Here is a 72,089-nt window from a genome sequence, read left to right on the forward strand (position 1 = left end):
TGTAGACATCTGGATTATATTGCAGTATTCCTCCAGATGTGTCTAGGCAACAGAAGTACCCCTTTAGTAAGAAGGACACCTGATATGCTATATTTCCCATTTATGCATGTGTTAAGTTGTGTTGCATTATAGGCCATTTTCTGCATGGTATGAGGATTGAGGATGGGCAGGGGTCATCATCTAAGACATATCTGGCATTAACCTAGCCTGTTCACTGCATGCATGTTACCTGTGTGTATACACTTGTCTATCTAGCATGTGTCTGCATCTACTGGCCAGATGATCCTCTGACAATTTTCCTCACAGGAATCTTTGAATGCCCTGAGAATTATACACAGGTAAGTAGTTGGTGTATTGCAGCCCCTCTGGATCGGGTAGAACCTTGACAGCACTTTGTGTAAACATGGGGCTCCCAGGATCTCAAGGAAATGTTGCAAAATGCCTGCATGGTGCTGATTCCCTCCTACGTACTCACGAGGCACTCAGTATATTCCTTGACACACTGTAGCACAATGGCAATGATCTGGATCAGGATTCAAGAGGCTGACGTACCAATATCCTTAACATGTCCCCGTTAGGTCACTGAAAGGACCCCATAGCCAAAATTATTAAAATAAGATATAACTGAGTATCCACAGAAATGGATATACCATACAGCCCCCCTTAATTCTGTCTGTGGACAAGACCCCCTTGCAGTTTCCCTGCCTACATGAAAATGGCTACTGATTTGGGAGCTACTGGCATATTAGGCACTATTTAGGACTCCGCCATTGGCAAAGATGGTGTAAAAACACAAGATAGTGGGCAGTGGTTCCAGTGGTGGATGATAACACATGTGGATGAGCTACTGCTGCTGCTAAGCATAGCATTGCTCCTGGCATGTATATCATGATTTTCAGTAAAAGAAACAGCATGCCCATGTTATACATTTCTGAACTGGCCCACCACTGTAGATGTCATTATTTGCATACATCATGTACCTTTCTTCATTCCCATGTCACTTTGCACTCATTAGCATGTGCTTCACACTAAACTATTTTGCCTCTTGCATGACACACCCTGCATGTTGCCACTACCCACTTTAGTTTGCACCTTGCAATTTGCAAAATGTCTAAGAATCCCAGACTTTACTAAGCACCTCAGAGCTTGTTGGATAATCAGTCATATCAGAATATACTAAATGTCTTATGTGAGACTCTAAACACAGTAGTTAGGGGATGCAATAATGGAGTGAGACAAACAGGATACAGGACAGAGGTCTGAGGTGGAGGCATCTGTTTAAAATAAGTTGTAGCTTTTGGAGCTTTTTTCTGACATATGAAATATGAATTAGTTGGAAGGTTTCACTGGGATAAAAGTCATTTCTAAAGAATTCAGGATAAGTTATTTTCACTACTATTAAGACTAGGGGTCTTTACTCATCTCACAGGCTGTAAATCCAACTGGCATTGGCAAGCAGAATTAGAAAGCAGAGGACTACTCCCAGGATGACCAGGATGATTGCCCTTAGTGATTCTGATGCAGATAAAACTATTTATTTACAGGCAGGTATAAGAGGAATCCCAGACAAACACTGTGAAGCTCTCTATTCCCAGCTAGGTTCTATGGCCACATCTGAGATAAAAGAAAATCCATACTAAATAGCGCTACCAAAACTGACATCAACACATCTAGAGTCAGTATGACACCAGTCATAGCCTGGGAACTGTAAATGATGATTTCTGTTGTGAACACATGTAAATCTCCTGGTTCTGATGGGTTCACTTCAGTATTCTATACGTTCTTCCAGGAGGTACTTTCACCATGGTTGATAAAGGCAAATATTCATTTATTAAACTGGAACCCCTACTTCCTCCTAAAAATAATCCTTGCTGGCACCTATTGTTAAACAAATTATGACTAACATAACACTGAATTCCTATCAGAATACTGTAATTACTAATAACATTAACATATTTTTGATGTTATCAAGGAAGCTAGTGACTATCATTCTAAGGTTCAAATTAACTATTCAATTTCAAGGTCATTGCATACAGCAGCTTTACTGTGCCACTACATTCCTTAGCCTCAGCAGGTTCATAGGTTCATAGGTGTTTACTAGGCTAACGATGACAAGGGCCTTTTTAAGCCTAGCCATGCATTCCAAATCTCTGGTAAGTTCTGATGCCCTTGATAAGTGTAAGCATGGGCCTGGGAGATGAACCATTTACCGCTTACCTGCTTCCATTAGAGACATAGGTGCCAAACCAGGGATGCATTTCTGGTTTCCCATCCAATTGTCCAAGTTGCACTTGAATTGGGTTAGGGAGGAACTCTACTTCACATGGATGGGGAGCCTGTTGCAGAGAATGGGCAGTCTCTGGGATACATAGCTGTCTCTTCAGCAAGTCCTATTTATATTGCAGGCAAGGTTTAAGTCTTTCAAACAGATAATTCCGATGCTGTTTGATTTGTGGATAAGCAGGAGGTCCATCAGAGTGGGGCCTGACAATGCGCTGTATGCCAGACATAGATGTCCCCTTAAAAACCTGTAGGATGTAGTATACAGGGATAGGGCCTTGAGGCAGTCTGCATAGGACATTTTACTTACACCCTGTATTCTTTTAGTGAGGAACTTCTGCGGATGTTCTAATTGTTGGATATGCCTGGTTAGGTACATACAAAATGGAGCATTGTACTCAATAGGACTGATGAATGCTGAATACAGTGGAACAATGACTTCCTTGGACTTATATGCCATACTTTTGTTTATAAGTTGCGCAGCATAGAATGATTTCCTCACCACTGTAGACACATGATGGTCAAATGCTAGATTACTATCTATGTGTGTTCCTATGTCCCTGACTATTGGATCAACTCTAAGGGTGTGTGTTGTCAATATGATAGTTACCAGGGATGGATGACTTCAAAAAGGATACTATTATGTATTTCTTGGCATTTAGTTTTAGTCTATGGGGCTGACACCAGTTGTTTGTCTGTGTCAGCCCATCCTGGAGAACATTTCTGTCAATGTGAGATTCAATGACAGCTCCTAAGTTGTAATCATCTGCAAATTTACCAAATTTACTTTCAGTTTGATGACATATGTCTTTATTTGCTGCAGACACTGTTGGGATATGGCATGCCACAGGAATCTGTAAGTATGTTGTAGGTATTACATTGTGTACAAGTGACATGTTGTAAACTGTTTGGGATTTCACAGCTTTCATGCTAGTACCACAAAGCATCAAACAGAGATACCACAGACCTTATGCTTGTTTGACTCATATTTAAAGGTGATGGATTATGTTAGCACAGAAGTGCCTAAGCACTGGTAATATTTAGTAAAAGGTACAGACTGATATTAGAAAAAACATATGAATCCTTCTATTCCTACTGCTATCAAAACTTCTAGTATGAAGACACATATCTCCTCTTCATTTTTTCTGGGTATATGCTTAATGTTGAAAAGGCAGAAAAGCTCTTAGAGCATATTATATCCACCTTAGGGCTTCAGACAGATATACCCTTTAGTGACTGGGGAACCACATGAAATAGCTTTGAATACACATTCCTAAGCAGATGACAGTGCTGGCAATAAAGAATTTGTAGACATGCAAACAGGTAACAGAATTTTCATTATACATGAAAAGATAGAGCTTCTGAAGTCTCATCCTTCCATCCTTTGAAGACTCAAGCTAGTTTTTCAAGTGACCCTTGAGAAGCATTGCTTGAGAGTAATGAGCCTATCTGGAAATACATTAACCCATATCCTGTCTTGAGAGCCCATCTGCATTGGCATTGCTATCCCCACTACGGTGCTGCACTGTCATATCATATGCCTGCAACCCTAGGCTCCACCTTAGTAACTTGGCATTTTGCTGGCTGGCTCGATGTGGCCATATTAAGGGATTGTGGTCTGTAACTACAGTGAATTTCCTTACACAGATAGGGTTGACATTTCTGCAGTGCCCAGACTATGGCTAGACATTCCTTTTCTACTACTGCATAACATTTCTCCCTAGGTTGGAGTCCACAGCTGAGATATACCACTGGGTGTTCTTCTCCCTCTGAGAAAACCTGGCTGGTTCACACCATCCACTTGCACAAAAAATTATTTGCTGTAATCTGGACTGACAAAAACAGGGGGGTCCTCCCGAAACCCTTTTAAGCTTTTGGAATGCTTGCTCACAGGCTGGGATCCACACTACCTTGTCTGTCCTGTTTTTCCTTGTTAGGCCTGTGAGGGGAGCAGCTATTGTACTTTAATTGGGAACAACTTTTTTTAGTACTCTGCTGTCTCCAAAAATGCCGTCACCTGCTTTTTAGTAACAGGGGCAGGCCACACCTGAATGGCTTCTACTTTGGCAGGTTCTGGCCTGATCTTGCCACTCCCCAATCTATGTCTAAGGTAGGAGACCTCTGCCAAACCCACCTGACACTTACTGGGCTTAATGGTCAACCTTGCCCTTTGCATTCTGCTCAGGACCTTCCTGACATGCTGAAGATACTCATGCCAGGAATAGCTGTAAATGGCAATATCATCCAGTTAAGCAAGGGCATAATCTCCTGCTTCTGCTAGGATATGATCTACCAGCCTCTGGAAGTTTGCTGGGGCATTTTTCATCCCAAAGGGCATCTTTGTGAACTTGTATAATCCGAAAGGAGTCACAAAGTCTGATCTATGTAATGTGCAATGGGAGTCAAGAACATCTTCCAGTAGCCCTTGGTCAGATCAATAGTGGTCAGATACTTAGCCCCACCCAGCTGCTCTAAGGCTTCATCTGTCCTAGGCATGTGCTATGCATCTGACTTTGTGTGACTGTTTAGTTTCCTGTAGTCCACTCAGAACCTGGTGCTACCATCTTTCTTTGGTACCAGCACCACTGGGGAGGCCCAGGGACTGCTAAACTCCTGGATTACCCCCATTTCCAACATTTCCTGTATTTCCTCCCTCAGAGTCTGTCTGACTCACTCAGGCATCCTGTAAGGGGCCTGCTTGATAGGCCTTTGGGGTCCTGTATCCACATGGTGCTGGACCAGGTTAGTGCACCCAGGTTTCCCAGTGAACATGCCTCCAAACCCCTGTAACACTGCTTGGATTTCTCAAACCCGAGTAGGGGGTAGCCACTGGGACATTGCTACTCCTTCCACTGAGGTGTCAGACAAAGCATCACTAACGAGATCAGTCACCAGATCCCCTCAGACTCCTCCTGCCATCCACAGCAAAGAGTCAGCACCAGGGTCTCCTTATCATGATAAGGCTTCATCATTTTAATATGATACAATTTGGGCCCCTGCCTCCTGCCTATCAGTTCTACCATGTAGTTAACATCACTGACCTTCCTCACCGCTTTGAAGGGTCCCTCCCAAGCTGTGTGCAGCTTGTTGTGTCTGACAGGAATGAGAACCATAACCTGCTGCCACACAGTATACTCTCTGGCTCTCTGGCATTCTTGTCACACCAGACCTTTTTCTGCTGTTGGGCTCCTGCCAGGTTCTCCTGGACCAAGCCCATGAGCTCCCTAAGCCTTGTCCTAAGGTTTAGGACATATGTCACAACAGACTCCTTGTGAGATTCACACTTACCCTCCCACTCATCATGAATCAAATCTAAAGGCCCTCTCACCTTATGCCCATACAGCAACTCAAAGGGTGAAAAAGCAGTTGATTCCTGGGGTACCTCTTTGTATGCAAACAGCAGATAGGGGAAATATTTGTCCCACTGTCTCTTAAACTGGTCTGCAAAATGCCTTTAGCATGGTCTTTAGTGTAGAGTTTAACCTCTCCACAGGACCATTAGTCTGGGGATGTTAGGGGATGGTCTTTAGGTGCTTCACCCCACAGTGCTTCCACAGACAAGTCAGCAGGTCTGACACAAATTTGGTACCTCTGTCAGTCAGTATTTCTCATGGGAAACCTACCCTGCTGAAAATCTCTAGCAAAGCATTTGTCACCTTCTCTGCCTCAATGGAGGATAGAGCCACCACCTCAGAGTATCTAGTAGCATAATCTACTACCACCAGGTTATACTTCTCCCCTGTGGAATTTGGGGTACTCAAAGGCCCACAATATCCATAGCTACCCTCTGAAATGGCTCCTCATTCACAAGCAAAGGCATCAAAGGAGCCTTGACCTTGTCTCCTGCCTTACCTACTTTGTGGCACTGCTCACAGGTCCTGCAGTACCTTGTTACATCCCTTGCAATTCCAGGCCAGTAAAAGTTATGCATAATACGTCACTTGGTACGCTTTATGCCCGTATGACCTGCAAAGGGAATGTCATGGGCTATGGCTAGATGTGCCAGATGGCAGGCTGTAAGCACTATCAACTGCTGTATTACCTCACCCTCTAGCCCTCCCTCAGGGGTCCACTGTCTATACAGTAACCCTTTGTTCCAGTATGCAGACTCTCCTTTTCCTTGGAAATCAGGCACCTCCCTAACTACCTCCCTCAAGCCTCTCATTGTAGGGTCCAAAAGCTGAGCTTGTCTCAATTCTACCTTTGTGACTTTTACCAGCTCTCCATCCACAGGAAGTCTATTATCCTCTGATGGCCATGCCTCACTGTCAGCCTGGATAGTACCACTCACCTCTGCCCTTGTAGTCACTTTGTGCAAGGGAACATCAGTACCTACCAGCGGCTGTAGATCACCTTCAGGGTCACTGCTACAAGGTAGCTCCCTCCCTGAAATAGCCACCTCACCAGCCCTGGCTTCAGGTGTGGGATTTGTCTGGGTCTCCCCCAGGCTGCCAGACCCACATGCCTGTCTCCAAGCCTGACTGCATGTAACTGCACACACACAAGGTACCACATGATCAAAAGCATTCCCTAGCAAGTCATCTGCAGGGATATTTTCAAGCACACCTGCTTGCTTGCTTCCTTTTCCACACTCCCAGTTAAGGTGAACCTGGTCAAAGGCATTTGGAATTGGGTCCCTCCTACAGTTCTGACTGGAGTGGGCTGCCCAAGCAAGTACTGTTCCTCTTTAACTACTGCAGGCGTCACAATGGTTATGTCAGAGGCTGTGTCTCTCTTAGCACTAGCCTGTTTTCCATCCACTAAGATCATATATAAACTTTGGTGATAGTTTGGTAAACCCTTTGTCTCCAGACAACTTACAACTGGCATACTGTTATTCCTACTTGCTGGCTCCCCCAACTTTTGTTCACCACCTTGCCTCTGTGGACATCTATATGATATGTGGCCCCATTGATTACATTTAAAATATTTAACCCTTGATACCTACCTATGAACCTATGAACTTATGAACCTATGATCCTGGCCATGTATGTGAACTAGTGGCTTCCCCTGTTACTGGTGGACTCTTTTGGGGTGGTTTAGGCTGCCCACCATGTGTTCTCTTATATCTATGGGCAGTACTGTGTGTCCTCTTCATGTGCAGTGATGCCCTGCTTACTAAGTAGAGATCACCTTTTTTCCCCAGTTCATCTGCAGAGTTACATTCTCGGTCTGCCAACCAGGTTCTCATGTCCTCAGGCAAAGTGCTAAGGCTTGTTCCCTCACTAAAAGGTATGCCAGCCCTTGAAAAGTGGTGACCTGACACCCACTCACGCACATATGAAAAGAAGTGCTTAACTCAGCAATATAATCACACACTTTCATCTGCCTTGCCTCTATGCTCACAAAACTTTTTTTTCTGTAAGCTTCCAGTGTTAACTTTAAACATTCAAGTAAACATTTCTTTACTTTGTCATAGTTAAACAATAAATATCAGACAATTTAGAAACAGCAGTTACAGCTCTACCATGGAGTAAGGGGGTCAGGAACTGTACCCAGAGCCCGTGGTCAACATTATACTGTTTACATACTCTTTTAAATATATAAATAAAACTATCAAAATTATCACCCTCTGTAAATTGTGAAAGAAAGTTACTGACCTTTATTGCTTCTGGGATTTGGTTATTCCCTTTGACATTACCTCCATAACCCTTGTGAAGAGTCAGCATCTCCCTCTCATGTTGACGCTGCTTCTCAGTTTCTTCAGCTTCCAAACACCACAGTCTCTCTGCTGATTCTAATTCTCAATGTTTGGCCTTCAGTTCAAATCTGTTTAACTCCAGATGGATTTTTTAAGTTCTCTGAGGAAATGGTGAACTATCCTGTTTCTGAGGGATGCACATCCCCATCACCAAACTGGTTATCATCCTGGTTGCTGGTCTGTGTTGTAGCTGTGACTAAGGCTGAAATCATTTCTTCTTTAGTTGGCTTCACACACCTTGGACACCAGGTTCTTTGTCATCTTTGCCTGCTTTCCCCTGACTAAGCTAAATTAACAAATAATGAATAAATAAAACTGTGTGAAATGAAACTGAATGTTTACTTTGTGGCTGCTGACAGGACACACCTTTAGTGAAACTGCCTACAGGCTATAGAAGTTAAATTAATATCCACACCACTGCTCACCAATATGTGACGTCCTCACTCTGGATCAGTAATCTAGGAGCCTGAATCCTTCCACTGGCACTGGAGAGGGACGTTCACTTGGAACAAAAATGGATGCAGCCAGTATTTCCAGATGCAACTCTCTGCATCAAGCACAATTTTCTTTAGGAGTACACAGGGAACACACTGATCCCGGGGTCTGGGTTTCTCTCTCTGTCTCTCCCCAGGTCCCCAGTAAGCCTCTCCACTAGCACATCTGTAGAGTTAAGTCCTCAGCTGAGTGTACAAGCCAAGTCCTCCACCACTTTCTCTGTGAAACCACTGCTTTGTGTCCCTGCTCCAAGTAGCTGACAAACACCCTCTTTGAAACACACACACACACACACACACACACACACACACACACACACACACACACACACACACACACGCACACACACACACACACACACACACACACACACACACACACACACACACACACACACACACACACACACACACACACACACACCCATACCTGGAAAAGGCTAGCATAGGTTACTAGCTATGCCTGCTTCTGCCCAGACTATAAGGTAGTTAGTGCCACCCGACACTCCCAAGCCAGTTACTCTAAGGCTCTTACAAGGGTACGCAATTATACTGAGTGAAATTAATATTAATGGGGTCTACTTCACCCTGTCGAAGGACAACAGTATCAAAGCTGATATTGTCGGCACCAAAATGTCGAAAGTGAAAGTCATTGCGCGTGCAAACGGAAATCTCCATAAGGGGAGATTTCCATTTAATGCAATGTAGTGCGATCTCAGAGTTGGTATATTTAAGTAGCGGGGGGTGTGGGGGGTGCCGGGGGGCTTGCCCCCCTGCATAGAGCAATTTGTGTTGTTTTTTTTTTAATTTTTTTTTTTGTGTGTGTTCTATATTCGGGGGTTTCGACATTTTTGTGTCGATTATTACACTGTCGACAGTTTGAGTTTTCGACAGCATAATATAAATGCATATTAATGCAAATGTTAGTTTGACCAATGCAGTAAGGCGTTCAGGAGTGGCCACAGAGTCACCAAACAGATATGACTGCTTTCAAAGGATAAATATTCTCTAGAGGACCAGCCACAATGAAAAGTTTAAATATATTTAATAATACATAATAAAAGAGCATGAAAATACTAAATATCTATTTATAATAAACACCAGTGTTACAATCACAGGAAATATTAAAAATAACACATGTGGACAGGTTCACAAAGTTACAGAAAAACAATACTTAACTACTCTCACTATATTTTCCTGATTGATCTAAAAAAATATCCCCTGGTCATTTAGATGAGTGTTCTTCCTTCTTTGTCAGGTCCCAAAAACAGACTACTCTGAAACTTCAGTCTCACCTAGTATTAAACATTATTTTAGTGATGGATTCCAGAATGACATCGCATTCAGCTGGTCATCTGATTTCTGGTTTCCATGCAACCCCCCATTGCTAGAAACTGCCAGGATTTAGCTCATATGTGTGCACTCACACATGATTCACTGCTAGGTCGACTCAAATCACGGTAATGTTTCCTGTGAATGCTGAAGCAGCTAATCTTTTCTTTATTCTCTCCTCCATTATCTATTTTCCTTGTATTCCATCTCTTTTTTATCAGCTTCTGATGGTAATCTCTCACAGACAGACGATACACATACACACACACACACACACACACACACACACACACACACACACACACACACACACACACACACACACACACACACACACACAGCCTTGCTAAGATTTGCTGCAGTTTCTGGAAGTTATAAAACCATAAAAAACTTCCACTTTTATACAGGAGGTAATAAACCATACTTCTTACAGGCATTGCGTCTCTGGCTTCATTCAAAACTGTGACATGACATCTTTATTGCCTATGCCCAGTAATTTAATTTCTTACTATTTTTAAAGTTTGAGATTTATCTCTTTGCTTCCAGTATCCTCTGTTAGAACATATACATTTAAACAGTTACAATAATGCATGTACATTTCCTTTTCTGCCCCGCAGGGCACACCTTTGATACATTTTTTAACACAAGCAACTTTACAAATACATTTTCAACAAATCGGTTTGATAGTCAAGTGACATATAATTCTTTACAATATTCTAGCTAGCTGGCTGGCATAAGCTACATATCCACTGCCCTACTTCTCCTGGCATAGCTGGCAATACCTCACATTGTCACAGCTTAATATTAGCGTTTTGGGTGCACAGAGGGTAAATGTAGATGGGGATGCTGGATGTGATATTATTGATCAACACATGCAAGAGAACTGGGTCAAATATGGATCCCCGTGGTATTCCCACTTTAAATATACCAGTCTCAAAAAGATGTTTTAGAAGATGATTTCAAAGGTCCATTTTAAGAGATAGTTTTTAAACTACGACTTTATTCCTCACCTGCATATTCAGGTATTCAGGTATTCTGCGTATTGCAGAGTGTCAGGAATATTACTTACAAGCTACAATTACAGTAGTTTTTAATGTTATTGGTTTACCAAAGTAGTAGATCTGAAAATAATAAAACTAACTCTGCTGTGAGGAGATGAGAATATACTATTGTTCCTACTCAGTTTTCTGATGCAGCATGAGGCCTTTACTTTTATCGGGGACATAAATTATTTTGATATTCTTTATTAAAGAATATGATGTGTAGCATTATTTCCTTTCTGTGGAGTAAAAACATTTTGCAAAACAAATTGGGGCAGCTTAGGTTTGAAATGGGTTTTACAGCTGTATGCATTGAGATGGCAGCAGACATACCAATTTTCAGCTTCAGTATAATCTAGAAGACATCCGTGAATCTGTGCTGAATTGTGCTACTCCAGTTGTAAGAAAGCACTTACCATTTCATTGATAGAACTTCTAGATATATCAATAAACTGGCTCATCTTATTCTGATCTATGTAGATTCTTCCCATCTCTCCAACTATGTGTGTGAAAGTTGATGACAGGAGTCATTGTAGGCCTCTAGTCCTCATCTAATAAGATAAGTAAGCTCAATAGACTTTGTCATAAGATTTGTTGGACTTTTCACTTGCTGAAAAAGTAGACTAACTTAGAAAAAGAGGACCTTTCCCTGGAATCTGATTATTTATTATTTCATCTTGTTAGGGTTTGTGATGATTTACTGAAGTAGAACTCTCTTAGAGTCTACCCCTTGCACCACCATAGTAATGGGAGCTAACTCTATCCCTAACACAGCCCCTTTCTCTAATCATAACCCTACACCTTACCTTAATAAAAACTTTTCTGTTTCAATACACACAAGCACACACAAACACACACTAACAACACTAAATCTCTCCCCTTTCCTAATCCTAACCCTAACTCTAAAATACACACACTTGCATACAAACATACAACACCTATCCCTCACCTATCCCCAACCCTAACTCACAAACAGATTTACAAACACTCTCACCCCCTGCAATCCCACTCACCTGCCTCAACAAAGCATAATATCGACATTTGCACCACTCAGCTATCCATACCACCAACATTAAACACCACCCCTGCATTTGTCAACCAAACCGATGTTTGACAAAATGCAGGGGAGCCATATATCTATCTATCAATCTATTTGTCTATGAGTTATTCTTGCATGCATTTTATCATGTGCTGAAACTCGTGGTCTTGCTGGTGGTACAGTTGGCTGAATTATGTAACATTTAATGTTCATTATATTGACCTTTCCATAACTTCTAGGCTTTTCTCTTTTTTCATATTTATGCAATCTTGGAGTTAATATGTATGTAGATATATATATATATATATATATATATATATATAGATAGATATATATGTATAGATTGATTTTTTTTTATATATATATATATATATATATATATATATATATATGTATATATATACACACACACACACACACACACATATATATATATATATATATATATATATATATATATATATACATACACACACACATATATATATATATATATATATATATATATATATATATATATATATATATATATATATATATATAATATCCAGGTGTATGGGGGCAGAGCCACTACCTTGGGGGAAGGATGGCAAAGCTCCTCATGTCATTTTTAGTTGCAAATGTAATATATTGGTTTGCATTTACAATTACTTTTATTTGTCAATTTTAATTGCAATTAATGGTAATTATTGATGAGTTTGTTTGATGTTTTGTGTTTCTGTCAAACTCACCTGTGATTATTCATTATAAACTCATATATACACTCCAGGTGCAGGTAACTGTAGACAAGACACCCATCCATGTCATAGCCAGCTGTAGACCCCCATCCATGAATCAAGATACCCACTCCACCTATCTGGACCTACTTGAATCTATAAAGATTCAACCTTGCACTCTGATGCTGGGTGACTTCAATTATCCATCCATATATTGGAGAAATGACTCTAGCCAAGACTCATTTGCTCAGAGATTTTTGGACTTTGTCAACTCTAATACTCTGGACCAGCTAGTAATCACCCTTATGAGAGGTGAGAATATCTTGGAACTGGTATTGACAAACTTTTGTAAACAGTGTAGTACCCCTACCTCCCCTAGTGAAATCTGACCACCGAGCAATCACCCTCATATTCAGTGTCATGCCTCCACCCCCCTCCAGCTGCAATCAGATAACAAAAGCTTTTCTAAAACTGATTATAACTGCTTATGGGCAGGCATAAGCAGCTTCATACCTTCCATCTCAACTGAGGTTACAGTTGCTGATACAGAGACTTACACCAGGGCACTTTACAAGCACCTATACAGCTGCATAAATATAGCTATACCGGACAGAACCAAAACTGCCTTCTCAAGAAGAAGCAAACCTGTCTGGTGGACTTCTGCTATTAACAGACTTTGTAATAAAAGGAAAAACCTGCTATTCAAGAGCAGGAAGGGGAAAGCACCAGTTTGGAAGTTGACCCTCCTTAACATAAACAAAAAATAAGGCCATTCGTGAGATCCTCCAAAGTTGACTATGAGTCCAAGCTGGCCTCCTCAACAAAGAACAACCATAAGGCCTTCTTTAGCTATGTCCACAACCTTAAGAGCAAGCAACAGTTCTGTACTGAACTTGTGGTCAAGGGCATTACATACACTAAAGCTAAGGAAATAGCTAATCTACATGCAGACAGGTATAGCATAAACTTCATCCCGCTGTCCCCCCTGACAGTAAATCAAGACCTCCTTATCACCAGCTCCCGACCAAGAATCTCCAATGAGCAGATCCTAAATGCCCTTTCAAAGGCAAAAGATACAGCCTCAATGGGACCAGACAATATCCTAGGCTGTGTTTTACAGCACCTCAAGCAAGAACTTGCAACACCTTTAGACACCCTTTTCAACCACAGCTTATGCACTGGCTACGTACCTACCAAATGGAGGATGGCTACCGTCATTCCATTACACAAAGGTGTTGCAACCAGAGATGTAGGTAACTATTGGCCCATTAGCCTTACCAGCCTGATATGCAAAGCCATGGAATGCATAATCATGGACCTCATAGACAAGGACATTGGCAACCTCCAAGCACTTGACCCTACTCAGTTCGGTTTTGTCAAGGGGAGATCATGCCTGCTAAATTTGGTGGACTTCTTCGAAATGGTCACCAAGGTCCTAGATTAGGGAGAGGAGGTACAAACGGCATACCTTGACCTGGCTAAGGCTTTGACACCGTTCCCCACTTGGGTATAGTTGACAAACTCACCCAGCTAGGAGTCAACCCATACATTATTAGATGGGTTGCCAACTGGCTCACTGACAGAACCCACTCAGTTAAAATAGGGGATTCCACCTCAAATAGCAGACCTGTAACTAGCGGCATCCCTCAGGGCTCAGTCTTGGGGCCTCTGCTCTTTGGAATATATTTTTCTGATGTCCAGGCAAAAACCAAAGGTCTATGGCTGACCAAATTTGCAGATGACTGCAAGCTGGGAGCAGGCATAAACACCCCAAAATATGTTAATATTCTCCAGGAGGGCCTTACCAAAACAAATGAGTAGTTCCAGATACATGGCCTCAAACTCAATGCCAAAAAATGTATTGTAGTCCCCTTTGGCAAGAATGAGGTCCCCACCAAGTACCGCATCAATAACAATGTCCTAAAAATGGAATCAGTAGCAAGGGATGTGGGCACCATGATAGATAGTAATCTAGTATTTGATCAACATGTAGCCTCAGTGGTGTGTAAGGCATACTACATGGCTCATCTCATAAATAAAGGCATAACATTTAGGAAAAAAGAGGTCATTACCTCACTGTACTCTTCCCTTATCAGGCCAATTATTGAGTACAATGCCCCCTTTGGTATGTACTTCACTAGGCACTTGCGGCAGCTGGAAGGACCGCAAAGTCTCCTGACCAGAAGAATCCAGGGACTCCAGCATCTATCCTATGTGGACAGGTTGAAGTCCATCTCACTCTACTGAGTCTCATATAGAGTGCTCAGAGGTTAGGGCCATCTCGGACCCTGCCCTATTGGAAATGTTACATAGCGGCAAATCCAACACCACATGTGCAAAGCATACTAGAGACCTAAACCCAGCCTGCGACATTAATAGGACCTGCTGGCAGGACAGACTTGTGTTCCGGAGACTCCACCATCTGTGGAACAGACTCCCTCTTCATGTGAAGCAGAGCACCTCTCTGTCCTCATTTAAGCGTAACCTGGATGATTTACCCCTGGGATTCCACCTGACAGGGGGACAGATGCTGACTTTGGGAATATGTCATAATTCTTGACTAGGCTTGAAAAGGGCCTCATGGCCATTACCTTAGTAACATCCTATGATCCTATGATCCTATAAATACATTGTTCTCTGAATGTAACTAGCAACTGTAAAATACACAGAACTATTCTGTTTTTATCTGAGATGTGCTGCAAAGGCTTAGATGTCATAACTACCATTTATTTTGTACAATGTTGTTTAACTTTCTAATAAACTGATCAAGTAAAGGACATAAGAGGTGGCGACAAAGTACGAGATTAGCAGCAGATGTATTTATGCCATTAGACTGCAGAAAATGCAAGTAAGGTCAATGAATGTTGTCATAGTTGGCATACATATATGACAATATTAATAAAGCAGAGAAAATGCAACTTCCACCATGGAAGAGTATGAGCTGTTTTTAGCAATTTAACAGAGACGTCCAAAGCAGACATCCAAGCAACCTCCACAACCCATCACCAACCATGAAACACATACTTCACATAATCAGTGTGCCACGCAATCACAGCCCTTAAGGCAAAATAACATATCTAACACACTAGTGATAGGCGACTCTATAGTCAGGCACACTGATGTCCCACTAACTAGGCTGGACAAGGAGAAGGTTACAGTTAGCTGCCTGTTGGGCACCAGGATCCGCCACATAACACAAGCACTCAGGTCACTCCAGAACAAGTACAAATATGACTGTCATTGTACATGTGGTGTGAATGACCTGAGACGTACCTCCCTGGACTACATGAAAAGAGACATGGAAGAGCTCTCTGATCATGTAGCCCAGGCAGGTATGACCCTGACCCTGAGTAGCATCCTGCCTCACCAAGAGTGATTCCACAGTACAAAGAAAAAATGATCAACTTCAACAATTGGCTAAGTTTCTGGTGTCATTCAAAGGGGATCCAGTATCTGTCTGCCTGGGGTGACATGCTCGACAAGCCACGTTGCTTCACAAGAGATGGCTTGCACCTGTCACCCTTAGGCTTTCGAATACTGGCAAAGGCTCTTGCCGTCCCCATAGTGCCTTTTTTAGGCAAGGCTCAAAAGACAAACCCACCACCATAAAGAGCACAAGTAACCAAAAACTGAGGGTAATGCTACTCAACGTCAGAAGTCTAAACCTCAAAATGCACGCACTCGAGGCACTCCTCAGTATGGAGAACATCGATATCTGTGCAGTAACAGAAACCTGGTTTAAGGCTCCGGAGAGCACCCCAGCACTACCAGGCTATAACTCATACCATATCTTTTGGCCACAGATCCCGGACCGAAACACAAAAGGCGGGGGTATATCAATATTCATCAAGGATACTCACACCTCCAGGTTAGTGGTGCAGCACGATGCATCAGAGATCATCCAAGTGCAACTAACAATGGGCAAAACTGCAATACAAATTGTAGCTTGCTACAGATCACCCACTATGACCCAGGACCCCCATTCTGCATTTCTGGAGACACTGGGAAATATGAAGTTCCTACCAAACACCCTAATACTGGGTGATTTCAACTACCCAAACATTAACTGGGAGAACTACTTAAGTACTAACTCCCTTGCCCAACGCTTCCGAGAATTTATAAACTCGAATGCCCTGGATCAACTGGTCAATACCCCAACCAGAGGGAACAACATATTGGACCTGGTCATCACCAACATGGGCGACCAGTGTTCCACACCTGACGTCAACCCCTTGCTGGTTAGATCAGACCATAGACTAATCACTCTGGATATTCGCATTCCACCCCAAACCCCAGTCAAGGAAACCACCATGAAAAACTTTTCAAAAGCAAACTTCACGTTGCTTAAGACCGAGGTAGAAAGGTTCACAGCCCCCACGCCAATGGACAATGCTGTCCAAGCTGCTGAAACATATACAAAGGCACTCTATGATCATCTGCAGGAATGCATGGATCGTGCTATTCCAAGTAAAACCAAAACTCACTCTTCCAAGAAAAGGAAACCAGTCTGGTGGACCCCTGCCATAAACAGGTTCTGCAATAGAAGGAGGAAACTAGTACAGACAAGAGCAAAATCCCTAGAAGGAAAGACATCCCTGATCAGTATCAGCAAGAAACTATGATTCCTCATTATATCATCCAAGGCTAGCTTCGAAAGAAAAATTGCCAAAGATTCCAAAGATAACCACAAAGTGTTCTTTAGTTATGTCAAGAACCTAAGTGGAAACTCTCAGATCTGCTCTGAGTTGGTGCAGAATGGCACAAAATACACTGAACCGACTGATATTGCCAACATTTTGGCAGACAGGTTCAGTGCAAACTTCATACCCCTCTCACCCCCTAAAGGGTCCATAACCATACCAGAAGAATGTAAGGCCCCGGCAATCACCGACACACAGGTTAAAGCAGCCCTATCCAAAGCCAAAACACAGCTTCAATGGGACTGGATGGTGTCCCAGGCTGTGTCTTACAAGAGCTCCAAAATGAACTAACCCCTCACCTAAACACACTGTTCAAACTCAGCCTCTCTACAGGCTACATATCCACAGAGTGGCACACAGCAACATTATCCCACTCCACAAAGGTGGCATCACAACGGACCCCGGGAACTATCGCCCTATAAGCCTGACTAGCCTGGTCTGCAAGGCTATGGAGTGCATCATCATGGAACTCATTAACAGAGACATTGAGAACCTCCAAACTTTGGACCCCACCCAGTTTGGCTTTGTTAAGGGCAGATCATGCCTCCTAAACCTGGTGGACTTCTTTGAGACAGTTACCAAGGCATTAGATGAGGGTAAGAAGGTCCACACAGCCTACCTAGACCTCGCAAAGGCTTTCAACACCATTTCTCCATTCTGGTATTATAGACAAACTCACCAACCTGAACATTATCCCCTACGTCACAAGATGGGTTGCAAATTGGCTCATGGACAGAACCCACATGGTGAGAGTTGCAGACTCTAGGTCCAACTCTAAACCGGTAACCAGTGGCGTCCCCCAGGGCTCAGTCCTAGGACCCCTCCTGTTCGGTATATACTTCTCAGAGGTACAGGCAAGCACAGGAGGACTTTGGCTGACCAAGTTCACAGATGACGGCAAACTCCAGTTGATACAGACACCCTCCAGAAGGGTCCCACTGAGATGGATACCTGGTATCAAAATCATGGCCTCAAGCTGAATGCCAAAAAGTGCATAGTCATCCCCTTTGGAAAAAACAAAGTACCCGCGAACTACCACATAGGTGGTAGTCCCCTAAATACAGAAAAAGTAATAGGGGATCTGGGGACCCAAGTAGATAGCAATCTCTCCTTTGATAATCATATTGCCAAGGTGGTTAGAAAATCCTTCTACGTGGCCCATCTAATCTTAAAAGGGTTTGCATCCAGAACAAAGGAGGTTATTGTGCCTCTCTACTCATCACTTATTAGACCCATTATAGAATACAACACCCCATTTGGGATGTACCTTACAAGACACCTGCAACAGCTGGAAAGACCACAAAAGTACCTCACCAAGAGGATTACTGGCCTCAAACAGATGACCTATGCAGCCCAACTAAAGAAACTCCAGCTGTATTCGGTTGCATACCACTTACTCAGAGGTGATCTCTGCTTGACATACAAGGCCATGTCCAACCCAGAATTGATGGATATGCTCCACCTAAAAAAAAAAGGAAATCCCTGAGAGCCACATGCTCTAGGGATATAAACCTTACCACAACGATAAATAGGACGTGCTGGAGGGATAGATTCCTGACCCAGAGACTCCCCATGCCTTGGAACAAGATTCCAATATACATGCATGCTTTCTTAGCACTCTTCAAGAGAAACCTTGACAGGTGGATGGGAAACAGAAAATTTACCCCGGGGATCACTGCAGCGGCTCTGCTGGACAGAGGCGCAGGGAACTAATGGCTCTGCTGGTCAGAGGCACAGGGGAACTAATCTAAGGGGGTGGCGAAAGCCAACACACTCTGGCTAGGCTTATAAATGCCCTTGGGCAGATAGCCTAGTACTTACCTATGAACCTATGAACACAACTGTTATACTTTCTGTCAACAAAACTAGGGAGCCCTTTATAGGGTGTTCAGACTAAAGGTGCATTTAGAGGTGACAGCAGTATTTTACAATACGTTTAGAGAACAATAGCTGCTCGTTATCCTTACTGAAAAATGTCACCAGAGACACTTCATTTGCTTCTACACAGGAATCTTTTTAACTAATGCAATATTTCAGCTTTCATTACCTTGTTTCAGTTGCATTCCACCTAACCAGTCTGATATTTGTGAGCTCATTGGAGCAGAACATATGTGCAAGGTCAATTTCCTTTCACTGCTGGAATGCAGACAGCATGTCATTTATTGCTGCATATATCCCTTAATAAGAAAAGCGTGAAGAAGCATGCAACAAGAAAGAACATGGACGCACGTAATCATTCATCTTGTGCACCAATAGAGAATAAATATGCTAGAGATAGCATTCAGGATAAAATATAGTGAAGTCATAGTATTAAGAGCAGCTGAAGTGACTGACAGCTATGTGTTTTTCACACACACGCGTGCACGCATGCACATGTGTTTGTGTGTCACCTCGTGTGAACATGTGACGTGTGTAGTGCTTGTATACTTATGTGCATGCACCTACTCCTACAAAGAAGCACGAACTTATAATAGAGGCAAATCTACAATAGCTAAACACTTAAGTTATCTCAAAGAGTCCTTAACCTACATATCTGAATTCAGGAACTCCACAGGCAACAAAGGAAGTTCAGTACACAATCCTCTTGAGAATTTTCAAATGAGTAATAAAGCAAACAGCACACACCAGTCCAAAGAATGAACTGAAACTGTAATGGGAAGTAAGCAGACTCTAGAAGATATTCTGTATAAGTGTAACATTTTACAACAAGTGCAAAGATCATCAGGAAAGGATGGCTGTAATAGTGCATCTAGCATGAAACAGGTTACAGTAAGAATGTTTCTAAGCTTTGCAATGACACATGCAGTAGGATTATGATATGCTAATGGCAACACACAGCTGCTAGTGGTAATTAGAGAGGGTGAAAAAACACACAGTCATTGCTGATATGGGGATCAGAAGGTTACCTTGACAAAACTTACACATAGTATGTGTTATTATCACACATAACATTATACCAGGCACATACATGACAATAAATGCAGGACATAGCCAATCATGTACAAGTAGTTAAAGATTATATTTACTGAAGTAACACAGCTCCAGGCCAAGCCCACATCCATGTATCCACTTCATAACATTTGGATAGGTTTGTAAAATGAAATGTTTAGCTTTGAGATTCAAAGATAATAAAAGGAAGCAGAACTATTATTTGGTGTGGGAAGGCACATCGATTTGTGAATCTGTCTAGTAGAGAATATACACCCCCCTTTTTTGTATTATTTCAGATTATCTGTTCCCTTGCCTCCAGTTATCTGGACATAGGGACATTACAAAGTGGTGTTACTTACATCTGGGCATGTGTTGGTGACATTTTCTATCTCTAGGACACAAAAATCAGTCTTATAGAAGCTTGGCTCATGTTAATAAAGGAAGGTCATAGTTAAAGCTGATTGTATAATTCATAGGTTCATAGGTTCATACTAGGCTATCTGCCCTAGGGCATTTATAAGCCTAGCCAGAGTGTGTTTGGCTTTCGCCACCCATTTTAAATTAATTTTGCTATGCCTTTTTTTTGAGGTTAGTATACTGTGCCTCTGTCTAACAGTGACACAGAAGTGATAGCCGGGGTAAACCTACGATCTCCCATCCACTCATCAAGATTCCTCTTGAAGAGAGTCAATGTGGGACTCTGCCTAACCTGGACTGGGATTTTATTCCAGAGTGAAGGGAGCCTCTGGGTTATGAATCTGTCCCTCCAGCATGTCCTATTTATTTCAGTGCTGAGGTTCAAGTCTCTCGAGCGTAGCTCGATGGGATTTGGATTTTCTGAGGTGCAGCATGTCCATTAATTCCGGGTTGGACATGGCTTTATACATCAGGCACAGATCGCCTCTGAGCAGGCGGTATGCCACTGAGTAGAGCTGGAGTTTCTTTAACCGGGCAGCATATGGCATCTGTTTGAGCCCTTTGATCCTCTTGGTGAGGTACTTTTGGGGTCTTTCCAGTTGCTGCAGGTGTCTGGTAAGGTACATCCCAAAAGGGGCATTGTACTCAATTATGGGCCTGATGAGGGATGAGTAAAGAGGTACGATGCCCTCCCCTGATCTAGATGTGAATCCCTTCATGATTAGGTGGGCTATATAAAATGTTTTTCTAACCACTTTGGCCATGTGGTTGTCAAATGAGAGATTGCTATCAACTTGGGTCCCCAGGTCCCTAATGACTTCTTCTGTACTTAATGGATTACCACCTATGTGGTAATTTGTGGGCACTTTGTTTTTGCCATAGGGGATGACTATACACTTTTTGGTGTTTAGCTTGAGGCCATGGCTCTGGCACCAGTTGTCTGTTTCTATGAGGCCCTTTTGGAGGATGCTTGTGTCAGCTGGAGAGTTGATTATGGCGCCCAGTTTGCAGTCATCTGCGAACTTGGTCAGCCACAGTCCTTCCGTGTTGGCCTGTACCGCCGAGAAATATATACCGAACAAGAGAGGTCCCAGGACTGAGCCTTGTGGGATGCCACTTGTAACTGGTTTGGAGTCTGACATGACTCCAGCAATTCTAACCATATGGGTTCTGTCCTTGAGCCAGTTTGCAACCCATCTAGTGACATAGGGGTTTATATTTAAGCTGGTGAGCTTATCTATAATGCCCGAGTGGGGTTTTGTATCGAAGGCTTTTGCGAGGTCCAGGTAGGCTGTGTGGACCACCTTCCCCTCGTCAATGGCCTTGGTGACTGTTTCAAAGAAATCGACCAGGTTTAAGAGGCAGGATCTGCCCTTAACAAAGCCAAACTGGGTAGGATCCAGTGTCTGTAGGTCCCCAATTGATAAATAAGTTCTTAGGCAATCATTTTCCCTATGTGTGCATGGAAATGTACCACTGGAAAAGCATCAAATGTGATGTGAAAGGGATCATTTACTTATGTGGCATACAAGAAGGTGAAGATGAAATTGCAGAAGAAAGTACTAACATCTTTAGAAAAATGGTTAATGAAAAGAGATAACATTGTGGCAGAGGTTCTCAAATAACTAAATGCGAAGTTGAACTAAGACTATCAATATCCATAGAGCAGAACTAGCTTTATAACCTGAGTGGGAATTAGTGGTCAGAGATGGGCAAACAAAATTAGTGGGCACAAGTTAAAAAAACAGGCAATCCACGTCAATTATATGTGGAGGAAGGGTAGAATTTTAGTCTAACAAGAGCTTTACAAATCTCTTCTTACCTTTACTAAAGAAAGTTGTATATGCAGTTCTAGTAAGACATTTGTTAGAATATTGCAGTTACCAGAAAAACTGATTAAACGAATGCCTAATTTTTGCAACCAAGATACGGAAAGTTTAAAGCATACTATTATGCAACCGTAAAAAGGTCTCTTAATCTTTTACATCTCTTTTAACTTCTGAAGCTAAAAGAGAGGTAAAAGAAAGTGGAAAAAAATGATATCAGTTTTGATTTCTGTAAAGCCGTATAGCGTCAAAATGCTCCATAGCTGACTAGGATCTTAAAGGTTTTATTCTTCAAGCTTCAGTACCACTGAATGAAACAGTTGAAATGCTACCAAGTCTATACCCCATCTTTTTATTGTATAAAAAACAGGTCTGCACTTCTGGTGAACACACATATCAAGTTCTGATCATAGTTCTTTACTCAGGACAAAAACAAATTATGAATCGATTAGTTTTAGTAAGCCAGGCCTGGTGTGTAGGTAAAAAAAGGCCTATGATCAGGGGTGGTTCTTACTTAACTGCACCCAACTGCTAGTTGATGTCATGTACCCTGTAAGGGTTTTGCTTCTGTACAATCAACATTCATTTGGTACATCAGACTAGAATGTTGGTAGTTGTTTGAAAATGGATAGCTACCTCCTATATAATGGAATGCATCTCTCTCTCTCTCTCTATATCTATATATATATATATATATATATATATATATTATATATATATGTATATATATATATATATATATATATATATATATATATATATATATATACACACACATATATATATATATATATATATATATATATATATACATATATATATATATATATATATATATATATATATATATCTCTATATATATATATATATATATATATATATATATATATATATATATATATAGGGCGGTTCTCCGGTTCGATCCTCGGCTGGGGTGCCTTTTGTGCGGAGTCTGCATGTCCTCCCTGTGGTCACGTGGGTTTCCTCCGGGTGCTCCGGTTTCCTCCCACATCCCAAAGACATGCTGCAGGTGGATTGGACACTCTAAATTGGCCCTAGGTGTGCGTGTGAGTGTGCCTTCTGTGGAAGGTTGGGCGCTGGGCTGGCAACTCGACACCGTAAAACTCCACTGCCATTCAATGTGCGGACAAGGTGATCCGCTGTGGCGACCCCTAACCGGGAAAAGCCGAAAGAAGAAGAAGATATATATATATATATATTTATATGTAAGTTCGTAGATATATTTAGATGTATCTATCTCTCTGTCTCTCTCTCTCTCTATAGAGATATAAATATGTGTGTTTGTGTGTGTGTGCGCATTTGTGAATGCAGTTCATGGCCAAATGTTCATGTGGTCAGCCACATGAACTGTGTAGTGCTCTGTCAAATGTTGAGTTTACTGAGCATCCAGATTGTGAAATTCTCATTTTGCTAGAAGACGTAAGTTGGGAAGCATTAGGGGTGGGAATATGTGTGCGAGGGTTTGGATGTTATGGTTAGATTAATGGCTAAGTAAGGGGATGCATTTAATGCAGTGTTTTAATATGTTTAGTGTTCCTGTGTATTGGTACTATTAGGGAAAGGGATTTTTAGGAAGATAAGGTGCAGGGTTGGGGTTATGGATAGGGCTAAGTCTAGTGTTAGCACTCATGGATAAGATGGGGCAGTGTCACAACCATAACTGTATCCCTGCCTCTGCCTCTAACTCTAACCCTAACCTTTACCTTCCACAAAACCCTTTCCTTAACAGTACCATTATTCAGATACATTTTGTCTGATGGCATTGTTATGTATTTTTTTGGTGTTTCACTAATCACAGATGAGATTATTTGTCTCTTTTTGCAATCATTTTTATGTGCGATTTGGGTGGTATAGTTTTAGTTCAGAGAAGATAGTTTGAATTGTGTTTTTCAATTAATGTACATGTCAGTTTTTTTCTTCTTTTTTTTTATTTTTGCTGTTCCAGTTTTTGTACATCAGTATTTTTAAATGTGACAGTATTTTTAAATGTGATCATATGTATATATATATTAAACACAACACAGGCACAAATACATTCAGCAAATTAAGCCTACCTTCCCACATAGCACAAGGAGTCCCAAAGTCACAGATGCTGAGCCTGTAAGGCAGATATTGACCCAACCAAATGTTCTTGTTCTAGGTGACTCCATTTCTAAAACATACAGATGTGCCTCTTACCAGGCTGAGCAAGGAAAGTGTAAGAGTTAGTTGCTTGTCTGGTAATAGGATCCATTAAATCATGCATGCACAACAAGTACCAATATGGCTCTGTCATAGTTCTTACTGGTGTCAATGGCTTGAGGTATATCTCCAAGGGCTATATGAACAGAGACATGATGGAGCTCTCAGACTCTGTGTCCAAAGCAGATATGAGCCTAGCATTAAGTAGCATTCTTCCTTTTTCAAGGATGATGTTGTGATATTAGCAAATAATAATTGACATTATTAATTAGGCTTAGCTTTTGGTGTCATTCAAAGGGAGTCAAGTATTTGTCAGCCTGGGAGGATATGATCAACAGACTGCACTGCTTCACCAGGGATGGCCTACATCTGCTCCTCTAGGCTATTGATTATTAGCAAAGACATTGCCCACCCCCATGGTGCCTTTTTTAGGCAATGCCATCTTGATAAGCCTACCAACATATAGAAACAAGCAAAGGAAAATATGAAGGTGTTACTGATCAATGCTAAACAAGAAACTCCATTCCCTACAAGCCCTTCTCACCCTGGAGGACATTGATGTCTGTGTAGTGACTGAGACATGGGTGAGCACTCTGGCCTGTGCAGGGCTATAATGTCTTCCACATGTTTATACCACCTACTGTACAGAAGGGGAAAAAGGTGGAGGTGTCTCAATCTACATCCAGAAGAGACTTACATAAAGGCTGATAAAGCATGTCCAAATAACTATCATAAAGGTCCAGTACCAGAACTTCCTCAATGACAAAAGAAAGCTGCAGCTAAAATAATTCAGTATTCAACCCAATACCATTTTCCTAGGTGATCTAAACTGTCCAGCTATAGACTAGGAAACCTACACCACCACTAGTGCACACGTACAGAGATTCCTGGACTTGGTCAATACAGATGCCCTGCAACAATTAGTGAGAGTACCCACTAGGGGAAATAACATCTTGTATCGTGTCCTTACTAATATGGGAGCATCTTGTACCATTCCTTATGTATCTTCATCACTTGAAAGGTCTGGCCATAAAGCAGTTTCCTTCAAAATAAAACTGAAACCAGACATCCCTTCCACTCAAGGTACCTTTAGAAATTTATTTATGCACAAACTATCTACTCCTAAGTAATACATTAACAAGCATCAAATCCCCACCAAACCCAGTTAATTCCACTGAATACTCAGAAAAATAGACCACCACACTATACCGGCACGTAAACAGCTGCATTGTTGCAGCTGTACCCCATAGGAGCAAGTGCATGGCACACCCCAGAGAGAAACCCTCATGTGGAACCTTAATATCAACAAGCTTTCTTATAAAAGGAAAATAATTTTGACAAAAAGTAAGAAGAGTAATTCCCAGAATGCCATTGTCACTGAAACAAACTAACAACTTAATAAAATCCACCAAAGCCATGTTTGAGGCTAAAATAACTATCCAAGCCAAAGGCAATCTAAAGGCATGTTTTAGTGATGTTCATAATTTCAAAAGCACAAGGCAGCAGTGTGCTGCGCTGAGTTGATTGTGAGCAATGTTACCTAAACTGAGGCTGAGGCTATGGAGAACCTACTGGCCTATAATTTATTTTATTTATTTGTTTTATTTTACATTTGTTAACTGGGCTAGTCTAGCTGGATATATGTCCATTTTCAGTAGAGGCCCGGGGAGAAAAGCTCCACGCATGAACAGTGACAAAATTAACAATGTATAGAAACATAAAGGATTACAGTACAGTCTAGTATTAGTCTAAAAGGAGTAATAATAATACATTTTTGAACTACATCAGTTAACAATGTAAAGAAACATACAGGAATACAGTACAGAGTAGTATTAGTCTAAAAGCAGTAATAATGATACATTTTTAAATTATAGCAGATTTAGTAGAAATTCTACTAAATAATTATACAAAACCCAGTAGAAGGTATGAACAAGTCTCAGGTAGGGAAGAGAACACAAGTGTTATTCTCATAATTCAAAGAAAGAGTAGTAACTTGTTTTGGAGACTTAGGTTAAAGGAGTAGGGAAAGGGGTTAGTGAAAAAGTGAGGAAAATATCAGTCTAGGTTAGTGCATGGACAAAGTCAATGAGTGTTTAGATGTTCTTTAAGATGTTTTTTAAAAAGAGAAGTAGACGCAAGGGTAGATAATTCTGACGGAAGCTGGTTCCAGATTTTTCCTGCAGTGTTTGAGAAGAATGAATCCCCAGCTTTGTTATTAGCTTTATTTGAGGAAACTAGAAGCTTATTAGCAGAGCGGAGTGTGGATAGATTTGTATAGGGTGTAATTAGATTGGTGAGGATAGGGGTGTTGTTAGGGTGGTATAGGATCTTTTGAGTAATTAGTAATTGTTGACAGAGTATATGGTTTTTCAATTCTACCCATCCTAGTTGTTTGAGGTTAAGGCAGTGGTGAGTTTTAAAGGGGGAGCTTGTGATGAATCTAGCTATGCTATTATAACAGGTGGAGAGTTTAGAGAGGTTGTTTTTGGAAAGGTTAGTATATATAACACAGGCATAGAAAAGGGTAGAAATGAGGTGGGTTTGAGCAATAGTTTTTCTTGCAGAAGGGGTAAGGAAGGGTTTGATTCTACAGAGGGTACCAATTTTTTTGTTAACAGACTTTATAGTGGAGTTGATGTGTTCATCATAGCTGAGACGATTATCAATTGTTACACCTAGTAGGCGGGTTGTAGTATCTGGGGTAATGTTGGTACCATTGTTAGAGGTTATAGCAAAGAAAGGAGTAGGTGATTTGTGAGTAGGGGTAAAAAGCAGTAGTTAGCTTTTTGGGATTTAGGAGGAGGCAGTGTTGCATAAACCAGTTTTCAACATTTTGAAAAACAGTTTGGGTAAGGGAGTGGAGAGTGGCTATATTCTTAGCTGTACAGATTAAGGTGGAGTCGTCAGCATATTGAATGTAGGTGGCTTGAGGTATGTCCATGTGTAGATTGTTAATAAATAAAGAAAAGAGTAGGGAACCTAGGATAGAGCCCTGGGGTACTCCAGTATTAACTGGTAGTAGCAAAGACAAATTGTTCTGCCAAAGTACTGCTTGCTGTCTATTTTCCAGATAAGACCTAAACCATTGTATTGCTTGTGGATGGAGAGAATGGGCATTTAGTTTGTCTAGTAGTAAGTTATGGTTAACCATATCGAAGGCTTTCGACAGGTCAATAAATAGTGCAGAGGAAAAAGAGTTATTGTTATGATTTGTATATATAGAGTCGGTAAAGGATAAGAGGGCAGTCGATGTGCTATGGAATGGCCTAAAGCCATGTTGGCAGTTTGCAAGTAGGTTATTTTGTAGTAAGTGGTTAAGTAATTGTTTGTGAACACACTTTTCCATGATCTTAGCTAAAGGGGAGAGTAAAGCAATAGGGCGATAGTTTGAAGCTCAGTAGAAGGACCACCTTTCTGTAGAGGGATGATGTGGGATATCTTCCATAGAGCAGGGATTTTGCCTTCCGAAATAGTTCTGTTAATAAGGATGGAGATGGGATAGGCTATGGCTTTTGCGGCTATTTGTAGGAATTCAGATGGGAGACGGTCAGCAGAAGGGGTGCAAGGTTTCAGTTTTTGAAGTAGCTTACAGATGAGGGATGTAGATACAGGTTGTATCTGAAAGGTAGGTAGTGAAGTATTGCAGGTATTAGATTGGGAAGTAGTGAAAGGTGGTAAAGAATTAGCTAAGGTTAGAATGGCTTCAGTAAAGTAGTTATTAAAGGCATCAGGGATCTGGTTGGAGTTATTATGGTTGAAACCAGCTGGGTCTGGAGTAGTGGTGTGGCCTGGCTGAAGAAGTGTGTTTATTCCAGACCAAAACTTTTGAGGAGTTTGTTGGCTGGTTTGTTGTAGTTGAAGGTAGAAATCTTTTTTATCCCTAAGAATATCCTTCTTGGTGGCATTTCTTAGCTGTTTATAGTGAAGGTGGTTTGTTGGGCATTTGGTAGCTCTCCATTTTGCCCAGATTTTATTTCTAAGGAGTATCTTCTGTCTAGTTTGTTTTGTGAGCCATGGGGCAGATTTGCTTCTTATTCTAGTAGTGCGATAAGGTGCATGGCAGTCAAGGATTTGAAGAAAGTTAGTATTAAAGTAACGGAATCATCAAGTTCTAGATGGGTTAGTGGTGACCAGTCACATGCTTGCAATTTGGTTAGAAAGCTGTCTGGGTTAAAGAATGTTTTTTGAGCAGGAGGTTTTGAGGTTATGAGTAGTTGGAATATGGACTTTTTGTCTAATAATGTAGGTAAGCATGTGGTCGCTAATGTCATCTGGAAGGGTTCCTGGAGTATAAGTTTCAGGGTGGCTATTAATAAGGATCCAGTCCAGAGTAGTTTCCTTATTGCTAGGTTTGTGGATTCTTGTAAATTACTGTCTTTAACTTTACCCCTCTCTCCCCTCCTTTTGTCACTCAAAATACACCTGAAACTGGCCTCTCTCCAGCGATCATACAAGGCTAAATCCTAAAAGTGCTATCAAAAGCTAAAAATACTGCATTGATAGGTCCCGACAGTATCCCCTGCATGCATCTTAAATAACATGAAGCATGATTTAGCCACACCCCAAACAACACTGTTCAGTCTCAGCTTCCATGCAGATCTTATTCCAAGTGAATGGAGAACAGCTACAGTCATTGCCCTGCATAAGGTAAGACTTTCCATAGACCCGAGCAGTTATAGGCCTATAAGTCTGACCAGCCCCATATGCAAAGCCATGGAAAGACTTACTATGGAATTAATCATTCAGGATATAGGGAATCCATCTCAGTTTGAATTTGTCAAGGGAAGGTCATACTTACTCAACCTGGTAGATTTTTTTTTGAAAAGGTTAAAGCACTGCATGAATGCAAAACATTACACACCACATACTCAGACCTGGCCAAAGCTTTTGACACAATTCTCCACTCAGACATAGTACAAAAGCTAAATAAACTGGGCGTAAACCCCTATGTCACCTGCTGGTCACAGATAAGATGCAGATAATCAAAAAAGGGGAAGTTACCTCCACAAAGAGTCCAGTCACCACTGGAGTCGCCCAGGTTTCTGTGCTCGAGCCTTTCCTTTTTGGCATCTACTTTTCTGAAGTAAAATTCAATACCAAAGGGGTCTGGATGACTATGCTTGCAGATGACTGCAAGCTACGAGTAGTCATTGAATCCCAAATGACTTGACCATCCTGCAGAAAGGTTTGTCTCAAATAAGTAACTGGTGCAAAAATCATGCACTTCATATAATGCCAAAAATGCATTATTTTATCCTTGGGAAGTCATCTACCTCAAGGAACTACCACATTTACAATATGTCTCGTGTCTGTTGTTGTAAGAAAGTCCTTCTATATTACACAGATTATAAATAAAGGGATTGTGTCTAGATCTAGGGATGTTATTGCCCCCCTTTACTTATCACTCATTAGGCCAGTCATAGAATATAATGCCCTCTTGTATTTGTCGAGATACATGCAATGGATGGAATGCCTGCAGAGATAACTTGCTAAAAGGATGCAAAACCTAAACAACATGTTCTACATGGACTGAATCAAAGCCCTGACACTATACACGATATCCTACAGACTGCTAAGAGGTGACCTGGGTCTGACATACAAGTCATCCTCTGACCACTTAATGATGGATTTACTGCACAACAGGTCAAACAGCATCAGAAATACTTGGTCTAGGGATATAAACATATGCTACAACATCAAGAGAACAGTTTGGCGGGATGATTATATCTTGCAGAGGATACCACTCCTATTGAGCAGTCTCCCCATGCACACAAAACAAAGTTCAACCCTGTCCATATGCATCTGCAACTTGGATCTATGGATGGGAAACAGAACGTTTACACCAGGACTGCTCCCTGTACTACTAATAGACAGAGGCAGCTCCTAAATGCTTATCCCATGCATGGGCCCCTCAAATTATCTATGGTATGATCCCAGTTATTCTCATTAGGGATTTTTATATAATTATCAACCATGGATAAGGCCAATCTCTAGCCAAATGAGATATGTTATTTCAAGCACAAAAAGGAACATTGGCTAGGCTTAAAATGGCCCACAAGTGCAGCTAGCCTAGTACATACCTATGAACCTACACACACACACACACACACACACACACACACACACACACACACACACACACACACACACACACACACACACACACACACACACACACACACACACACACACACACACACACTACGTTTGCACACACAAAATACAAAGTCTAGTCATATTTAAATGCTGTTTTCCTTCTTCATTTCTGGTATGTTACAAATTAGTTTAAACTAGATTTTCTCTCAGCCCCCACCCACTGATTTGTTTTTTCAGAAATTAATTTGTTACTTACTTCTTGAACACAAACTTTGGTGCATGTACTTTGGCAAGATGATTTAAAAGATTAAATTTTTATTTCTTTTTGTTGATTTTCCCTGCTAACAATTATATTATAATTTTGGAAAGTGTGTTTGTTTATGCACATAATGTTTATTAAAAATAGATTTAGTTAAATATAGGAATCAAATGTGATGTACAAAAGAATGCATTAAGAGATGCAAGCAGATAACAAATGCAGCTGCAATAAACCAGTACTCAAGTAAGTGTAAAAATGCCGAAATACAGTTGTAATACATAATGTGCATGCATTATTTTGCTGTATAACATTAGTTATAAAAGCCTGCACTGCACTTGAAAATAAATAACCAGTCATGCAACAAATGACATACTAACACGAATGGAAAGGGTCAGACAGCATAAATATGGGAATCGTGGAATGGGTACCAAAAGGAAAATGATCCAAGTCGATTAGGGAGGAAAAGATTAGGATCTGAGCTTGCATTATTGGGAATTATTTCAAGGAGGTTTCAGGTTGTTTTTCTTTCAATACAATGAACACCTAATGGTGAAATTGGGGGGGGGGGTGTTAGCATTAGTTTATTGTTTTGTGGTGTTGATTATGCTGGAGCTGTGAAAACTGAATAAGGGAGAAAGTGAATGAAGTGGGACTGTAGCAGGTCTGGATGTGATTAGCAGATTCAGCCTTTATTTTGGAGGAATGCTCTGTTAAAAGGTTAACTTATTTTCAGAAGTGCCTTGTTTGACAAAGGAGATAATATTTCCGGGCCTGGGAAATAATGCCTTTCAACATGCAATACCAATTGGTATCACTTTCTTTGCAGAACAAATATGTTTCATGAGTTATTGTTTTATAAAGTGTTTTCAGGAGGTCCATATTTGATCTATGATATTTATGTGTGTTTTTATTCTTTTGTTACCCATTAATTTGTTTTTGGTTTATGGACTCTGGTGACTGGAGGGGAATATCTATCATGAAGTGTTGGAGAGTGCATTTAGCAGATGTCACATTTTTAGGGATGCTAATAGCTAAAATATCTAGGAGACTGTAGCTACTGGTTTTAAAGACAGGTCATGGTGGTTCTCGAACCAAATGTATTGACAGTCAGCAATAAATCCATTAATGTCATGTATGAGATAGAAGCATTTATGGTTAGAATTTCCTAGTATGATAATGTTTTATGGGGAGACGAAACATTAAGATGTTTAAAAATAAGGTCTTGAAGTTTATCTACAGTTGATGTTGCAGGGAGATAGGCTTCTGCAAAAACACATTGGCTTCATAGACTAATACTACTGGGATAATAAGTTACTTTGGGTTATAACCATTGTGAGAAGAAGGCTGAGCAAACGTGCAGATTTACAAGGAGGATTTGTAGAAAATGTGAATGCCTTCTCCTACTTTTATCCCTGACCGAGAATTAAATATACACTTATACCAGGGAAGAATTGAACTGGACAGGGGTCATGGCTGATGCCCTTTACTCAAGATTCTGTTAATGGCAATTAATGAATGCTTGTTCGGCCAGATTAAAAATGTTGGAATAAATAAAGCTTCAGTAACTGGTCTTTAAAAGTAAGTGACCTTCAACCTGAAATGTCTGCTCATTTTAATCCTTACATTAACTGCCATATGAACAGCAAATTGAAAAATCATTCCAGCAATACCAAATGTAATAATAGACCGCACACTAAATTATGCAGGTACCCGTTTGAAACATATCAGCCTTGCAGAATGTGAAAGGTAACGCAATGGTCACAATTCACTTTGATTCTTATTCCCAAAGATTCGGGTGATAATGAGACTATGTTGTGACATATCAGTTTAGTAAATATTTGCAGGGCAGCGATGCCACACATTGATGTAAAATTTAAGCCCCAGTTCAGTTCCTGGAGTCCTGCATCTAAGGGTTACCAAAAAAAAAAAAAAATAGCACACCAAGGATCATATAAATGTTTACCTATTCATTCACAGGTCAAAACTGGAAGATCTGAGATGGAGGTAGTTAGGTGTTATGCTGTTATATTCCTTGTCACTTTAATTTTTGCCAGATGGTCTCAGGGTTCAGTAATCTGGTTGTTAAAAGGAAACTAACAAACAAAATAAAATAAAACGTGAGAAGCATGGATAAGCATGAACTGGACATTCACATTTATAAAAACTGTTGTATTCTTGTGGAAGTTTGAATTCTGAAGGGAAACAGCATTTGACAATGGGGCTGTTGTCAAGGTCTGTGAACATTGTTCCTGGAAACCTTCTACAACATACAACTCACACAACAATTACACAAATGGCTTTTGTGCCACATCAGCCAGTTTTGTACTCATACCTTCACTCACCCCATATTTTATTCTTTAACCCTAGAGTGTAGTTTCAGAGCCCTTGCATTTGCCATGTTGTATGATACTGATGGAAGCTAGTTACACTTTTGCCTGAAGTCCTTACTTGCTTCATTAATGTCTTACAAATTTCCAGATGAAGAAAGAGAGCAAACAAAAGAGGAAGACATAGAAAAAAGAGAGCACCTTCACATCTTACAGCAACTACATTTACCAGAATAGCTTAACCTGCTTAGATCTGCAATAGTTCTATGGATTCTATGAGTGCTAAATACATCATTTAGTCCTTATTTGATTCTGACCACCTCTACTTGCATTCTTTGTAACTGATTAAGTTAGTACCCCTGCTTTTGATGCCAGGTCATGCCAGAAGTATTAGTTGGTTAACAACTGAATAAAATAAAAATGCATAAAAATAATATGATAAAAAGGAGAAAGTCATATCTTCTGCTGTAGGATTTCCTTTTCACCTTCAGCATTTGGCTTTGTATACAATTAAAAGGTTTGAGAATAAGATCCAGGAACACACAGAGTCATGGATTAGAGCCCTTTCTTGCTTATAGTTACAGTTCTATCTAATATAAGAATATAATGCTGACTGAAGACAGTAGAACACTAATATAGAGCCATCATTTTAACTGACAGTCCATCATTCCTAAGGTCTGCTTCCCCAGATATATTGCATTTCTTGCTATGATATCCATTATTTATTTTGATATAATTCATCTAAGTAAGCTTTGACAGATGATACCCCCAGGTTTTCAGGCACGCTGCCCTCCCAGTTAGTATGTAGTTATAAAACCCTTCCATTTTCTTACCCTTCAAGAAAAATAGATTCATCATACAGCTAAGAGATGACGTACTTCCAGTGAAGCTGTGCTAATGTCTTTCCTAGTACTAGTGAAAGTTAATTATCTAATTTTTCTCATTACTGCATTTTATTTAAGCACAATAAGACAGGCAGCACCATAATATAAATTAAGTCAATACAAATTCTAATCCAATTTATGATTTAGTCAAGTAGTGAATTAATGCAAAGAGTACAAAAAGATATAAGTACACAGTGAAAGTCTTTCTTACACAGACCCTCATAAAGGAAAATAATTTATTTTCAGCTGCTTCAGCAGCCAACAACCTCGTAGCAGTTAGCTGTGGCATACAGATCTTTATAGAGGTATAAAGGTAACTTCTTCATATATTAATGTGTAATTCATACATAAATGCCTTCATGTGACATATTTTACTGTACTGCAGAAAGGCTACAAGAATTAATGACTTATGACTATAGGAAGAAATTTCCGAAATGTGACTGGTTGTGTGGAATAACTGCACTAGTTGCAGAATTATAAATTTTACTGCACAATAAAATTCCTCATGACTGCCATCTTAAAGCTTTGTGTATTATTGTGTAACTAGATCATTGGGGAAAAGCCTGAAACACTGATTCAGAACAATGGTAAAGTTTCTGCCAATTTTATTTATAATACGAAAGTTTCACAAACTAGGACTCAAAATTGTTGCCAGATGCATCTGAAACTTTGATGATCCTCTTTTGTCCTCATATCTTTTCAAGCAGAGTGGACAGCTGTGAAACATGATTCACACAAATTTGTCATAACTTCTAACTTCACTTGAGCATCTGCTTTCTACCACCATTTTGTAGACCCTGAAAACAACACTCCTCTAAAAGAAGCCATTGTGTCCTACACTTTTCATGTTTTTTTATCTACCAAGTTGCAAACAAAGCTTGACCTCAGCAGTGCCTCAAAATCAATATTTCAGAAATACCCACAGAGGTTTTGTGCTTTGACATGTTTTATAAATGACATGTTATGTCAGCCTCTAAGTTAGCAGCCAAGGACAGTGTCTATGCATATTCTGAGTTTACTTGGCAAAGAATTTGGCCTGCATTGCTTACGTCATAAATTGCAAATTGTGTGTGTGTGTGTGTGTGTGTGTGTGTGTGTGTGTGTGTGTGTGTGTGTGTGTGTGTATGTGTGTGTCTGTTTGTCTGCATGTGTGTGTGTGTGTGTGTGTGTGTGTGTGTGTGTGTGTGTGTGTGTGTGTGTGTGTGTGTGTGTGTGTGTGTGTGTGTGTGTGTGTGTGTGTGTGTGTGGTTCCCATAATTATTGTGTTTTGTTTTTTACCATAGTCATGTATTCTTATCAAGCAGGGTACATGATTTATTAACCGGAGTTCTATGCAATATTATTGTGTTTCTTTTGTTTAGTATGGACATGTATTTCCTGTCAAATGAGGCGTACACTATATTAACAGTAGTTGTGTGTGACGTGTTTTCTGCGGTGGAGCTCATAGTATCACTCACCATAACTTATTAAATCATGACTTATGAAGTAGCTGTGGGAAGCTGATTGCTCATCGACCATTTCCCGAGGTTGATTAGTCTGATATTCTTCACAAGGGGGTTTCTTGCAATGATAGCATTTATTTTATCAATCTTGTGAAAATGGGAGGGTGGCAGAACTGACAAGCAAAGTGTGGAATGATTACTTTCAATAAAAGGAACAAGCTTTCAGTACAATAGAATCTGATCTACTGGGTTCAGTAAAGATCCTTTCCTGACAGATTATGTGTATTCTAAACTAATGTCTGCTTAGTGGATTTCATTATTTTCATGAGCAATGCTTATGTAGGGCTACGTTTAGACAGTCATGTACCTTCGCCATCTTATCTTTATATCGGTAGAATTTTCTTTTTTATTATTCACAAATCTTGTATTAAAAGTGCCGTTTTATTCAAAGCTTGGTGTTCCCTTTCCATCTGTAGCCAGTAAAATGTATTTATAGCCGGGGCACAGGAGCCTTGAGACAGGGTTTTCTTCTTAGATGTAACACATGTTCTATATCACTGAAGTTTACTTTCTCTTAGCAGATAATGCCGCAGGAAAATGGCACACCATAATATTAAATTGTAAAATCACTAGCTGACAAAGGGTTATACATTATCAGGCTAGAATAATATTAAGAATGCCCTATCATGGAATCACAACTGACTAATGTGCAAATTAAAAAAATGTCAAAATACGAACTGTTAACAGTTTTTTCAGAGAGGCCTCCCTGCCAGCACCCTTGATGTGGGGAGCTTTGACTGCAAAGCTGCCCTAACAGACATAGAAGAATTGTGAGATTATGTAGCCTTAGGCAAAATAGACTATTTTTTAATTTCCTTTGACAAAGTGAATGGAAAAACACACAATACAACAAAACGAATACCATTCAATTAATAAATTAAGTCAAGAGTGACAAATAATAAATAGTTGTCAATAAGATGAGTCACAACATCATGGGACAAGAAATGTTCAAATAATTTTCTCATACACTGATGTCAGACTCCCAGTGGCAGCTACAAGTTTCTTTTCTTGCTGGGACATAATATGGCTAGATTGTGGGGGATGTAAAGCCCCCCCCCCAACAAAAAGGAAAACTTATAGAAAATGTAGAAGATACATACATATAGTAGTACAGTAAATCAAACATCAGGGTAACATTTTCAGAAAAATATATCATGACTCTCAGCTACTAAGTAATGTACTTAGCCATTAATTCCCGGTGGATTGACTCAAACATACTATCTTAGTAGAATGTCTATGTGTGTGTGTGTGTGTCTATATATATATATATATATATATATATATATATATATATATATATATATATAATGTATGTATATCTATATCTATCTGTGCATGCATGTAATCTTCATCTTTATTTTATTTAACTCTCTTGCACATGACTAGACCATTGATATCCATAATAAATCCTTTCCTTATAACAACCAACAGGCAAAGGTAAACTAACTGGCGCATTTTTTTACTTAACACTTTAAATCACTTACTTCTTATAAATCAGCTGCACTTATTTGGTATCCTCCTGACAACCTGTCACAAGACAACACATTATATAAACAACAAAACCTCTATACAGCCAAAAATTCGCAAGGCAATGTCTATCCTGTAAAGTTAAAATTCACAACGGAACCTCTCCAGAAGTACACAGAGTACCTGAAGACTAGGCCCTTGGATGTTTACTATTCGTGCAATTTATTAACTCCCTGTCTCCAACATAAAATAGTTACTTTATACTTAGAGCATCCAGTCTTCTTTCAAAGTGGACTGCCACTCAGCAGCATATATTTTTATGTACGATGTTTAATAAGACTTGCACGTTTATATCTCTTGATCTTCAATCATCTTTTTATTTGCTCTAACAAAATACACTCAGAAAATGGGAATGCAAAAATAGAGATGTTCCAGATATTGTAACATTATGAGAAGATGTGGTTGTTAATCCAGGCTCAGATGTCACATCTAAACTGAACCCACAATTTAGAGTTGCAATGAATAAAAGGTCTGTGTTAATGGAGTGCAGGATTCTATCTGACACACGTATACCGGCATTTATACAACCATCAGAAAACATGCATTTCATTCTCATTGGAGCTCTGATTTGATCTAGATGTGTTTCATTTACTTACTTACGGTTTGTCAACTTTATAGGCAGACCATTCCAAAATGATCCTTTTTACAAGTTAAGACTTGGAAAACTACTCACATGGAACTGGAGACAGTTAAGCCAGTCGATACAACCTAAAGCATAAAATACTTTTATACAAAGTACAGCTATCCAGCTGGTGGTGTGGCTTGGTGATTTGGTCACTGTTGATGTGACATCCTGACTCCGTGTACAAAATGAAAACAAGTGGGTTGATGCCAGTGTTGATGCTTAAAATACAGCTGATATACAGAGCAGAACATTAGTGTAACAGGAGAAAGATTAATTATTTTTTTTATTCGATGCACAGTAGTTCAAAGAGAGCAGAGCTATATCCCTAATGCCAAAAGACCAGATGCAGGAAGATCATAGTCACAAGATCAAATGTTAAAAACCTGGTAACATACATAACAGAAGTATAAAATATTGCACATACAGTGTAAACATACCGAAACACTAGAAAGTACAACAGTCTGCTGCCTTGCAACACTTTAAAACGTTATAACACAAAGTTGTAATTCCCACCAGCTTCCCTATCCTTGGTTAGGTATAAACTGGCCAGGGTTTAAGCTCATCAAGTACACATCCCTGCAATACGCAAAAAAAAAATAAATAAATAAGAAATAACAACTCATCAGACACTGTTTTCAATTAAGAATTACTCTCATTGCAGTCTGATTTAGTAATTCAAAGATTCTGAGGTTTTCAGTCTTCTCCTGGACTTAGTATAACAAAATAAGAAGGGTATGGCAGGCCAATCCCCCACATGGAGGATGCAGGGGATCTTGCCCCCATGCCAAAATACTTTTTACTTTTCATGTGAATGAAGCCTCTTCATTTTTTTTGGTCTGGCTGAAGCTACAACCAAAATTAATTCATCCAGATGTAGTAGAACTGTCTTTACCAATATAGTGATGATATCAAAACCAGGGGTGACTGCAATGGTGAACTATATACCCAGAAAGTTGCATGAACAGTCCAAAATGCTGTTAAGAAACAAAGGCAGTAGAAACTGTCATTGTGGACTATATATGTCATTCAGAAAATATTTGAAATGGAAAGAATTGTGCGACCAAATAAAGCACTGCAAAGAAAGAACAGCCACCTTGAAGCCAGAAGGAAGTGAGATAATGCACTGTCACAGGCACAGAAAATAAGTAACACAAGCTGTTAAATGTATTATAGATCATGTGAACTAGGCAACAAGTGTATGGCTAGGATTTAGAAGGGGCTACCACCAGTGATAAGCCCTAAATGGGGTGGAAAACATTAGTGGTAGCCCTTTCTGATTCCAAAATATGACCACCACAGTGATTCTACATGGCTGGTACAATCAAAGCAGTGGGCAGCCCCATGGCCATGCTAACTGCTGATTCAGCATTCTGGAGGAGCAGTCCATGATTATTAGCCATGTGCTCTTCCCTGGAAATGCCTCCACTTAGGGTGGTTAAACAGACAAGTGATTCAGGAAATCACAGAGCTGCATAGTTTAGCATGGCTGGCCATGTTAATGGCAAAATTCTGCATCCCCCCATTGTAGTCAATGGGAAGACCATGTAAAAGGAAATCTTAGGTAAGTAGCAGTGGAAAGTACATGCTGGTGGTGGGGAGTATGAGTGCTTATTTATGTGTTGGCAGCCAAATCACAAGAGCTACACTACTTCTACCAAATCTGGTTACGCCGACTCCACAACAGCAAATCCCAGTACATGGAAAGCACAAAACATCAAGAAAAAAAACCCAGTCCTTTAACTCCTACTGCTCTGGACCCAGGAGCAATCACTAACATAGGTTCAGAAGGGGTGGGGCAAGTCCGTGTGTTTGGCATACTGTGTTTTCAGCATTTTATGATTCACTGTTATGGAGTCAGTATTACCAGATTCAGTAGAATCAACATCGCTTTTGAGATAGCAAACCATTGGCAGCATGCGTGCATGTTTGTAGGGGTATAAGTGGTCTCATGAGTGTGTTTGTGTGTGTGTGTTTGTGTGTGTGTTTGCATGGGTGGTTACCTAGAGAATTATTAGAGCAGGTGTGTGTGCATGTGTATGGGTGAATAGGTGAATGTGTCCGTGAATGTGATTGGGTGAGGATGTGTGTGTGTGTGTGTGTGTGTGTGTGTGTGTGTGTGTGTGTGTGTGTGTGTGTGTGTGCACATGCCCACGCGCGCGCGTGTGTGTCTCATGTATGGTGAGTGTCTATGTTTGTGGGATTGTATGTGAATTTGTGTGTGGGGGGAAGGTAACCTTCCATACCTCTCATCTCCTGTAAGACTAACATGTAAAGCCTGTAATATGGGAAGAGGAACACTAAACACCAGGGACACTTTTTAAACTTTGTTCCTTCTCACTTAATAAAATGTTACAGAATGAAAGGTTCTGCATCAGAAAACATTTTCTGTACAATAATAAGTGTAAAACTCTAGTGTCAATGTTTATTGATTGACTGCAGTCATTTATGATTTATGAGGGACAGGTCAAATATAAAAGGCAATATCAAAGATGCTCTGTAAAATCAGGGACTGTTGAATAGTACGGATGTATATTTGTATGTGTGTATTTGTGTCTGTGTGTGTATGATTGAATGTATGCATGGGTGTGGGAGAGTGAATGGGGGGGTGCCTGTATCAAAATAATTAAAGGGATGCCAGTGGTGATTACTGCAGGAAAGAACTGATTAGCACTAGTTATGATATTAGATGATTCAGAGACATGCAAATCAGCTGGCAATAATGTTTTTCCTCATAGCAGCTAATCATGACTTTGAATCACATTTCCCATTTTTATCTAAACTATCTTTTTTTGGCCACAGCAGTTTAAGTGAGCTCTAGGAAAATTCTTTGAATTCTGTCTTAAATTAGTACCCTGAAATTATCATAGAGAATGCACTGAATTAAGTGCTGAAGTTATCCAAGCACTGCCAAATAAGGAGTGAAACCCGAGATACAAAAACACTATAAAAATATCACACTTTACAAAAACTGGAAGAATGCTCCTTAATGTCTAAAAATCTCCTGTTGAATCACTGGAAACTCAAGATTGTGGATGCGCACTGATGTACCTTCATAGTTACTGATGGAATACTAACTACTAATTGCACATTTAACCCTTTAACTGATGAGCATTTTCAGGTCTGTCCCCAAAATATTGATTGTTTTAGGCTACTTTATTTCTTTAATTTAAAAACCTATATCTCTGAAATGGTTAACCATTTATTTATGACACATTCAGGTGATGTTACTGGTATAAGTATATGTAAATCACCATTGGACTTGGTCTACTATTCTCAAAGAAGTCAAGGAGCAGGCATTTTGAAATTAACAAAAAATGTTTAATTTCATTTTCATGTTTCAGTGCATACATATATGAAAACACTCCTTTTAGGTTTGATATCACACCAGTATTATGTATTTATGTTTTTTTCATAGCTTTTGTTTATTTTAGTATGAAAAGAACAGATAGCTGCACCATTTGTTTTCAGCTGACTAGTTTGTAAACATTTTACAGTGTTGATTTATAAAAGATGTTCTTGCCTGAATTCCATCATAACTTCAAATGAGAACAGCATGATTGGTTTTATGAAAAGTAGGCAAGACAGTCTCGGATATGGCTATATCTTTCATGGCATCAGCATTTGTATATTTTGTTAAAACATTGAAAATGAGAGAAAATAGTACTTTTATTTGGAAAGGAGTATTAGTTTTGTTTTTATTTTATGTTAACACACCAGTACTATGACTCAGATACATGCTGAGTTTAACAGCTTGAAAAACGCAATATAAGATTTTTTTATTAAACAAATTGCAAAACCAGGACATCCAAATGGCTACATAAGACTGCTGGTGGTACCTAGCAATAATGGACAATTTCTCTGTAACTGTACAATATATTACAGCAAATTTACTCAGAATAATATATCATAACCCTCATATACAAGATGCACTTAACTGGTCATACCAACTCCAATGACACACACACACACACACCTTGTAACAAAAAGTTTGTGCTGTATTCAGGAGAAATTAATAGAATTTTTACTTGTGATGGAATAAAAACTCAGTAAAGAAGTACTGTAGGCCATTATTGTACTCAACATTCTGAGCAGAGGTTTCCCCTTGAAATCCACAGTAGAAAATGAATATAATGGAAAATGTCAGCCTGGCAGTAAAGTCCCATAAACTAAAACCATGGGGTTCTGTTTCTGAAAGGCTATGTCCCTGTCACAGGTTGAGAAATCATTATAAAACTTTTAGCTAATGATAGCTATGCATTCAGCTACAAAATGTATTTGAGTACAATTTATATCTCACAGTTTCCAGTGCAGTTTACATTTGAATTTGACTCCACAGCTTTAACTGCTTGAAACCATGGCACTGTACCCATCTTACCAGTGAAAACAAACTTTCTGGTGAAATACACAACAGTGTTACTTCTGACATGAAGTGAACTTAGTGCACATATATTCAGATTAGTTTTACCTGACAGTTTGTGCACAGGTAAAATATCTCCCAGATTGAAACCTAGCATAATATCAGAATGCAATAACAAAAACACTGAAAAATCTGGATTTAATAGCTTTATATGAAAGAGGCCATATGTCCCTGGTAGAAGTTCACAATACAAAAAAATTAGAGACTCATATAAGATATTTGGGTACATAATACATAAATAGTGACAGAGTGGAATATAACACATAAATGGTGATAGAGTGGAATATATTCCTTCTGAGATGGTACACTATCTTTGAGTGTGAAGGAACCACATAAATATAATGTTTACATTGCTCATTAACAGATACTGTTCTCTGCAACTGATCTTGTAGCTGCCATTTGTTTTCATACATCACTTGCCACAAACAAATGATGGCCACTTTCTCTGTATTCCTGATGTCTCCTTGAGAAGAGAATGAAAAAAAAATGTAATGGATTTCCACTTGCTGCAATAGGGCACCCCACTATTACACCCAGTGCCATAAAAGTTAAATAAAAACTAAATAAATACAAGTGCATTGTGGTGTGGATAGTGTGTGCAATGCCACTGTCCACAGCCATATCTGTTTTACTTCCAGAAAATTGAAAAAACATCAAATCATAGTAATGAACTTCAGCTTGGAACTTTCATACAGACTAAGCTCTATCTCCTACCACCAAACCACAGCAGCACTGTCCTTAATGTGAATGCTCAGCCTTAGGCTGCCATTTGCTTTCTTCCTCCTTTAGCTCTCAACCTTCCATTTCCAAAATGTAGAACACTAACTGTCATACAGCATGAATAAATGGACAAAATGTGGAATGTTACTTCTCATGTGTGTGTGTGACAGATGGACAAAACATGGAACATTACCTCTCACACTGTGTGGAACGAATGGACCCAGTCTGGGACATAGGAAGACATACTAACATCTTCAGATAAGAAGCTCACAGCATGCTTAATAACATTTTTTCATACTTATTAAAACATTTGTTTTAATGCAAAATTATAATTCAATATTATTTATCATGGATATTTGTTAAACAAAAAATCACATCAATGAAAGTATGATAGACCTCTTCATTGTCTAACACTGTTGAACAAGGAATTTTAAATGTTTAAAATTTGGAATATTATTTGTAGTGAGGTATACTTGAGAGCTATGCTTCCTCTCCTCTCCAAACAGGCAACCATTTCAGCTGTGATCTTAAGAAGTGGTAAAAAAAAATAGCCCCAGAAATGTATGCTGTCGCAGTGGGCTGAAGGGGCTACTAAATGGAACCATAGCCAAACTGTCCCTGATCTTGCAGAGTGTTCCTAATTTTGCTTCATGTTTTGGAAAATCATTGAGGATCACAGACAAGTCAGTAATGCCAGACATTGCAGTTTTATATTTCTTATTGTTCAGAAATTACATGTTTAAGCAAAATCTGTTGTTCTGTTAACTTTTTAAGAGGAGAATAATATTTAAAGATTTTTCCTGATTTTGCCCTGCTCCTACATTATTTTGACTACGTCCAGAATTTTTGAGCAAACAATTTGAGAAGTATGTAGAAAACCATACCTCCCAACTGCCCATGATTTTGTAGAATGACTTTGATTTTGGTTGATGTTTTTTATCCTGTCCTAATTCCCCAATTTTCTGGTAAATCACGGAGTAATTCAGAAAGGTCAATAATGCCAGACAAAAGAGTTTCATACTTATTCAGAAAATTCACTTTAATGTAAAACCTGTTGCTCTATTAACATTTTAAATGAGGTAGTGAAATATTTAAAAAAAAAGTGTCCCTGATTTCAGGCCATTGCCTCTGCATTATTTTTGACTATGTCCAAAATTCTTCAGCTAAGAAGTCAAGATGTATGCAGCAAGGAACTATACTTCTCGAACCATACCTCTAAACAGTCCCTGATTTTGCAAAAGGTCTCTGATTTTGCGTCATATTTTATGCCATATCACTGACATTTTTAGTAAATCACTGAGGATTAAAAATAAGTCAATAATGCCAGACACTACAATTTCTTAGTCCTTATTGTTCTGGGAATGCATACTAATGCAAAACCTGTTCGATCTATTAACTTTTTAAGTGAATTAGAGTAATTAAAAATTGTTCCTGCTTCCCTGGTTTTGCCCCCAACCCTCCATTAATTTTTGGGTATGTCCAGAATTCTTAAGCAAATAAGTTGAGAGGTATGCAGTGACTGTTCCCCCACGCCACATTATAAGGAAAAAAAAAAAACAACAACAACAAAAACAATACATACATATTCTGCTGCGGCCAATATCTGTTGTTACTACATTAGTTTTAGCTTCCTGCAACAGTTTAATATAAAGAAGAGTATCTGGAAAGGAAAAAAGTTCCTAGAAATCCACAGCACTTTCTATTCATATGACTACTTTACTACAGACTGCCAGGAAGGCACTGCGATTAAGGGCAACCAATCACAGTTGGTTAGACTGCATAATTTCCAACAGTCTCTAGTCATATTAGTAAGTGACTAAAGACTGCTGACTCAGAGAGCACTGCTATCAGTTGGTAAGGTCAACCGATCACAGATGCTTAGACTGCATAGTAATAGGACATAGGCTGGCTACCCACGTCCTATTACTACGCTCAGAAAAAAAAAAAGATGCGTGCACACACACACACACACACACACACACACACACACACACACACACACACACACACACACACACACACACACACAATCTTAAAACCTTTGGAGTTTTTTACTGGAGCACTCACAGGACAAAGTATTTCACATCTGGATCACACACACACACACACACACACACACACACACACACACACACACACACACACACACACACACACACACACACACACACACATGTTAAAACCTTTGGAGTTTTTTACTGGACACTCACAGGACAAAGTATTTCACATCTGCAGCATGTACCTCAGTGTGGCGCCCCCTATAGAGCCTCCATGGAAGGGTCTAAGTTTATTTGAGGAAAGACCCAAGCACACCTGAAATGTCTGCATTCCAAACATTATGTGCTGTGCTTTTTATGTGGAATCGGGTTAAAGGAGAAGGACACTAGTCAATAAGGGAAGAATATAATAAGACAAATCTAGGTTATTTCAAGTGTACATTTATTCTTGTGAGTATTTATGTTTGGTTTAGTGAATTGGGATTGGCTGGTCCTTTACCTTGAAGTGTGTGACCAAAAAACTATGAGATATATATGATCAAAGGATGCTCGCTGGTATTACAAACTGTAAACTATGGATGGCAGTAGCTTGACTTATAGATGATGGATCTTCACATGATGTTTTCAGTCCACTTCAAAACACTTGTGAATGCAGTTACAGCTAATGTGAATGGGCTATACTTGGACTTCACAAAACCATGGAAACAAAGCCACACATCATGTTAGTAAGGAAGATAATGGCCATTTAAGACTTAGGTTGTTGTGGTACCTAGGGAATTAGCTGACAGATGGGAACAGAGGGTAATAACAGGGGGGATTATCTAGTCAAAAAAGTGGGGTAATGTGGGGCAATATCTTAAAACGTACCCTTTTAGCATACTGTATGTGATGCAACTAAGAGATTGGAAAAGAATTAGCCTGCTTGTTTTATGAGGCCAGAAATGGCCTACTAGTCAGAGACAGTGGAATCAGCCTTCATTGAGACCTGTTAAAAGTACTGCGGTTGACAGATGAAAATTAAGATTTAATGGAACATTCTTTTCAGTTTTATGTGTAAAGCTAACAGAAAACTACAAGGAGTGGAGCTAGAAAAGCATAAAGAGGTGAAACTCTGTCAATAATGCAGTCAAACTCCTATCATGCGACATACTTTCAGTGGGATGTGTTGAAGGGTTGTAAGAATTTGGGCTGTATGATGAGGAAGACTGATTAAGTGTAGGGAAACAGATGATGTTTTTCTACAGTACAGGTCAAGGTAATAGCAAGGCCACACAACGAACAGTTTATCCTATATTGATGTGTGCACTGTAAGCTGTTGAGTGCACAGTGAATCAACACTAAGATGGTAGGGGGATTGGAGGCTGAAGATACTGGACACATATTTTTAGGAGAAACAATGGAGTACATTAGTAAGTGAGCATGATGTTAAGTTGGGGGTAGACTCGAGAAAGGAAGGAGTTATGGGAAAAACGCATGATTGTCTGCTGCAGTGTGAAATGTTCCAGTCTGAATTAAGAAAGTAGTTTTTACAGTGACAATAAAGATTCTCTAGAATAACCCACCTGATAAGTTATTTGAGTGCAAGTAAAATGGATTAACTGGCACTTGCTTGGGTGGAATGTGGGCAGGGGGTGGAAGGAGCCTTATGATGGCTAGACCTTTAAAGATAAATGGCATTCTTATTTTCTTGAGCATCAAAAGGTAGCCCATTTTAGCCTCACAGCTTCCTCCTTTGACAAGAACTATAAGTCCTTTCTCCACATCCTTCCATATTATTTCCCTGTCTCTGTTCCTGACTCAACCTAACCTCTACCCTCCTTCCCCTGATAGCACTTTGCTTTTCTTTTCTTCTGTAAAAGAAAATAAATGAGATAAACAACCTGCTCAGATAACATTTTAATGACACGCCCATACTGAAAACCACATTCACAAAGACACACACACACACACACACACACACACGCACACACACACACACACACAAACATTTCTGTGATGTGTGTGTGTGTGCGTGTGTGCGTGTGTGTGTGTTTGTATGTGTGTGTATATATATATATATATATATATATATATATATATATATATATATATATATATACACACATATGTATGTATATATATATATATATATATATATATATATATACACACATACACACATATATATATATATATATATATATATATATATCTATATATATATATATATATATAGATATATATATATGTATGAGTGTAGGGCACTGGACTGAACAGGCAGTGCCCCAACACCCAGTATATCAATGTCGTAACACCGAAGTCACCAACATCAACATGTTGTGTGCATGACCTGGGGATTACCCTGGAGCAGACTAAACCAATAATAAGTGTTTTTGCAGGGGTACAAGCCCCCCTGAAACACCTCATGTAGGAGGCTGCACCCTCACCCCACCCCATTATATATATATATATATATATATATATATATATATATATATATATATATATATATATACTATATATATTAATATATACTAAGTCCGAGATCACACAATCCATGGGGAAAGGATAATGTTCAATTGAAATTAGCTGCTATGGACACTTCCTTTGCTAAATTGCATATTGGTGATGTGAGGTAAAAAACTGCATCACTTCCAAATATTGACAATTTGCAGGTTTTTCCTGGCACTTCTACTGCTTATAAGATATGCTGCGAGAACAGCAAGAGTTGTGGAAAAAAGAGGTGAGCATGGTCAATAGATCACACACAACTTCCCACCTTCAAGAAAATGTGGAACACCAAGGATATTTGATCATTTACAGTTTTGTATGACTATGTTTTAAATGATACAGAATGGAAGCTTCTTAACAAGGGACTTTCTTATATTCCTGCTATTCATAGCAATATTTGTGATACTGTTACTGATGTTAAGTTATTTATGAGAAATTTAATGTTGACATTTATGTTTAATACATCTGAACAGGCAATTGATACATTTAAGAAACCACGTTCATTTATTCCACATTTAGATCTTCTTTTAGAAGCATGTTCTACAGCATGTGAGAGGGACCTTATAGAATATAGGGACAATGGTTCAAGTTCAACCTCTACAAAAAAACACTTTAAGAATATGTCTAAAGATGAGTATACAGCACTTGAAAGTTTACAGAATAATAAGACACTATTAGACCTGCCAATAAAGGTGGCGCAATTTTTTGATGAATAGTGATTTTATGAGGGTAAGATGCTTAGTATGTTATCAGATGACATGATTTATAAAGAAATTAATATGAAAGATGTAACAAACATTTTTAAACAGTTGAAAGATGAGTTATATGACAGTTTTATGACATGGAATATTTCCAATATTTTTAGTAGAGAATCCAGTTATATCTTTAACACGTGGTTTACCTAAGATTCATAAAAAATCCTCAGATCCACCCCTGAGACCTATGCTGTCAGGGAATGGGGTCACAGAATCCCTTTTTATGTATGCAGCTGCACAATTGAAAATCTGATACAGTTCTTAGGGATACCAAACAATTTCTTTCCTCAATTTCTATTTTTTTTGTAGAATAACAAAGATCTAGGAGATTTTAATTTTGTTCTTTAGGTGTAAACTCGTTATTTATCATTATACCAAATGATATAGGACTAGAATATGTCAGGCAATACATTATAATGCATAGTAATTTGTCAACTACAATGGTTTCTTTGATAGACTGCATGGATTGATATTAGAAAATAATGTATTTTTATATAAGAATTGCTACTACTTGCAAAAATTAGAGGTGGCTATGGGGACCCCTTGTGCCAATTCATATGCTAACTTAGTTATGGCACATTGGGAAGAGCTACATGTTTTTAATAATCCGGGATTTTCCCCATATGTCAAGCATTATAAGCAATTCGTCGATGACATCTGTATGATTTGGTCAGGTGATTCTAAGACTTTGAATGATTTTATATATCACCTAAATTCTACTACATCTGTTTTATGTTTCTCTTTGGAATATTCAAGGGACTCTATAAATTTTCTAAATGTTAAATTAACTAAGGAAATTGATCTTAAGAGCACCAGCCAACTATACAGGAAAGCATGTAGGAAAAATATATTAGTCAAAAGAATGAGTATGCATCCAGACTACACATTCAAAAAATACTGTAAAAAGTCAAGCTGCATGTATTTCTCATTTAACGAATGAAAACGCTAGTTGCAATACGTCCTTGTCATTGTTTGGTAAAGAATTCTAAGAGAGAGGATATTCTTTAAATCAGTTCAAACATACTCTGCCTTTACAAGGATTTGACAGGTTAAAAGAGGGACATTCTTATTTTTTGGTCAATAAAGACAATTCTTAATTGACATCCATGGAATCGGATACATCTATACCAAGAAATAATAAAAATAAATTAAGGATGTGCCTTTCCTTTTCTTCAGATACCATCAATATATGTAATATTATTAAGCAAAATTGCCACATATTAACAACGGATGAGAAAGTTAGACAGTTAGGAATACTTCATCTTTTACTTTTAATAATGGGAAAATTCTTAACCTACTCGTTGTTTTCAGAATAACAATGACAGTCAGATATCATGTCAAAGGGTAGGTACCGTTAAATGTTGAAATTGTGCCAGTTATATGTATATTGAGAATGGAAATATTTTTAAACATCTTACGACTGGTAAAATTTATAAATTTAATTTGTATGCTGATTGTTCAAGTAAGCACTTGATTTATCTACCAGAAGTAGACTATGTCCAGCATCGCTAGAGAGAGCTTGCACCTGTCACTGTTAGGCTTTCGAATACTGGCCAAGGCTCATGCCACCCCCTTAGTGCCTTTTTTAGGCAAGGCTTAAAAGACAAACTCAAAACCATAAATAGCATAAGTAACAAAAAACTGAGGGTAATGCTACTCAATGCCAGAAGTCTAAACCTCAAAATGCACACACTCGAGGCACTCCTCAGTATGGAGAAACTCGATATATGTGCAGTAACAGAAACCTGGTTTAAGGTTCCAGAGCGTACCCCAGCACTACCAGGCTGCAACTCATACCATACATTTCAGCCACAGAACCCCAAACCGAAATACAAAAGGCTGGGGCGTATCAATATTCATCAAGGATACCCACATCTCCAGGTTAGTAGCACAGCACGATGCTTCAGAGATCATCCACGTGCAACTAACAATGGGCAAAACTGCAATTCAAATTGTAGCTTGCTACAGATCACCCACCATGTCCCAGGACCCCCATTCTGCATTTCTGGAATTACTGGGAAACATAAAGGTCCTATCAAACATCCTAATATTGGGTGATTTAAATTACCTAAACATTAACTGGGAGAACTACTCAAGTACTAACTCCCTTGCCCAACATTTCTTAGAATTCAACTGGTTCAACTGGTCAACACTCCTACCAGAGGTGACAACATATTGGACCTGGTCATCACCAACATGGGCGACCAGTGATCCACACCGGAGGTCAATCCCTCACTAGTTAGATCTAACCATAAACAAATCACTTTGGATATCCACATTCCGCCCCCACCCCCGGACAATAAAACCACCTTGAAAAACTTTTCAAAAGCAAACTTCACGTTACTTAAGACTGAGGTGGAAAGTTTCAAAGCCCCCATGCTGAAGGACAATGCTGTCCAAGCTGCAAAATCCTTTACTAATGCATTCTACGGGCACCTACAAGAATGCATGAATCATGCCATCCCAAGCGAAACCAAGACTCACTTTTCCAAGAAAAGGAAACCAGTCTGGTGGACTCCAGCCATAAACAAGCTACACAATAGAAGGAGGAAACTAGTACAGAAAGGAGTAAAATCCCAAGAAGGGAAGACATCTCTGATCAGTATCAGCAAGAAACTACGATCCCTCATAAAATCATCCAAGGCGAGCTTTGAAAGAAAAATTGCCAAAGACTCCAAAAATAACCACAAGGCATTCTTTAGCTATGTCAAGAATCTAAGTGGCAATGCTCAGATCTGCTCAGAGTTAGTGCAGAATGGCACAAAATACACTGAACCAACTGATATCGCCAACATCCTGGCAGACAGGTTCAGCACAAACTTCACCCCCCTTTCACACCCAAAAGGGCCCATAACCTTACCAGAAGAATGTAGAGTCCCTGAAATCACAGACACTCAGGTTAAAACAGCCCTCTCCAAAGCCAAAAACACAGCATCAATGGGACCAGATGGTGTCCCAGGCTGCATCCTACATGAGCTCAAAGGCGAACTAACCCCTCACCTAAACACACTGTTCAAACTCAGCCTCTCCACAGGATACATACCCATAGAGTGGCGCACAGCAATGGTTATTCCACTTCACAAAGGTGGAGCCCCAACAGACCCCAGGAACTATTGGCCTATAAGCCTGACTAGCTTGGTCTGCAAGGTTATGGAGTGCATCATCATGGAACTCATTAACAGAGACATTGGGAATCTCCAAACACTGGACCCTACCCAGTTTGGCTTTGTTAAGGGCAGATCATGCCTTCTAAACCTGGTGGAATTCTTTGAGTCAGTTACCAAGGCTATAGATGAGGGAAAGGTGGTACACACAGCCTACCTAGACCTCGCTAAGGCCTTCAACACTATTCCCCATTCTGGTATTATAGACAAGCTCACCAGCCTGAACATAAACCTCTACATCACAAAATGGGTTGCCAACTGGCTCATGGATAGAACCCACATGGTGAGAGTTGTGGGAACTAGGTCCAACTCTAAATTGGTTACAAGTGGCGTTCCCCACGGCTCAGTCCTAGGGCCCCTCCTATTCAGTATATACTTCTCAGAGGTACAGGCAAGCACAGGAGGACTATGGCTGATCAAGTTCACAGATGACCACAAACTAGGGGCTATAATTGACTCTCTGTCTGACACAGACATCCTCCAAAAGGGTCTCACTGATATGGATACATGGTGTCAAAATCATGGCCTCAAGCTAAATGCCAAAAAGTGCATAGTCATCCCCTTTGGAAAAAAACAAAGTACCCGCAGACTGCCACATAGGTGGTAGTCCTCTAAATACGGAAGACGTAATAAGGGATCTGGGGACCCAAGTAGATAGTAATCTCACCTTTGATAATCACATTGCCAAAGTGGTTAGAAAATCCTTCTATGTAGCCTACCTAATCACAAAAGGTTTCGCATTCAGATCAAAAGAGGTCATTTTGCCCCTCTACTCATCACTCATCAGACCCATCATATAGTACAACGCCCCATTTGGGATGTACCTTACAAGACACCTGCAGCAGCTGGAAAGACCACAGAAGTACCTCAACAAGAGGATCACTGGCCTCAAACAGATGCCCTATTCACCTCAACTGAAGAAACTACAGCTGTACTCGGTTGCATACCGCCTACTCAGAGGTGATCTCTGCCTGACATACAAGGCCATGTCCAACCCAGAATTGATGACATGCTCCACCTAAAGAAAACCTTATCCCCTTGAGCCACATGCTCTAGTGATCTAAATCTCACCACAACAATAAATAGGATGTGCTGGAGGGATAGATTCCTGTCCCAGAGACTTCCCATGCTTTGGAACAAGATCCCAATCTACATTAGGCAGAGCTCCTCGCTAACACTCTTCAAAAGAAACCTTGACGAGTGGATGGGAAACAGAAAGTTTACCTCGGGGATCACTTCAGTGGCTGTACTGGACAGAGGCACAGGGAATCTAAGGGGGTGATGAAAGCCAACACATTCTGGCTAGGCTTATAAATGCCATTGGGCAGATAGCCTAGTACCTACCTATGAACCTATGAACCTATACTATGTTGGGAAAACTAACAGATCATTTAGAGAATGTATAAGAGAACATAATAGTGAAATAAAAAGATGTATATCCTCTAATGCATTATACAGACATGTTGAAAAGAATAATGCTAGTCATACATTCTGTTTTCAGGTACTACCGTTTGTTTTTCACAAGCGGCTAGGTAACATTAAACATTTAACTGAAGTCTTAGAGACAAGCTGGATCATTAAGTTGCAATCAGATAAAGGGTATGGATTAAATTATACCATTTCTTTAAAGCCTGTTCTAAGATCTAGAGGCTTACATAAGTAGGCAACCATTTGCATTTTGACTGCAAATTTAAACCTACTTTGGAATTTAGCTCATTTATTTATTTATTTTATTTATCATTTGTTAACTGGGAAAGTCCAACTTGGAATGAAGCCTATTTTTAACGGAGGCTGGGGGAGAAAGGCTGCAGATGCACGTCTTTGTAACATGGGAGGAAACTTGGAGGAAACCCACACGAATGCAGGGAGGACATACAGATTCCACACAGAAGGCACCCCAGCCGAGAATTGAACCGGAGAACTTTTTGCTGTGATGCGACAATGCTATTGCTGCACCACTGCCTAGTCTGGTCTGATGAAGCATACACTTGTATGGGAAAGTGTTAACTTTGTACCACAACTGCATTTTTGGCTGCAAATTTAAATCTACTTTGAAATTTAGTTCTTTAGGTCTGATGAACCATACAGTTGTATGGGAAAGCGCTAACCTTGTACTACAACTGGTTTTAAAGTTTATTTGTCTTATTTTTAACTCAATGTTTTATTAAACTTTTTACATGCCTTAGCCTTGTGTACATGCAGTTTCATTATTGTTTTTGAAAGGAAATTTTTCCCAACTCTACAACTGTTAGTCTCACACACCTCTCTGCATCAACCAATTGACATCAGTCTATTAGGTCTCAGGGCACTGTCCATTTGATCCAGTGCCCAGCTCCATATATATATATATATATATATATATATATAAATATATATATATATATATATATATATATATATATATATATATATATATATATATATATATATATATATATATATATACAATGCTAGCTACTTTGCAGCATTGACAGAACTTACAGAAAAAGGAGGCCATCTTTCTCAAGTCCAGCTGAGCTTCTGATTTATTTTTGTGGCTTGTTGTTCCATTTCTATGCCTTCCACATGTTCTTCATGTGCATTATTTTTAGTTTTTTATTGACTATTAGGATTCATTCTGTCACAGTTTTCAATACAGCATTAATAGCCTATAGACACAACATATAGATTGACCTGTAATTCTGTAACTCTTCTACTGAAATCATGTTTAATTTCCATATTTCATCTTATTGTCATATGATGGTCCATTTCCTGTGATAAAATAAAAGAGCTTCCTAGTCATTCAGAATGGAAATGTTTTCTAGGCACCCAAAGTTCTGTATCATGTCCTGGTTCACTCCTGTTATTGTGTTCTGATAGTCAACATAGGGCATATCCTGCTGGTCTTGAATTATTTTTTCTAACTTGACTCCTTTTTATAGGTGTCTTGCCCAGCTGTGTGCCTCCTTTTCCCCCTTCTTTACAACATCTGTTTTTGGTATATTTATGTGTCTTGTTTAACTTGCTGTAAGCCTTGCAGGACTTGACAAGAATGCCATTTACTGATATCTTAATACACTGGTTGTGATTGCTTTCTTAAACCTTTCAGTTATGGTTGTTTAAGGTTTGGACAGTTGTTGCTTTTAAAAAAAACATTTTGACTGTTGTCCTGGACTACTGTTTTTTTTTTTTTTATTTTATTGTGGGCGGTTTGGTTTTCCGACAGGCCCAACGTTTTTTTTTTCTGTGTCTGGTGTGAATATTGCCAGAAAGTATTTGATAATCCTAAGATGTCTTTTCTGAGTTCCAAGATTGGTAATACATTCCCTATTTGTAGCCAGAAATTGATTTCTGTACCTGTCTTGCCCCTATAAAATAACTGCCCTTTATTCTGTGGAAGTAAATATATTATTAAACGTTAATGTAGACAATAAAATTCCAAAACCCTTTAATTATGTGGCTATTAATATTAAATCATAATTCACTATGGATGCATTTAGTTGCCTCAATGTTTCCTTTTGTTGCTTCATTTATACATTTGAAGACTGAGTAATTAATGTTTTTGAGTTATTATAATACTTCTTGAAAATGTATTTGTATACTTTGGCTTATATGGTGTACACTTGGTTTCATCCCTTCACAAACTGAATCATCTGCAATGGTCCATGTTACTAAGGTAGACTACCTTATCCCTGTGGGAGGGTTCAACTTTTCATTCTTTTCATTTTGCCCAATATTTCAGAACTTTAGTTTAAACATGCATAATAAATGGTGGTTCTGATTTTATTTTTGTCTTTAATATGTGCCCTCCACATAGAAGAGCAGTTGTTTGATGACTTACTCCTAGGGGAACAACTGTGAAATGAAGTAATTGAAGACAGAAAAGCAGCATATATACATATGATGGTGACACTTATTATAACAGGTGTCATTTCAATATTTGTGACATTTACTTTTACAGAGGTCTCAGTTTAGTATTTGTTTCTTGGCAAATGAACATTATAATGTTTGCATTGCAGATGAATAATGATACAGGTGGCTAAAATGAAACCCATTATGAAGGACACAGAAAAAAAACTTATTATTAAATATCAGGCATATACGGGAACTTACACTCCCTCTCTCTCTATCCCTATCTCTATCTTTCTATCTCTCTTTCTCTCACCTTCTATCTGTTTACTATTTATCTATTCCCACCTCACTCTGTGTGTTTATCTATCTGTCTCTCTCTATTATTCTATCTCTCTCTGTCTTTATTTATCTATCTCTCACTCTATATCTCTCCATCTCTATCTATCTATCTATCTATCTATCTATCTATCTATCTATCTATCTATCTATCTAATCTATCTATCCATTTATCTATCTCTGTGTCTTTATCGATCATCTATTTCTTAAAGCATTTGTAGGTTGTACTAACATCAAGTGGCACAAGGCAGATCAGACTTCATATGCACTGGAATAATTCCTTCCTTAGCTTTCAGGACCCCCAAGCATTCCATGTAAAACTATGATATATATATTTACTCCAGTATGTCCTGAGCTTATCCTCAAGCCTCTCCACTTTGGGCTACTTCTGACACACTTCCTGTGAATAGAAGTGAGGGGCAATCATTGTCGCTGATCCAATCTTACATCTTACTGACCTCAGCTTTTAGAGTACATATCCAGGTTGCACTTAAAAAGGTTTAATGAGGTACTCTGCTTTACGTGGAGATGGAGTCTATTCCACAAAAGGGGGAGTCTCTGGGACACAAATCTGTCCTGCCAACAACTCCTGGTGATGTCACAGACCAGGTTGAGGTCTTGTGTGCAGGTTACTCGAGTGGAGCTTGACTTGCGGATATGCAGCAGTCCCATCAGGGTGGGGTCTGAGATTGCTTTGTATGCCAGACAGAGATCACCTATGAGGAGTCTGTAGGAGACTGAGTAGAGGGACAGGTCTTTTAGCCTATCTGTGTAAGGTAGATGTTTGAGGCTTTGGATTATCTGGGTGAGGAATCTCTGTGGTCTCTCCAGCTGTTGCATGTGCTTTGTGAGGTACATGTTGAAAGGGGCATTGTATTCAATAATTACTCTTATAGGGGAAGAATACAGGGATGTTATAACCACCTTGTCCCTGGATGAGATACCCTTCCTTATGAGGTGGGCCATGCATTAAGCTTTCCATACAGTGGAGGCAATATGGTGGTCAAAAGTCAGTTTGCTATCAACCTGGGTGCCCACGTCCCTCATGATTGATTGCATGCTTAATGCCTTATTATCAATGTGATAATATGTGGGGACGTCATTCTCCCCAAAAGGGATGATGATGCATTTTTTGGCATTCAGTTTGAGACCATGTTTCTGGCACCAGTTATTTGTTTGGGTGAGACCCTCTTGGAGGATGTCCACATTACTAGGTGAATTGATGACAGCACTCAGTGGAGGGGAAGGTGAGTTGAGTAACATGCTGGAACTTGTGAATAGATTCAGTGGCACAAATGATAGTTGAATCATCTGCTTATTGAATAAAAGAACCATGAGTGAGTGATGAGTGTAAATCATTGATGAAAATGCTAAATAGGAGGGGCCCTAATATAGGTCCTTAGGGGACACCGGTAAAGATGGGGAGGTAAGAAGAGAGGAAGGAATTCCACCTAACTGCTTGTTGTCTGTTTGATAGATAGCTTGCAAACCAGTTTAGTGAAGGGGGGGGGGTAGTCCAGTTGATCAGAGTGGGTTTAGAAGAAGTGATACAGAAACTGTATTGAAAGCTTTTGAAGGGGAGGAAAGAGATATACCAGAATCTCTAGACTTGTTGACTATGTCCATAAATGAGATTAAGGCAGTCATTCTGCTGTGACCTTGTCTAAAGTCATGTTGTGTAGGAGATAGAATTTAATTGTTGGTGATAAAGTCAAGAAATTGACTTTGTATACATTTTTCAAGAATCTTGGAGTTAGGGGAAAGAATAGCAATAGGACGGTAATTAGAGAGATCCATTGGGTCACCACCTTTGTAGAGGGGTAAAATAAATGTCATTTTCTAGGTTTTTGGGATGTAAGATCTAGTTATACGTATGCTAATGGGGTAAGCGATTGCATCAGCAGTTGTCTGAGGTATTCAGTGGGCAGACCATCTACTGTATTACACCCAGGTTTAAGTTTGAGGAATAGTCATTTTACAGCAGCAGTGGGAATGGATTTTAAGGAGAAAGAGGGTGTTAGATTGGTGGGAATATCATTAGAATTGACAGAGAATGGGGAGGGAGAGGCATGGGAGAGGTGGGCTTGGCATGATGGGCCTGTGGTAGTAGAGTTTGAGTTAGAATGGTGTTGGGTGAAGTTAGGTGTGATTTTAAATTTAGTGTTGATAAAATGAGTATTAAAGAGATTTGCTATAGCTGGTTGAATTTGGTTAGGAAATGCAGAGTGGGTTGGCTTTTGCACCAGGGTTTAGAAGTGAAGAAATGGCTGTTCAGAATTTTTTAGGGTTATACCTATTATTGGACTAAATTTTTAGGTAGTATTCTTTTTTGTCTTTGATTATTGGTTTTTATGATGGTTGCAGAGTTGCCTGTAGTTCTGTAGGGTAGCTGGATTTTTGTTTTTTAGCCACTGTTTCCAGATTTTATCTGTTTTGCATTAATTGTTATGTTGATTTTGTTAGTCAAGGGGCATAATTTTATTTTATTTTTTTCATATGTGTGGGTGAGTAAGTTTATTTAGGATTTCTAGAAATAAGCTATTAACGCAGTCTACTGTTTCATCTAGGGGAGTGCTTCTTAGGATATTCCAATTCATATGTTTCAGTAAGTTGATGAATGTTTGAATGTCAAAGTTAGCTAAGGTCCGAGTTTGTTTATAGTTATGTTCTCTAGGGAGATGTTCTAAGCACATAGGCTGGGAGATGATCACTTAGAGTATTTGGGATAGTGCCTGCTGAGGAAATTTTGTTTGGGTCACTGACCAGTAGCCAATCTAGAATGGAGCCTTCCAAGTCACCTTTGTTGAATCTGGTAGGGGATGTGATTAAATGAGTGAAGTGAAATAAGTTATTATTGGGGGAGGGAAATTTTGAGCAGATATTTGACCAATTAATATTTACTTTGTCCAGTATAATAGTTTCATTCTTAATTGTGCTGGAGATCCAGGCAAGGATGTTTTCCAGAATGGGTATATTATTGCCTGGGGGAATATAAAGAACTACAATGCATTGTTTTTTTGGAACTGTCTGTGTTTAGAAATGAGACGAGTATTTCTGCAGTGGGAAACTGTGGAACAGTATTAGAGAAGAGGTAATGGAGTAGGAATTAGGGAAGAGAGGTGCAACGCCACCTCCTGTGGAACAGTATTAGAGAAGAGGTAATGGAGTAGGAATTAGGGAAGAGAAGTGCAACACCACCTCCTGTGGAACAGTATTAGAGAAGAGGTAATGGAGTAGGAATTAGGGAAGAGAAGTGCAACGCCACCTCCTGTGGAATAGTATTAGAGAAGAGGTAATGGAGTAGGAATTAGGAAGAGAAGTGCAACGCCACCTCCTGTGGAATAGTATTAGAGAAGAGGTAATGGAGTAGGAATTAGGGAAGAGAAGTGCAACGCCACCTCCTGTGGAATAGTATTAGAGAAGAGGTAATGGAGTAGGAATTAGGGAAGAGAAGTGCAACGCCACCTCCTGTGGAACAGTATTAGAGAAGGGGTAATGGAGTAGGAATTAGGGAAGAGAAGTGCAACGCCACCTCCTGTGGAATAGTATTAGAGAAGGGGTAATGGAGTAGGAATTAGGGAAGAGAAGTGCAACGCCACCACCTGTGGAATAGTATTAGAGAAGAGGTAATGGAGTAGGAATTAGGGAAGAGAAGTGCAACGCCACCTCCTGTGGAATACTATTAGAGAAGAGGTAATGGAGTAGGAATTAGGGAAAAGAAGTGCAACGCCACCTCCTGTGGAATACTATTAGAGAAGAGGTAATGGAGTAGGAATTAGGGAAGAGAAGTGCAACGCCACCTCCTGTGGAACAGTATTAGAGAAGGGGTAATGGAGTAGGAATTAGGGAAGAGAAGTGCAACGCCACCTCCTGTGGAACAGTATTAGAGAAGAGGTAATGGAGTAGGAATTAGGGAAGAGAAGTGCAACGCCACCTCCTGTGGAATACTATTAGAGAAGAGGTAATGGAGTAGGAATTAGGGAAGAGAAGTGCAACGCCACCTCCTGTGGAACAGTATTAGAGAAGGGGTAATGGAGTAGGAATTAGGGAAGAGAAGTGCAACGCCACTTCCTGTCTTGTGTTGTCTATATAGTCTAAGGGTGTAGAAACCTGGGGGGGGGGGGTGAATTCAGAGTCTTTTATATGTGGTTTGAGTCAAGCTTTTGTGGTGGCAATAATGTCTGGTTGGTAAAGGGAAGTCCAGGTGATTTTGTTTCAAATACTTATGAAGTTAAGTGTGACTAGGTTTAGGGATTTGAAGAAGTTGGGTTGATCAGACAGGTTTGCTGAAGTGGGTCCTGGATTGGCTTGGCTATCACCACTAAGAGGTATTTTTGAGAAACAGGATGTGTAGATAGGAGGTTGTAGATGTCTTTTGAGTCTACTGTGGTGCATATTTAGGAGAGTATATGGATTGTTATGGGTAGAATTTTTAGTTTGGGGAAGAGCAGTGGATGTATTGGAAAGAGGATGGATGATATATTTGAGTACCTGTTTGAGTGGGGTGCTGGAATAGATGCAAAAGTTGTTGGTTTAGGGGGAACAGTAATAAGGTTAAGTGATGTGAGTTGATCAAAAAGAAAAAGAAATAGGGATGTGAGAAAAAGGAATGAAGTATAAGTAAATGCTCCAGACATTTTTGTAAGGAGGTTGAGTGCAACAAAGGTAGAAAGTAATTAATTCTAGATAAAGGGTTTATTATAGATGAAGTAGAGAGATGTAAGAGGACGATGAATTAGGGAGTTTTATAGATAGGAAAGTGTGTGTTATTGTATAGATGAGGATGTTGTAGCGAGCGAAGGGTGTAGAAGAGGGTGGGCTTAAAAAGTAAGAAGTAGAATAGAAAATGTTGGGTGGTAAGGTGATGTAATGTTGTGTTGATCAGTGCATTAGAAGGTTTGGGTGTGGCTATGATGCACATGTGTAGGGTTAGTGGTGGTGGGATTTGTGGGCAGGGTAGGGGAGTGGAGTGAGCCTGAACGAAGCGATGGTGAATGGAGCGGGTAGACCCGAGGTGGACCAGGTAGCCAAAACTAGCAAAACCAATCAGATGAGAAGTCTAGTTTGAAAACCCACGATTTGTTCAGTAGTAACACCAGGTACATTTGGCTGGTACTTCCCAACATCCCACACAAGCTCTAGCTCCTTCCCAATCAGTGAGGTAACATGTCACTTCCAAGGGGTCAGTGACTATTGCCAAGGTCTAACCCTTCCTAATCTGTCATGGTCTTGCCTGTCAGTTGATTCCTGATCCCCCTCATTGTTGGGTAGCAGGTGAGCCCTTGCACCCACATGAGAACACCAGGCAACTTTTTTGCTCTGAGTCTGAATAAGCCATGTGGGTCACTCAGGAATAGGTGATTGCTGATAAATGGTACCTCCTGAGAACAAGTAAAAGAAAGCATTATTTCATTACATTTCTGCTTGATTTCATAATTATCAGTCACCATACCTCTTAACCTCTGAGAGCAAGAAATCCGGACAAAGCCATAAATAGTGAAGGGGGGATTTAATTTTTAAATAGTATGCTTACAAACTTAGAAAGTTCACAGAAAAAAAGGTTTTGCTTTAGCTTGAACTTTCTGAAGGGTATGAAGTCTGAAACTCAAAAGTCTTTCATTATTATCTGACTTCAATCCTCAATTATATGCCAATGATGTGTCAGAAAAGAAGAATTTTATGAGAAACAGACCAAAAATGTGCGGCAAAATTCTGGACATCCTGCAAAAATCTGGAGAGCTGAGAGATATGGCAGTCACCCTGAAATGTCCGACAAGCAGGACATTTATCTTCCACATCCCTAAAGATGATAAAAGAAAAAAATGTCATAACTCTTTTTGACTTTCAGCACTGTCTCCTTCTAAGTATTATGTAGTACAATCCTAATAACCAAGATGCAGTTTTAATACATAACCCCAGAATATATATTAGAACACAACTTCAGACACTACAACTACTGTTAATGTTTTATGGACTTAAATGTTCAGTCAATGCAGGGTTGTAGTACTTAAATCTACTAACAAAACCATTCGGAATTAATGTGACTCCCATGAGATTGACTGGTCAGGCAATTTCTTCAAAGTTGGCCCTAAATGACTCTAATCACTTAAGTCTTAGGAAAAATACACTGACAAAGTAATATCTTCATCTGAAGTGCTGATTTTGCAGGAATGACAATATTTTTTCCTCACAGTTTTCTTTACTTGCAGTTGTTCCAACAAAGTATAGAAGCTGAGACCTCAGCTTTGTATGTGTAACCCAATCTCCCTGTAACTTGCTTGCAGCTGCTTTTGACAGCAGGGACACAGTGAAACATTTGCATCTTTAAAGTGTTTTGTTTTGTGTGTAACATAAGTCGGTTACCTTATGACAGTCACCTGAACTTTGTTTACCCAACTGGTAAGACACGGTTAATGAATCAGTTCATACTATTCCTGTAAGGTTAATGTTCTAAAATTACACATATGTTGTTAGGGGTTTCAAGTATGATCAGTCAACTACAATTTTCCCTTTTAAAGATATATGGTGGAAAAAAGTAATGTAAACCCAAAAAATTAAAAATAAAGAGTTTGCCAGATTTAGCAGATGGCCAGATGTAGTATGACCCCATATGGTTGTTAAGATTTTATTAAAGAATAGACAAAGTTGTTATCTATTTCTTATTTGGTAACTCTGTCTAATCGGGCAAGTGACAAGCTAAAATATTCTTTTGTCTTTAGTTATTTAATGGTAGTTTAGGTAACAGCTCAATGAGTCTTGTGACCTGACAGTATAATACTAGGTACCAGAGGACTGGTTATTTCAATCTGCCATATCTTTTTTCTTAAATCTAAAGGAGTCAGACTCCATCTGGGGATTGAAATCAATTAAGAATTTGTTGGCTGAACTGTTGATGAAGAGAACTGCATAAATGAAGGCAGTAGTCAAACAGCAGTGTTAGCAAACTCCACCCTGTGACTACAACTCTGAGTAAGGCACAGAAACAGATGCTTGCCGAGTAAATACAAGAAACATATATGGTTATAGAACTGCTAAGCTTATTATTGGTGCAGTGCATCATTACCCAAGATAGGTAGGACTGATCACCCAGCTTCAGGCCACAGTGACTATGAAAGTGTTCGACCATGAATAATTTTTGATGAACTCAGACGAGAAGTAGTTAGTAAACTCTGTGAGGATGACATGCATGGATGTGCACAAACATCTGGCATTGATACTAATCAGAAAGTGGGGATTCAGAGACATCTATGGCAGCACATTTTGCCTGTTTGATAGGCCATTCCCATAATGGGGAATAGGTTTTGGTAGCTATAGTTGGTGCATGGCTACCAGCAGTGGGGCAAAATTAAGAGGCACATCCTTCTCATGCATATTTATGTCCCCCAAAATGGAGGTCTCATGCTCCACTATCTGTTTGAGCTTGTGGGGATAGTTCTCATGTCACATGTCACCAGCGGCTGTGATCAGTGATTTGGAGAGGGCTGGTATCAAGGCATTGCAGCCCAGAGTTCCACCAGCAGTAGTTAAAACCGTTGCTTCTGCTTTTGTAAAATAACTTGGAGGCAGGTGCAAGGGAACAACCTGAGCAAGCAGTATGGGACCGATGTTATACTTGTTTTACTGATGAAACAACTTGTTAGCGCTGAGGTAACTGCAGAGAAAGGCATACTGCCACATATAAAATGTTAAAACTGGGCCTTCCAGAGTCTGTTAGTGAGATTCCATAGTCCCAGGAGCAGCTCTGTCTTTAACTCCTTCACCAGTATGGAAATAGGGTGCCTGTACAGGTCCGGCTCCCCACTACTTGCCCTGCCACATTCTGGAATGTGTTAACCCTCAGCAGTGAGCTTTACATCACTATCAGCAGCCTCCCACAGGCACGTCAAGATGTACAGTACAGAACTGACTATGTCATGGAGTGACTATTTCACAGTGAAGCAACGTTTCCCAAATAAAGACACAGGTCACATATGGAGGACAGACTTGTATACATTCTGACAAAGAGAAAGGTTTAAAACAGAAACTAGAGTTACATTAAATCTGTGACACACTGCAATGATATGAAAACACCTTAATTTATTTCATCTACACATTTGCACCTCCTGGACTCATTTCTTGGCATATGATTACTTTCTGGTACTACAGCATATAATTTCACTGCATTAATATTTTTTTGTCTGTTTCAGATGTTTGCTAAGTTATGTTGGGCATTTCCACATCGGGGTCTTACTGTGTGCATCTGTTTTTGGATCTTACTGTGAGCTGAATTCAGGCAGGAAAGTTCACTAAGAACACTGTTCAGCTGTTGGTTCAGTCCCTGCACAGTATTCTCAGCTGACAAAGTTCTCCACTGACTTCTAACACAAGATCTAGACAAAATATATAGACAGATTGACAATATTAGATAGTCAAGGTTCTAAACCAATGAGTTTTTTGTGGCAGAAAATTTTTGGATACTTCTGAACTGTTGTGTCTGTTGACAAGAGCATGTTTTTGCTTGTGTGTGCACATGTGTGTGCATGTGTGTGTGTGTGTGTGTGTGTGTGTGTGTGTGTGTGTGTGTGTGTGTGTGTGTGTGTGTGTGTGTGTGTGTGTGTGTGTATATGTGTTAGAGCAGTTATAGAAAAATTGTCAGAACATGACTCACAAAGCCTTGTCCTTGAAGATGCAATGCTCTAAAAGTATTTTTCAGCAGATCACTTTTGAAAAATCTAATTAAAACACATATATATTTGTGTGCATGACATGGGGACATCAAGTAGTCTCAAACCCACCTTTGCAGGATTTGTTCAGAGTTCAAACTTAATGTGAAAAAAAATAAATATCCCATTCCCTAGAAGTGTGGTCTTAGAGAAAATAGTTTATTTACCACTAAAGCAACCATTTTTGCACAGCTGAACTAGACAGGATTGGCTTCCATCAATAACGCCTTGATAATACACATGACTACTATATGACATTGTATTTATGCTAAGAAATAAAGATGCCATGAATAACAACAACGTCCTTCATTTCTACTTCACTGTTCCAGAGACATAATATGATTACTTAGGAAGCATAATAAGAATGAAACAGTAAATATTAAAACACCATCAATAAAGACATAATAGATTTAGAGGCACACAGTAGCACAGTAGTAATCTGATACAATGATTTATCTAATGAATTTTTGTATTATTACTGCCTTAGTGTAGATGTCTGTTAGCTGGCAATTTTAGCCTTTTATCTAATGAAGTAGACATAAGCCCTATAGGACTGTGTGAACTTCTAGACTCCCTAGTCCACAGGCAGTCAGTTTCTTCCTTTTGTTTTCTCTTTCACTAAAGCTTGCGATGTACAAAAAGTGAAATAGCTCACAATATGTTATCCAGGCATAACACGTTTCTGTGACTCCCAAGAACTAGGAAGATAACTCTCCGGGCTCCCATCCTACTTCTCCCATAAGCATCACAGTATCTGCACACTTATCTAGTGTGCAATGATGAACGTGCCAACAGACCTCCCTTACACACACCATTTACTCTGCTTGACCTGAGTGATATTTCCCCAGAGTTTGGAGGCATCATTCTACATGTTTGAGGCAGCAATCATGCAGTTTGCTGAGCCTACAGAGTTTTAGTGAACTGCTTGATAAACCTCGAAGGGGGTATGAACGTATAGATTACTTATCCAACTATTTTCAAAAGTATTAAAATGTTCACTGTAGCCATATTCCAAATGAATGAGTGTAAAAAAGAAAAAAATATTAAGAATTTCCAGATGAAACATTAGGCACTACAGAAATGCCTTAGTGGGGGAACTAAGGCACATGATGGGTGCATATAGGACCAGTAACTTAAAGAGAGGTCAGATTGTGTAGAATGCATAGGTTGATAAACACACTTTGAAAGGGATTCATAACTTTCTAGAAGCTAGGAGACAGTTTCCATGAACTGCGGAAATATGGCTAGCGAAACCCCTTGACATTGACATTACGGTGTAGTTGCATTCTGAAGTAGTTAATAATGACAGATAATCTGTGGGTATTTGTTGAGTTAAGGATACTGTGTAGAAATGTAATTCACAGAACTGTGTTACAGGGATGACAAGCTACACTGCAATGTGTTCTAGGTCACTGAAAGAAGTCAGCTAAGTTCCAGAAAACACAATCAACTTAAAACACAAAACTTTGTTTAGAGGAAAAACCATGCATTCCCCAGAAAAAAAGTTTTGTGTTGCATTTTTCAGTTAATGCTGGCAACCCCCTTGAACCCTGGCTTATGACTTAAGTATGCAATCCTGAAACTGTTGCTGGGATAAAGTTCAACATTGCTCATGGCCAGGCAAGTGCTTTCTCTTCTCTCTCCATTCTGGCCAGCGGTCACTCTTCTAACCAGATAATTCCTTGTCTTTTGTGTTGGAGTGGCTTCCTGGTTCCTTCCACTCCTTTCATTTCACCTCCTTTACCAAGCTCCCTCTCCTTCTTTTGTCTGGTATTCATCTCTGGAGAGCAAGACTGGGACCTTTTGAAGTGGACTTGCAGTACACAGAAGTGCTGCATCTAGTTCATTGGAGATTTGGTGCCAAGGTCTTCTACCTGGCTTCTTTGCCAGGGCAAGAAAGATCAGAAAATGGTGTCAGTTGCCATACCTTATACCTCCAATGTCTTTGTGGGAGAGCCTTGGCCAAAGCATTGTGGGTATGTAAAGCACTGGAAGCCAGACCAGCTTTTGGACTACCTGTATGCAGGATTTCATAAATGTGAGGACTACAGCATCAAATCTATTCTAACATCTACATTTAGGGTAAGTTCCTAATACAATTCCTTTGGTCCACAGGTGTATGAGGTTTTCAAGAAACAGAAGAGAAGAAGAGAAGAGAAGAGAAGAGAAGAGAAGGGAAGAGACGAGAAGGGAAGAGAAGAGAAGAGGAGAGGAGAGGAGAGAAGGGAAGGGAAGAGAAGGGAAGAGAAGAGAAGAGGAGAGGAGAGAAGAAAAGAGAAGAGAAGAGAAGAGAAGAGAAGAGAGGAGGAGAGGAGAGGAGAGAAGAGGAGAGGAGAGAAGGAAGAGAAGAGAAGAGGAGAGAAGAGAAGAGAAGAGAAGGGAAGATAAGAGAAGAGACGAGAAGAGAAGAGAAGAGAAGAGAAGAGAAGAGAAGAGAAGAGAAGAGAAGAGAAGAGAAGAGAAGAGAAGAGAAGAGAAGAGAAGAGAAGAGAAGAGGAGAGGAGAGGAGAGGAGAGAGGAGAGGAGTGGAGAGGAGACGAGAGGAGAGGAGAGGAGATGAGAGGAGAGGAGAGGAGAGGAGAGGAGACGAGAGGAGAGGAGACGAGAGAAGAGGAGAGGAGAGGAGAGAAGAGAAGAGAAGAGGAGAGGAGAGAAGAGGAGAGGAGACGAGATGAGAGGAGAGGAGTGGAGAGGAGAGGAGAGGAGAGGAGACGAGAGGAGAGGATTGGAGAGGAGACGAGAGGAGAGGAGAGGAGAGAAGGAAGAGGAGAGAAGAGAAGAGGAGAAGAGAAGAGAAGAGAAGGGAAGGGAAGAGGAGAGGAGAGGAGAGAAGAGAAGAGAAGAGGAGAGGAGAGAGGAGGAGAGGAGAGGAGAGGAGAGGAGACGAGAGGAGAGGAGACGAGAGGAGAGGAGAGGAGACGAGAGGAGAGGAGACGAGAGGAGAGGAGTGGAGAGGAGACGAGCGGAGAGGAGAGGAGACGAGAGGAGAGGAGAGGAGAGGAGATGAGAGGAGAGGAGTGGAGAGGAGACGAGAAGAGAGGAGAGGAAAGGAGAGGAGAGGAGAGGAGAGGAGAGGAGAGGAGAGGAGAGGAGAGGAGAGGAGATGAGAGGAGAGGAGAGGAGAAGAGAAGAGAGGAGGAGAGGAGAGGAGAAGAGAAGAGAAGAGAAGAGAGGAGGAGAGGAGAGGAGAGGAGAGGAGAAGATGCAGTCAGACATATGTTTGATCCTCCTGTTTCTAAGGATAATAGGAATTACCCTAACAGGCATATCCAACTTAAGGAACCACATAGAAGGATGAAGAACCCAAAGGGAACAGTCCCTTTCCTTAGAAAAATTGCAAGATAGCAAAGGATGCCAAGAAGACCATGTAAGTTCATGTTCTCTTCCACTCTTGTCCTATGACACACTGCTGCACCTAACAGGGAGACTATCAGCTTTCCTGGAGGAATGTAGGACAGTCACAACTGACAAGTGAGTAAAAAGGATCATTGAAATAGGGTATCTACTAGAGTTCAAGTGAGTATCACTTGACAAAGGGATTCCAATGGTCCCACCACACTACAATTCCTCACTGTACTCATTCTGCAGCTGATATTTGAACAAGGGTCCAAGGAAGTAAAAGATCTAACTCAAGGCTGTTCTTGGCTCAAGAAAAGACTACCCATGGAGGCCCATTTTGGATTTATGTAGGCATAACAAGTTTCTGTGACTCCCAAGAGTCAGGAAGCTTACCCCCCATCTCCCCTCCTATTTCTGGGTCTCAAAACATATATATGGTTACTGTGTATTTAAAAGATACATACCTGCACACTCCCATCTATAACAAGTACAAGAGAGTCCTAGGACTCCTGGCCACATCCTATTCGTCTCCTTGCCCCCATTTGACATGACTACTGCTTCAAGAGTTTTGTCAAATGCCTAGCTCTAGTAACTGGCCATTGCAGAAGAAAGGACAGACATGTTTATCCATACTTCAAAAGCTGTTCTAAGATCTTCTTGTTAAGACTGCAGAGAGCTCCCCTCTCTGTGAGAATGGATAAGTTCTTCTGGACATGCTGATTTTGTGAAAAGATCTCAAGAAAGTACATTTTTGTGCATGTAAATTGCCTGTTTTTGCTACTTTAGACTGCTTATTGCAGAGTTGTGTCCTTTGGTAAATAAGGACACCTATTCACTTACCACAGAGGTGACACTCCTTTGAAAGTTCACTCAGTCATCAGGGATCCTTGTTCTTTCATAGATAATGAACTATCCTTTGATCACCACGTATTCGTTGTCATTTATAAATCCTTTATTCTGACCAGAGTGATCACCAGGGAAATATTTGCAAGGCAGTTATCTTCCATCTCTCATCTGACCTATGATTAAGAATAATGCCCCGTTTGATAGGCATTTGTCTAAACATGTGATTCAGCTTGAGAGATGCAACATTTCATCAGCAAGACAATCAAGAGCATATCTGATTGTATCCAAGTGTTCTTTCTGTTTTTTCTTTCGTACAGAGTCTTGAGAGGGGACCTCCATCTGGCCTACAGGCCCTCAAAGGATCCAGTCCTGCATGACCTCTAGCACATCCACAAAACAAATAACACCCTAAACATCCACTTCAGAGGTCTAAATTTCCACTTAAATAAAAATAGGACCTGCTGGTGAAATAGATAATCTCTCCCAGAGAATCCTTGCTTTATGGAATACACTTTCCTTGGATATAAAACAAAGTAGCTCCTTGACTTTGAATGGATGGGCAATTGTAAATACACCATGGGTCTAACTCCTCAAGTCCTCAATGAACAGGGTCAAAATTAGGTACTAAATGCACACTACATTTGCCGCATAAGCTCTCATTGAAGTGAGTTGTAACTGGTAATTAATTATTCATGTCTGTGGGTATTCACAATTAGATATCTTGTGGTTAAGCCTTAGATGTTCTACTGCACCAATGACTTAGAATTAATGTATGAACCTATGAACATATATTCAGGCTGCTGAAGGCACCATTTTGATTCCTGGATACATTAGGGGGTTCCCTTTACTATTCACCCTATACAGAAAGTAGGATGTTTAAAGACTGAATCTTGCTTCCCATTGTGACTGGGCAAACATGACTGACTTCTCAACTATGTGGCTGCACTATAACATCCACCAGCAGCAGCAGATGAGGGTGATGGGAGTGTTCATCAGCAGGGGAGGGTGATGGCAGTGTTCATCAGCAGAGAGGGTAATGCCAGTGTTCACCAACAGGGCAGGGCAGGGTGATGGCAGTGTTCATCAGCAGAGAGGGTAATGCCAGTGTTCACCAACAGGGCAGGGCAGGGTGATGGCAGTGTTCATCATCAGGGGAGTGTGATGGCAGGGTTCATCAGCAGGGAGGGTAATGCCAGTGCACGTCAGCAGAGAGGGTGATGGCAGTGTTCATCAGCAGGGAGGATGATAGGAGTGTTCATCAGCAGGGGAGGGTGATGGCAGTGTTCATCAGCAGGGGAGATGATGGCAGTGTTCATCAGCAGGGGAGGGTGATGGCAGTGTTAATCAGTAGGGCAGGGCGATGGCAGTGTTCATCAGCAGAGAGGGTGATGGCAGTGTTCATCAGCAGGGGAGGGTGATGGCAGTGTTCATCAGCAGGGGAGGTGATGGCAGCGTTCATCAGCAGGGGGGGATGATGGCAGTGTTAATTTCAAGAAAGTATATGTAGATTTTTTATAAGTTAAATAATTAGTCACAGATGATGTGCAGAAATTTGGATTTAAGAATTATAATGTATTGGTAAAATATTCCTTTAAGGAAAAAAATGGTACTGCTGTTTTATGGAAAATAGAGCTACTGTGCTTAAAACATCTTTCACATGTTGAGATACTAAAGGAATGTTTACAATGGTAGCAGCTAAAATGAGAAATAGATATACATGTTAGTTACCAGGAAATGGAGCTAATGCTGTAAAGCTAGAGATGGACACTTACCTGGATAATTTAAAAGACAACCTAATATTAAGAAGTGACTTAAAATTCATAAGTTCATAGTTAAGTAGTAGGCAAGCTGCCCTTGTGGGATATTTTAAGCCTATCTAATTTTCCTTTTTGTTCTTCAAATAACCTATCCCATTTGGTTATAGACTGGCCTTACTAATCCCATAGTCGATAATTAGATATTACCCCTAATTAGAATTACTGGGATCATACCACTGATAATTTGAAGGGACCCATGCATTGGATAAAGCATTTAGGAGCTGCTTCTGTCCATTAGCAGTCCTGGGGTAAATTTTCTGTTTTCCTTCCCTAGATCTAAGGTGAAAATAGACAGGGTGACCTCTGTTTTATGTGGATGACGAGTCTGTTCCATAGCAGCGGTATCCTCTACAAAATATACCTGTCGCTCCAAGCCATTCTGTTGATGTTGTGGAAGAGGTTTAGATCCCTAGACTGATTTTTTTAAGATGTCATTACGCTTGCTGATGTGCAGCAAATCCATCAGTAATGGACCGGAGGATGCCTTGTATGCCAGACATAAGTCACCTCTTAGCAGTCTGTAGGATACTGACTACAGTAACAAGGCTTTGAGTCAGTCCATGTGGGACATGTCATTTAGGCCTTGTATCCTTTTAGTAGGGTATCTTTGTGGCTGTTCCAGTTGTTGAATGTGTCTGGACAGATATACGCCAAAGGGGGCATTATATTGAATGACTGGCCTAATGAGGGCTGAGTGAAGGGAGACAATGACATCCCTAGATCTAGACACAATTCCTTTGTTTATAAGCTGTGCAATAGGAAAGGATTTTCTTATAAGAATAGACACATGTTGGTCAAAACGTAAGTCACTGTCCACATAAGTTCAAAAAATCCCAAACAACTGGGTCATCTCTTAAAGGTGTATTATCAGTGTGGTAGTTCCCTGGGGTAGATCACTTCCAACAGGATGTAATAATGCATTTTTTTGGCATTTAGTTTTAGACCATGATGTTGACACTAGCTATTTATTTGAGACAAACTTTCTTGCAGGATGGTTAAGTCATTTGGTGATTCAATCTTCTGCAAACATAGTCAGCCAGAGTCCTTTGGTATTGAATTTTACATCACGAAAAGTAGATGCCAAGTAGCAGATGTCCCAGCACAGAACCCTGGGGGACTCCACTGGTGACTGGTTTCTTTGTGGAGGTAACATACCCTATTTTGATTATCTGTGTCCTATCTGTGAGCCACTTGGCATTCCAGTGGGTGACACAGGGGTTTATTCCCAGTTTATTTAGCTTTTCTACTATGTCTCAGTGGGGAATTGTGTCAGAAGCTTTGACCAGGTTGAGGTATGTGGTGTGCACCATTTTGCCATCATCCATTGCTTTGGTGACCTTTTGAAAAAAATCCACCTGGTTAAGTAAGCATGACCTGTCCTTGACAAATCCAAACTGAGATGGGTCCAGTGTTTTGAGGTTCCATATGTCCTGACTTGATTAATTCCATGATAAGTCTTTCCATGACTTTGCATATGATGCTGGTCAGATCTATGGGCCCGTAAATGCCTGGGTCTGTGGAAGGTCCTCCTTTATGCAGGAGAATGACTGTAACAGTTCTAGATTGTTTTCATATTTTTTACCCATTATTCTAACCGTTTTGGTATACAAATGTATACTGGTAGAGTATACATAAATGATCTAAATAAAAAAATACACTCAAAGTATCTTAATGACTTTTGTCTGACCGTGGTGGCATTTTTTAACCTGACAATTTGCTATAAATTTCTCTAAACAACAGATATGACAAAACCCGTTGGGTCAGTAAAAAAACTGGT

This window comes from Protopterus annectens, chromosome 17.part0, assembly GCF_019279795.1.
Source record: "Protopterus annectens isolate FY-2018-M chromosome 17.part0, PAN1.0, whole genome shotgun sequence".
Lineage (NCBI taxonomy): Eukaryota > Metazoa > Chordata > Ceratodontiformes > Protopteridae > Protopterus > Protopterus annectens.